Source organism: Tachypleus tridentatus, chromosome 10, assembly GCF_004210375.1.
Source record: "Tachypleus tridentatus isolate NWPU-2018 chromosome 10, ASM421037v1, whole genome shotgun sequence".
Lineage (NCBI taxonomy): Eukaryota > Metazoa > Arthropoda > Merostomata > Xiphosura > Limulidae > Tachypleus > Tachypleus tridentatus.
The window spans coordinates 194,215,561-194,287,649 of record NC_134834.1 but is presented as its reverse complement, the minus strand read 5'-3'; the positions used below and the strand labels follow the sequence as shown (position 1 = coordinate 194,287,649).

General features: G+C 32.7%; 3 protein-coding genes across 16 annotated transcripts in view; 2 read left to right on the top strand and 1 right to left on the bottom strand.

The window, feature by feature from the left end:
• Positions 1-18,168, bottom strand: part of LOC143227887 (tubulin-specific chaperone E-like) — a 20,160-nt gene extending 1,992 nt beyond the window's left edge. The window contains exons 1-14 of one of the 5 annotated variants that reach the window (XM_076459249.1): positions 17,931-18,168; positions 17,343-17,426; positions 11,775-11,891; positions 10,239-10,329; positions 9,801-9,992; positions 7,719-7,907; positions 7,178-7,280; positions 6,407-6,582; positions 6,132-6,261; positions 4,626-4,775; positions 4,249-4,402; positions 3,808-3,873; positions 2,597-2,656; positions 806-897 (exon numbers count right to left, since the gene is read on the bottom strand). In XM_076459249.1, coding sequence (XP_076315364.1) covers positions 806-897; positions 2,597-2,656; positions 3,808-3,873; positions 4,249-4,402; positions 4,626-4,775; positions 6,132-6,261; positions 6,407-6,582; positions 7,178-7,280; positions 7,719-7,907; positions 9,801-9,992; positions 10,239-10,329; positions 11,775-11,871 — 1,500 coding nt within the window. In that variant the 5' untranslated portion in view covers positions 11,872-11,891; positions 17,343-17,426; positions 17,931-18,168. Of the gene's footprint in view, positions 1-805; positions 898-2,596; positions 2,657-3,807; positions 3,874-4,248; positions 4,403-4,625; positions 4,776-6,131; positions 6,262-6,406; positions 6,583-7,177; positions 7,281-7,718; positions 7,908-9,800; positions 9,993-10,238; positions 10,330-11,774; positions 11,892-16,836; positions 17,322-17,342; positions 17,427-17,930 lie in introns of those variants that run through there. The other 4 variants (XM_076459250.1, XM_076459253.1, XM_076459252.1 and 1 more) reach the window with 4 other exon arrangements.
• Positions 18,169-21,537: 3,369 nt separating this feature from the next.
• On the top strand, positions 21,538-59,500 carry LOC143227886 (FERM domain-containing protein 6-like). 10 transcript variants are annotated; one of them, XM_076459239.1, is made up of 9 exons: positions 21,539-22,092; positions 26,625-26,875; positions 38,609-38,737; positions 42,844-42,969; positions 51,485-51,632; positions 52,912-53,002; positions 55,828-55,907; positions 58,350-58,428; positions 59,363-59,500. In XM_076459239.1, exons 5-9 carry the CDS (start codon positions 51,519-51,521, stop codon positions 59,410-59,412), a joined length of 414 nt encoding a protein of 137 aa, XP_076315354.1. In that variant the 5' UTR covers positions 21,539-22,092; positions 26,625-26,875; positions 38,609-38,737; positions 42,844-42,969; positions 51,485-51,518; the 3' UTR covers positions 59,413-59,500. The 10 variants fall into 10 exon arrangements, with proteins under 10 accessions (XP_076315361.1, XP_076315354.1, XP_076315353.1 ...); XM_076459238.1 differs by having other exon boundaries at positions 26,621-26,875; XM_076459240.1 differs by lacking the exon at positions 21,539-22,092 and adding an exon at positions 23,902-24,022 and having other exon boundaries at positions 26,621-26,875.
• LOC143227884 (FERM domain-containing protein 6-like) lies at positions 59,409-70,582 on the top strand. Its single transcript, XM_076459237.1, has 6 exons — positions 59,409-59,549; positions 61,783-62,007; positions 62,756-62,827; positions 64,248-64,419; positions 69,328-69,506; positions 70,449-70,582. Exons 2-5 carry the CDS (start codon positions 61,831-61,833, stop codon positions 69,381-69,383), a joined length of 477 nt encoding a protein of 158 aa, XP_076315352.1. The 5' UTR covers positions 59,409-59,549; positions 61,783-61,830; the 3' UTR covers positions 69,384-69,506; positions 70,449-70,582.
• The last annotated feature ends 1,507 nt before the right edge of the window (positions 70,583-72,089 follow it).

Here is a 72,089-nt window from a genome sequence, read left to right as displayed (position 1 = left end):
AAATGATTTAAAATATGTCATGTGTAACTCCAATTATTTTTAAAATGTTATCTGTAGGCCAAATTATTTAAAACATGTTACGAGAATGAGTCAGTCGGATGTGGTGATTGATAAATTGATTTAGCATAAGAAGGATGCGATATAAGAGGGCATAGCATGGTTTATATCTCCACAAGGTAAGACGACAGGACACTATAAAATTATGTTTCGCCTTAAAAATATCCAGAGTATGAATACATAATTTATGTTAAGCTAAGGGCATTATACAGGGGTAATATGAATATTTCAAATTGGCAATTTGGAATGAGCGAGTATCATGTGGTACAGAAAAGTAAATATTGAAAATTAATTTGAATACTTCCTTTTAAAATTAAGAAACTAAAACTTAAATTAAAAACTGTTTCATTAACCATACTTCTGAGCAAGATATGCTTCTCTTATGTTACATAATTTAATACTTTGTTTATTGTTACTCAAGCTATATATTTGCTGGTTTATTTATAGCTTTGTTATGTAAGTTTAATAGTCAGCTATAGTTAAATGAGCAATCAAGTAATAATTAAATGGAAAAAGGTTTAAACTGTTATTAGCCTGAGACTACTTATGATAAGTAATTTTTTTCTGCATTCTGCAGTCATTCTAGAAAGAAGATTGAGTAATTTGTTTGTTTTTATAGTTGAAAATTTATAAAACTTTTATTTACTAAATGGAACTTTAAAGACTAAAGTTGTGGTTGTTTTTCAAGTACTAGACGATGGATGTTTAGTTTCAGCTGTCTTATACAATGAATAATGAGATAAAATACCTGACTGCTGACACAGCCTAAGCTCATTTCATGAACACCAACATTATACATCCGTTTCACCAAAGCTTTAACCTTCCCAACAGTCATTGTGGCTGTAAAAAAGAAAATAATTATTTAGCAACTTGAAGGAATTCTATAGTTTGCAATGTTTTAAACCTAAGCACTGAAAATGACATTTATAATCTGTACAATGATTTAGAATTCACTAAATTATAGATTAACAATGAATATATGACTTTTGTTCTATTACAATTCAAAATGATCCTACTAAAGGATTTAAACCAAGCTTGGTTTACATGGAGGTTTCTTTACATAACTTCTGCTGTTTCTCTTGGCTTCCAGATTATATTCTGTGATTCATGCTAAGCCTTTGATTACATCAGACCAGAAGAAGGATTCAGCATGGCCCCCAAAATGGGATGGGTGAGGCACAAATTCTCTTAGTAAACATGCTGCCTTTAAGAGATTTTTATCTCTGTCCTAGTTCATAACACAGAAATTCACCTAGGCCTCTTGAAACAAAAGTGATCTATATGCACTTTGATGCATTTTAAACCATTCTGGGGCACTAAATATCCACATTAGTTACTGCAAGGACAACCAGTGAACACCTGATCTTTCCAAAATTTTACCATTTTAACTCATGTCCCAATGATCAAAATAACAGGTCAGCTAACATATGAACTGGTAATTTCAAGAAATTTTGAGGAATTTCTTCTATAAATCACTTTCCACAAAGACAAATTGTTGACTGACCATTTACAAAATGCGTCTTTTTCAATGGCAGGTAGAGAATGGCATTTATACTAACACCCATCTTTAACAGACAAAATTAAGTTTAAAAACACAAAAGGTTAAAATTTCATTAAATCTCAATTTAATATTTTAAATACTATAAAATATGAAACATGGTACTGTATATTATAAAACATGGAACATGGTACTGTATATTATAACACATGAAACATGGTACTGTATATTATAAAACATGGAACATGGTACTGTATATTATAAAACATGGAACATGGTACTGTATATTATAAAACATGAAACATGGTACTGTATATTATAAAACATGGAACATGGTACTGTATATTATAAAATATGGAACATGGTACTGTATATTATAAAACATGGAACATGGTACTGTATATTATAAAATATGGAACATGGTACTGTATATTATAAAATATGGAACATGGTACTGTATATTATAAAACATGGAACATGGTACTGTATACTATAAAACATGGAACATGGTACTGTATATTATAAAATATGGAACATGGTACTGTATATTATAAAATATGGAACATGGTACTGTATATTATAAAATATTTTCATACACAAATTTTGTTTATACATGCATTCACATATTTTGTATTTATATGTAAGAAAAGGTTAACAAATTGATTAAAGTAAAACTCACGGATGTCACTGACAATTGACAGTTTGTAAGTGATTAGCATGTCAATGGCATTACAACACTAACTACCTGCTGCTATACACCACAAGAACCTTTACTTGTCCCCCCAGTGGCATAGCAGTATGTCTGCAGACTCACGCTGCTAGAAACATGGTTTTAAATATTGGTGGTTGGCAGAGAACAGACAGCCCATTGTGTAGCTTTGTGCTTAATTCCAACCAAAAAACAGAAAACCTTTACTAAAAACTATTTTATTTCAGTTATACCTTTATATGAAGAATTTCTATGAATCTTTTACCTTTGGTTCTTATAAGAAAAAGGTCTTTAAACAATTTGACTGTGTAAATGCAAATAAAGAGACTTACATGGAAGTTTTTTAATCACTGGTGAGAAGCTAGGATCATTAGGGGTACAGATCTCAACAGCTAAAAATTGTATTAAGGCCAACAATTTGTTAGTTGCATTTCTATTTATGATTAAGCTTTAGATGTTACCTATACATTTAAAAATCTGGTGACATCTTCTTGTATGCTTTAAAAATCTGACAACATCTCCTGTAAATTTCATAAAATGATGTTGAACATATTCTACTCAGATTTTTATGGATTTAATCAATTTAACATAAGATAAAATGTAGCTACACTTGTTTTTGTACTCATGTCTACAAACTTATTCCTTAGTTAATATACAGAGTAGTCCCAACATATGTATACAGTTGCATCATTCCAGAATTATATTTACAGCCAGACAACCCTAAGAGCTCTACTTTCAAAACGATGGGGCACCATCCCATTTTGCTCATGAGATCTACCACTGTCTTGATAAAAATTTCCTTTGAGGTGGATAGGTCACAGAGGCACAAACAAGATGCCTCCATGGTCACCACGTTGTACCTGTACAGACTTTTTCTTCTGTGAAGTATTCAAGAACAAAGTGTACAGCAAGAAATAATGAAATGCTGATAAAATGAAAGACACATTTATAGAACTTGATGGACAGACAACTACATGTCAGAAAGTTTGCATAAGTGTGACAGGCAGACTCCAGAGTTGTGTGAATGCAACAGGTTCCAATTTGAACACTGGTGGGATTAACTTTCCTATAATTCCATGTTAAATAAATTATCAACTGTATACATATTTGTGGGCCACCCTGTATACCTTGACCTCCACGTTAAATGAATTTACATATTTTTAAAAAATAGCTGCATTCTTTACTACATTTGTAAATGTAGCTCACATTTGAAACATCCAGATATATTAAACATGAACACATTTCTACAGATTCTAAAATCCTTTAAACAATATAAATCTCAAAAAACACACTTAGATATTATCCTTAAAGTATTTCTTCATTTACTAATTAACCTCAACCAGACACAGAGACCCATCATGTCAACTTTCTGGAGTTAAAACAATTATTTTTTATATGACAGTAAATTAGATTTGTTTTGAACAAAACTAAATTTAAATGTATTTTTTCACTGTTCTCAATGTTTGACATATCTAAGTAAAGTGGTTATAAAGTTTCTATAAATCTTACTGTACAGGAAATATAAATGTTTAATAAAGGATACTGATCAAACTGTTCCTGAGACATGAATGTTGTTGTCGAACCTCTGATTCTTCTAGTGGTCCATAGACTAGATGCATTAAAAAACAAAAAAAAATTTTTGTCTAAAAAAAAATAAACCAGAAAAACATGTTACCAATAAGAAAGTAATGACATTCTAACAGTCTTATTCACAGCAACAAAAATTTATAGCATACGTGACACTAAAGTCTCACATCTGTCTTGAATAATGTTTAAATACAGTTTGCATTTGAATTAACAGATCCTTTATGTTTAGTAAATTAAAGTATAATTGACAATTATTAAACATATAAAGTAATAATTTATTTATTTGTTTGTTTCATTATCATTTTTTTTCTGGTTCACATAATAACAAGTCCTGATAAACAGGTCTTATTTGCCAATTTTCTGAAAACCTTCTGTGGATTTGGAACAGATAACTTACTTTCAGTTAACTTAGTAAACCTGGGGTGTTCTGCTATGAAGTCAAAAGTAGGTTTAGCTTTCTGTAAATCAGAATGTCCTCCATTCTGGAGCCAACTTTGCCAGTATCGTTTTAAGTAATCCAATTCAGCACCACGTCTTTCTTGTCTCGTCACCTATAAACAGCAGTTTAAAAGTTACACATGGTATTATCAAATATCTATTTATTGGACATCATTTGCTTTACAACCAAAAGTTTTTAAAAACTTATTATCATTGTAATGATTGACTTTATATTTTATTTCCGATATGTTTCTATTCTTATTTTATTAAATCAAAATTTACATAAGACATATCTACTCTAAGTCAACTAATCCTAAAATTTTTTTTTCTCCTTACCTCTTCTCTGTTTAGCCGCTGTAAACAGTCCAATTTTGCTATGACCAACTGTCGACAAGTTTCTGGGGTAAATTCTGTCATCACTGGATTATGAGAAATTCTCAGTTCTCTCAAATGTACAAGTTTGTTTAATTCAGCTATGTCTTTCCACTACACAATGTAAAAATGTAATTAGGTTTTAAAATGAAAATTCTCTCACACAATATATCCAATTTCTGAAATGTTATACACTGCTCTAGTAAGCTGACAGAAATAATCCAGGTTAAATGAAACATTCAGTAAAGCTGTACTGTACTTCAGTTTCTTTATAAACACTTACATTTAATGACACTTTTCAAACAGAAATTGTAGCATGCTACTATAGCACTTTGACTTTTCTTTCATAATGCTTCTTCATCAAATTAGATAGACACAAGTTCAAACAGAGTTTCATCTGGCCACAACCTTCAATTTGTTTTCAGTGTTGAAAAAAAATTAAATTCAGTTTAAAAACATGTATATTAATCTTTGTCTAGATTTAAGTATGCAGAACAATGTAAACCAACTGAAAACAGTCAGAACATTAAAAACCTGATAAAGCAGTGAACTCTCAGATTCTTGAACACAAGTTTCAGCCGTGGAGGATAATACAATGGAAATTATAGTATATTTCTGTGTTGTTTCACAAACTAGAAAACTGTTTTACACTTTATATTTCCTCACGAGTGTTTCCAATAGAATTTAAGAATATTATTGATTTGATACGAATGGTTTGCATGTAATATGAACCTTAAATGTTCCACATTAACAACTTAGATTTTTTTTTTTTTACTAAATATAAACTTGTGATAAGCTATGCTTATGATGCTGGGATCTAAATAACTTTAATAAATATTATAGAAAAACAATTAAAACATCATCTGCCTTTGGGATTTTTAATTAGTTTGGTTCAGCTCCACTTGGTGTACTTAATAAAAACACCACAGTGCAAAAATATTTTACAGAAATTGTAAGTTATAAAAAAGTCCTTCAGGAGAATGAAACAAAATTTAATTTTACAAGAAGTTTCATTTCATATACCACAGTAACTTCATATGTTCAGTCAGGCTTCAATAAAACATACTGAATATAAACAGTCTGTGCAGATAAAACCTCTATGTCTTTATCAGTGGTGTTAAAATTATAATGAAATATTAACCCAATCTGTAACTAACAACACACGAAAAAATGAAAAACGGCTCAGACTACTTACTAAGACTCATCTTTTACTTTCAAGCTATATTTTGCACTTTTATCAAATTAATATATTTCTGATTATGATAAAACATTCACATAAATCTCTTTCAAAGTTTGGGCTAAAATAAATATCTGTAAATGAATCTTTTTTATCCCAAAATAACACTTGTAAAACCTGGGTTAAAGTGACACAGTCAGGTGCCACTGGTACAGTGTTATCCCAAGACATTTTAATATGTACATTTTCCACCAACTTTGAAAAGAGAAGTTAAACTAAAAGACCAACTCCACCTGAGTTATTCTGTTGTGCGTGATCATCAGACAATGAAGAGCTGGAAAAAGATCTGTTTTCTGGTTAGGTTTAACTCCAGGAAACTGGATGTTTGAAAGTGTAGTATTTCCCAGACACAAAACTTCAAGTCTAAATATAGAACAAATGAATATAAAAAACAACACAAATAAAACTACACTTTAAAGTAACATATAACATGATTTTTGTTTGCTTTCACAAAAGAACACTATTCTTAAATATTTATTAAGAAATGAAACATTTACGATCAACAAACCTGGGTAGGTTTCCTAACTTACAAACTTCTTGCCAAGAATACAAAGGATTATCTTCAAGGCTCAGATACTTCAGAGATTGTAAAGTACTTGAATCAGGAGTAAATAATAAGGAGATTTCATTTTTCCACAGTTCCAAACGTTCGATTTGTGGCCACATTTTGGAACAAGTAAGTACCTGTAAAATAAAAATAATGATTTCAGACAAGCAAGTTTAAATACTAAAATTATTGATTTAAAAATGCAAGGAACACTATCTATTCCCCCTTGTAGCTCAGATAAGCAAGTTTAAATACCATAATTATTGATTTAAAAACACAAAAACACTATCTGCTGCCCTTGTAGCTCAGATAAGAAAGTTTAAATACCATAATTATTGATTTAAAAACAAAAGGAACATTATCTGTTCTCCCTTGCAGCTCAGATAAGCAAGTTGAAATAATATAATTATCAATTTAATAACACAAGGAACATTACCTGTTCCCAGCTGTAGCTCAGATAAGCATGTTTCAATAATATAATTATCAATTTGGAAACACAAGGAACATTACCTGTTCCCAGCTGTAGCTCAGATAAGCATGTTTCAATAATATAATTATCAATTTGGAAACACAAGGAACATTACCTGTTCCCAGCTGTAGCTCAGATAAGCATGTTTCAATAATATAATTATCAATTTGGAAACACAAGGAACATTACCTGTTCCCAGCTGTAGCTCAGATAAGCATGTTTCAATACTATAATTATTGATTTAAAAGCCCAAGGAACATTACCTGTTCCCAGCTGTAGCTCATCTTGTTCAAAACCAATGTTTTTAGAGTACGAAAACTTGGCTGTAAGTCTTCTGAGTGTTCTGGAACTGGAATCAAGTTTTCACTGAAAAAAGAAAACAGAAGTACATGACAATTAAAATATGAATCTTTACAGAACAGTCTTAAACCTATGTTATGAATAAGACTTTAAATAATTTGATTCTGGAGGGCACTGAAATAGTTTAATACATGCAAGTAAGAAAAAGTTACGAACTTTACAAATTAGAGTTGTACCACAAATTCTGTTTAGGGAATATATGTTGTTGTTTTTTTAAACAAAACTTATGACATTTCTTCAGCTGTTGATTTTAAACAGATACAATTACCTCAAGGATTAGTAATCATTATAATGTACATTATGATAACCAAAACACACCAAGAGCACAGAATACACTGTCAGTAATAAAATTAGTGAAGGTAGGCCTGTATTGAACTGCTACTAATGTACATTAACTGTACTAAAGTTCTGGCCTCACAACTTCTTGTGCCTTTAACAAATTACCTCACATTCAATTCTTTGAGACACGGTAGTTGTTCAGCAATCCGAGCAACCTCCGACCAAAAAGATAAGAGGTTACGTGAAAGATCCAGAACTGTCACTGATGGAATGAGAGTTTGTAATTCTCCAGGCTGGCCTGCACCATTGACTCTCATGTCACGTAGCACCACTTCCTCCAACTTGTCTAAATGACTGAAGAAACACAGAAATGTTATAATATTTACAGTGTTTATGAGTCCTTTTTTAACTCAACAGATATTAACCTAAATTAATTTAGGCATGTGAATAATATTACAGCCTTGCACCTAATTTATTATTCTATATTATACAGTGAACCAGATATTTAATGATCACTGAGTTCTTTTCACTGAAGATAAAATACAAAATACAATGTGTAACTATCGTATTTTAACAGCATACAAGATGCACAGGTATATAAGACAAACCAATACTTTAGCAAAGAATATTTATTGAAAAAAACTTTAAGTGTATAAAATCATTTAATGTTTATCCAAATAACAGCTAAAAAAAGTGTTGCACATTGCATATAGTAAATTTTGTAGACAGTATGGTTCATGAGAACTCAGAAACAGTGCTAAGCATTGAAGAACCAGGTGAACTTCCTGCCTACACTGACTCTTAATTATCTTGGGGTTATTATTATCTGTTATAAATTGACTAGTGTATCTAGCATGTCACACAGAATAATTTTTAGAACCTTTTTGAAACAAAAATAGTGTCTTATAAGCCAAAAATACAGTATATAGCAAGTTTAAAGGGGCTCAATAACCCCATATTAATATGCATATAATCAATATAAGAGGTTGAAGTATAATCCTCTGGTTCACTGGCTCACTCACCACATATTAAAATGCATATAATCAATATACGTTGAACTATAATCCTTTGGTTCACTGGTTCAAGCTGTGTTGATGAACTATGAATTGGTAAAATTGTAATCCACAAGAGTGTGTGGCAAGTTAAAGAATGCATTAGGCCTCTTCATTACAGATTATATTTTCTATCTTACCTTTGGTGAAAAGAAATTTGTAACATGATGAAATGTTATGTCCTAACAAGTTTCACTACAATCAATATTTCATGTTGCTGTGTGATGCACTTAATCCACTGGCAACACAAACAACTACTCTTTTGTGAAACAACCATGAATTTTGGTTTTTATGAACACATCATATTTTGGTTGTATTTTATGCTGATTTTACCTGCAAATAATAATTAAGTAATCTCAACATTACACAACCTTTCATTAAGAGTAAAATTAATGCTATCTATTTTGATGAACCACTCAAGTCTTTGTCATCCTTCATGAATTAAATATAAAACACTGAATAATATTAAACCATATCATGAACAACTGAGAATGACTTTTAAATAATGGCTTTCATTACATTAGTTATTCTTATGACAAAGAACATTCCTGAATGACCATACGGAGGTACAATGTTTCACTGCAGTATCTGCCTTAGTTCATCCAGCTACTTTCTAAATAGTTTTTAGTCTTAAATTTTTCACTTTATAATACCATGTACCATGAAACACATAATGACCAGTTCATGCCTGAAAACAAATGCCCATCCTATCACAAATTCAAAACAATGTCTTGAAAATGTTACTTACTTAATTATGTCTTTGTAGCTTATCTTACTATAGAATTTTGAAAGTTCATACTATAATGTCTAACACTTTGAAATTAACAGCCAATCAATTCTCTAGCCATCCAGTTTTGTTGAGTTAGCTTTATTGTATCACCATTCTGTTTAATTCTATATTCCAGTTAAAATAACTTATTCACTTCAAATAATTGCATAACAGTAGGTATTTATAAATCCATTTCAATCATATCCTTCTTATTTTTGGTTTTATCTTTTTTTACTAAAACCACAACTTAAAATATTATAAATTAATCAAAGAGCAACTTTCTTTTAAAATCAACTTATTATCTTAATTCATTTTATTTCTGCCTGATAGTCACAGATTTAAATGCTGATGTTTTGTAAACATTTGTTTCTTGTCAACTTTCTTTATCTTATAAACACAGCTTTACTTGTCACTTATGACATCTACCTTTGTTTCTGTCCAACTTTTTCTGCTCCAACCAACTCTATGACTCTGTCTCTTCCAGCTTTTTGTGGTAGTCGCATTACATCTACATCCAAGAGGTTTTCCTCCTTCCTGTAACGCTCTACAATGGCTTCAAGACATGTTCTTCCCAAGTCAGCCTTTTGAGGCCGGATGAAAGAACCTGAAGTTGGGTGGCTATATGTAAACAAATAGATAAGTGCATTACAAAGTACAGTATTAACAAACAGATAAGTGCATTAAGAAGTACAGTATTCCACTTTGTACAAAGGATATTAACTACTTCTCTCAAGTTGATATAGACAGGTTGAATCATTAGTAATTTTTGTACATTTATTTTACCTTATATGTGTTGATACTATGCAATAATTAATCCCCGTATTTTTAATTAATTACTTTACCTTATAACCAACTAATAAATACCTTGTATCGAAATATTTAACTCCATGGTGTGTGCCGTTATGTCTCCCACGGCACACGTTATCCCATTCAACACCATACCAAATGTCATTACCTGTAATAAAAGACATCTATGAAACATAAGTTCAAATAACAAAATGTTACAAATAATTTATTTCATAAGTATAAATTTTTTTCAAGCTAACAATTCAGTTATCAATATCAAATCTGTAAAAAGCAACAGACAGAACACATTTTTAAATTCATTTTTCTTCACTCTTGGTATGTCAACTCTTTGAAATGTTATGTGTATGCTAACAATGTAATTTATTTTAAAACTATTTTGAGTATGTTTAGTAATTTAAAAATGTAAGATAATTTACTGGATATATTTTCAGTAAACATTCATTAATAGAAAATAAAAGTATGACTTCTAAAAAAAGAATATTGTCATGAACAAAGAAAAAAAACCACACACTTTATTAAAATGTTACAAGAATGTTAAAGGTTTACTTTCTAGGAAAATCCCAAGAACAGCTGGAAAAAACAAAAAGATGAAATTTTGTTTTGCTTCAATATATATACCTACATTCAAAGCAATAACTTCTGAAATAGTATAACAAGAATACATGAAAGATTCAAAACAATCCATAGCAGTCCAAAATTTAGAACTTGCCCTATCCTGTGACACTTAGGAAAAGGACTATGGAGTTCAAAGTGGTCATTGTACTGAAAACCTGGTTTAATCTTGTATCATTAAAACTTGGCATTAACATACAACTATTCTAATCCCATTGAAAAATACTTACAGAACTTAAAAAGTATTATGAATATAAAACTAAACAGATGTAAATTTTAATTTGTTTGTTTGTTTGTTTTGGAATTTCGCACAAGCTACTCGAGGGCTATCTGTGCTAGCCGTCCCTAATTTAGCAGTGTAAGACTAGAGGGAAGGCAGCTAGTCATCACCACCCACCGCCAACTCTTGGGCTACTCTTTTACCAACGAATAGTGGGATTGACCGTCACATTATACACCCCCACAGCTGGTAGGGCGAGCATGTTTAGCGCAACGCGGGCACGAACTCGCGACCCTCGGATTACGAAGTCGCACGCCTTACGCGCTCGGCCATGCCAGGCCTAAATTTTAATTTACTTGTCTAACTGAGTTAAGCATGTGTTTATCATATTAAACTTATCTCAAAAATACTGATCTCAAAAAGATTTCAAGGGCAGTAGATATTAAAGAAATTTGAAAGATAAAACAACATAGACCTTTATAAATTGTAATAATGAAATAGATATTTGTATTTTGCATGGGTCTTCAGATCTCATTCAAGAAGAATTACAGCAGCCTTGGGTTAGCACGCATGTAATTCATAGTAGTCCAAACACACAACTTGCTAGTCCTGGACATTGAACAAGTGAATTTAGACAACCTCTTAAACTGTAAACTTCATGAAGTTAACTGAATAGTCAACTATTCTGTTCTGAAGAGTTAAAAAAAAAGTATTTATTCAGTTTGAGAAGCTAGATAAGAATCTTTAAAGGTGCAACTGACCAAGAATATGTGGAAGTTCTCCCACGTAACGAACTGTTGCAAATTCCCCATCACAGAGAACTCTAGATCCTGGTCGAACAGTAAATACTTCCTTCATTTCTGGCAGATTATTCTCACCTGAAAACATTTAAAATAACATATTATAATAATAAGTTCCAGTTTTCTTAGTTAATCTCACAGCATATTCAATATGTTTCCATGCACACTTGTAAAGATTGATTCATGATACACAAACATAAGTATATCACATGTGAACATTAAAGTTCCAAGAGCAAAATATTAAAAAAAAAGTCTTACTTTGTCATATTAACAGTCACCAACTATTTTAGAATTACATTATCTTCATAAACAAGATGTTTTTATGGTAGAAAACACCACCAAACATAACCTTAAAACATAAAACTCACTATTATCAGGAAATGGAAAATTTAATTACAGACCTTTAAAACAAGAACTTATAAATAAACACTACAAAATGTGATCTGAAAAGAAAACTCAAAGTGCTAACCTATGCTTCCCTGTTGTTATTTCTTCTATCTAACTTTACAATTAGAGCCAATTGAGCATTTGAACTAATTTCAAAAGGACTTTGTTTCTCCATACTATATTAACACTAATACAACATTTGAACTAATTTCAAAAGGACTTTGTTTCTCCATACTATATTAACACTAATACAACATTTGAACTAATTTCAAAAGGACTTTGTTTCTCCATACTATATTAACACTAATACAACATTTGAACTAATTTCAAAAGGACTTTGTTTCTCCATACTATATTAACACTAATACAACATTTGAACTAATTTCAAAAGGACTTTGTTTCTCCATACTATATTAACACTAATACAACATTTGAACTAATTTCAAAAGGACTTTGTTTCTCCATACTATATTAACACTAATACAACATTTGAACTAATTTCAAAAGGACTGTTTCTACATACTATATTAACACTAATACAACATTTGAACTAATTTCAAAAGGACTTTGTTTCTACATACTATATTAACACTAATACAACATTTGAACTAATTTCAAAAGGACTTTGTTTCTCCATACTATATTAACACTAATACAACATTTGAACTAATTTCAAAAGGACTTTGTTTCTCCATACTATATTAACACTAATACTACATTTGAACTAATTTCAAAAGGACTGTTTCTACATACTATATTAACACTAATACTACATTTGAACTAATTTCAAAAGGACTGTTTCTACATACTATATTAACACTAATACTACATTTGAACTAATTTCAAAAGGACTTTGTTTCTCCATACTATATTAACACTAATACAACATTTGAACTAATTTCAAAAGGACTGTTTCTACATACTATATTAACACTAATACTACATTTGAACTAATTTCAAAAGGACTTTGTTTCTCCATACTATATTAACACTAATACAACATTTTCACCTGAAGATAATAAATAAAAGTTCTACAAAATTTCACCATCCACTCAATTTTTTTCATGCTTCTACTGTTTTAACACTGAAGTATTGTTTGCAAGTTCATTAAAAACGATAATATGATACACCTGTTGTACTACTTAATCTCTCAACTACCAGCTTGGAAGTTAGGTTACAAAGTAAATTCAAATATAAAAGATTGACTAAAGTTAATAATAAGTAATTTTGACAGTAATAACAATGTTCTTATTCTAATTAAAGGAACTCAGAAGTTACTAATTGCAAGTACTATTAAAATAATATGTACTTTACCAAATACTACACAATAATTGTTTCATAATGAACAGATACCGTGTTTCTCCGATAATAAGACCTAGTGTAATTTTTGGGGATAGTTTTAATATAAGCCCTACCCTTAAAATAAGCCCTAGTTAAGAGTGGCAGGAAGAGGAAATAAATAAAAAAAATTAATTTATTAATTAGTTTAATAGTTAGTTAATTAGTTTGTTTAAGTATTAATCAGTTAGTTTAATAGTTTTACTTTGTAACTTCATTTTTTTAATATATCAAAATAAGACATCCCCCGAAAATAAGCCCTAGTGTCATATTTTGGAGTGAAAATTAATATAAGCCCCGTCTTATTTTCGGAGAAACACGGTAATTACTTAACTGAAGGTATGATACTGAAAGTTTTAAATTATCTGAGAATAGAGAATATGTGAAAAGATACTCATTACTGGGCCAGACTTTCTGTTGCCATTAATAATAAAAAAAATCATATTTCTGTATATTGTGATACTAGATAATAGCAAAATCTCATAATTCAATCACAGAAAATCAGCTATGTGGATGTAGAACATAAGAAGACATTAAAAGAGAACTAGAATTTGTAACTACAAACAAATGACCAACAAGAATCAATCCGATATTGATTCTACACCACTCTGGTCAATTTGGAACTACAATTGACTGCTTAACACTTAGTTCAAAACTATTATAACAAAAATGAAGCACATGATAAAGATTTTGACAAGCATTTCTCAATCAGAGGTTTACCAGTAACTGACCCAGCCTAGTTATGTTTTCTCATCAGTTTGCCTTGTTGTATATTTACTTCCTTCATACAGATATTAGAATGAGTTGTTTAGATAAGAGGCCCATAGTTCATTACCAAACTATTCTAACCAGTTAAGTAATATTAAATAAGCTGAATTACTATGGAGAAATTAAATTAACAAATATGTTTGATTTTATTATTAAAAGTTTGAGTCTTAATTCTGTTTTCTGAGTGAACTTTCCTCAAGTTGGTGATATTTCTCCATATTCCTTGTATTTAAATACCTACGTAAACCATGGTTACTGCCATAAAGACAGTACAAATTTCATTATACCGTACCATTCTACTACCAGGCTCTGTATTCAAACAGTAACATCTAGTAATTTAACTTGCATGTCAAGATACTTTAGTTGCATTGCCACAGCCATTTAACAAGTTTTCAATTCATCACTACATGTTAAGGAGGAATGTATCAGTGTAACACCAATATACAGGGGCCAAGAAATTAGTTATTGTATGTGAAACAAACTAGTTTTGTTTTTGTCATGTTTTTCTAGTAAGTTCTATTCTTTCTTTAATATCAGTTTCACTGCATATTTATTATGAGGATTATTCTGCACTGTTATCTTAGCATACAGATTAATATGTTCATTGCCAAGGATGCACACAAACATTTGTGTTTCTATTTGTTAGCATTTGTTTGTATGTCATAAACATTATGTTTTAGGCTTGTTATTATTGCTTCTAAACACATAACAATATTGCACTAAAACTCTTACCAACACTTTTCATATCTGACATCAAGCATCACCAATAGTTAATGAATAACAATGACTAACCTAAATGTCTCAAATCAGCCAAAGTACATGAAATGTTATGAACAAACTAATCACTACCAGTAAGAATACGTATTGACAAATCAAGGTATTATAATCTAAGGTTAGTAATATGCTTTGATCATAAGTTAATAATATACTGTTCAATACTGGGGAGGTCCACATACTGTATTTTGAGCGATTTTTAGTGTTTGCTTGGTATAACATTCATTATCTACTTATAATACCCAGGAAACAATAATACAATTAATGACATTGACTACAATATTTATAGTTTCTAAATCTTATTGTGTGAATTATTTTATTAAGGGCTCCATTAACCAACACAATATGAACTCCAAGTAATTTAGAACATAAATAATTTAGAAAAATTTCTTTAAAATGCTAATATTGTTTACATTTGACCAATCACTTATTCTATAGTTAAAGTCAATCAAATGGATGATAAACTTTTTTGTTGTTTAATTTTCATTTCACAAGCCAGAAAATACAAAACCAATGCATATTTTGAAAAAATATATAAATTCAGCTTTAAATGTTGCACTCTCTAAATATTAAACTAACCAATCAACATTAATTGTAATGACAACTGTGTTGTTATCACCTGTATGAAAAGACATGATTATTTATGTTTCTATTATAGATTAATCATTTCTTAATATTCATTTAAATATACTTATATTCAAAATGTACAAACTCTTTTATCCACACTATTTTGTAACTTATATATAAATGTGAATTATCTTACCAAGTAAGGTTTAACACTTATGACATAGCAAGTGGCTATGCTTCTTACTGTTATTTTGGAAAAAACTTTTCGTATATGTTAAGAAATCTTATGAATTAGAAATACATGACAAATTACTTGATACAAGTTACATGGAAAAAGTGAATGAGTGAAGAAGAGAATTAGAATAGTTACTGGTCTTACAACTAAACAGATCTGTCAGTAGTCTGCAGTTGGTTATCACTTGTTTGGTCAGTTTTAACAATTTTGTTTTCACATATAAGCACAACTACCTTCTCAGAAAAATAAAACTATCTTGCCAAAAATTATATTTGCATCCCCTAGCCCTACCATTCTCACCATTAAATACAAAAAAAGAAAAACTGACAGATTTACACTATCAATTCCTTTAATAATCTTATAAACACCTAATTCAGATCCCCACTATCTCTTTTTTTTTTAAAGAGAAAACAATTTCATAAGTCTTAACCTGTCTTTGTATGATAACCTTTCCATTCCAGGTATCTTAGCAGCCCTTTGATCACTTTCCAACAATCCAATGTTCTACTTAGTAAAGCATCCTGAAATGTTCAAAATGTGACCTAACTAATGATATTATAACCTCTTTAGACATGTAAGCTGTATTCAGTATTTTTGTAGATATAACATCAAAATCTATTTCATTTTTACTTTCATAGTTTTAGTAATTTGTCCTGCCAATAGCAACAGCACATTATTTAGACATTTGGATTGCTTAAAAGACTGATCAAATAGAAAACAGAGATCATTTTCTTCCACAACTCTTAAATTATTCTCATAAAACTACCCATGGTTAAAATTCAAATCTGATATTTCACATGTATTAACTTACATAACGCCAATGGTTAAAATATCGTAAGTCATATGTCACTTATTCATTCATATCATCAAATAATCTAAATTATTTTGTAAAGTATCATTATCATCCTTTTAAAAATTTAAAATAAGAAGTGTTTAAAACTCAGTATTTCTCACCAGAGCTACGTAGAGATAAGTCCGAAAATATTAATTTCGAAAAAACAGAAGTAGGCCTAAAAAAGCCTTAACCCTAAAGTTAAACCTCGTCCCTTTAATACTATTTGCATTACTGACTGAGTTTACAATTGCTAGTATTGCCATTAGTCGTACCTTATCACGTTTCGTGCTAATTCGCTGTTTTCCGTCCAATTCAACGAAATAAGAATTAATGTAAGCTCAGAAAAACATTTATTTTCAAAGAAAGGCTTATAAATGTATCAAGACTTAATTTTGAGTGCAAATTAAAACTACTTAATAATTATAAATAAAGTGTAAAGCCTATCTTAAGCTAATTAACATACTTATTTACACATACGTTTGTTATCAACTGCAAAAGATGGCGTGGTAAGTTTCCGAATTATATATTAAAAGCAGCTGTGATATACGACATTAATATATCTTCACGCATAAATAGTGCTGTTACAGCATCCAAAGAACTAATAAACTTGGTTTAGCATATTTACCTGCTAATCTATAAGTCAATCAAACAGACTTGACAGATATTTTTTAGACTTCGCAGACTCAAAATCCCCTTTATAGAACTTCACCTAAGGTAGAACCAGTTCACATAGTAAATTAAATATTCAGGTGGAAGCAAGCCTATATATAGTCATTTCATATATAAAGCCAAACGCTTGAAAAAAATAACTTTTTAAGATATTTTATATCAAATCATGTGATTAAGATTTTATATATATCACGGAACAGTAAAATTTAAAATATATTTCTTTTAATAATGATCTCAAAACAGTATCTGTTTTGATGCTGCAAAAGAGATAAACATCGGTGTAATACTTAGTTCATATTAGGAAGTGGGTTACAATTTACGTCACCAGTATTTGCAAGTTGTGGGTGTTAGTTGCTTATATTTGTAATATAATTTGCTGAGTATTAACATACGTACACAGAAGATACTGACATAAAAAGCTAATTTCATCCAAAATCCTAAAAGACTGAATTATATTACTAATCGAAAAAAATTAATTAAAAAAATAACGTTAATTTTTTAACAACAAAGGACACTGTCAATGAGCAGTGATATATATGCTTACATAAAAACTGGATAAAAACTTTAACCCTTATCCAGTAAAGATTGTCAGAAACCGATAACAATTATGAAAAATCACACCTCACAGCGAAATTTTATTTTTAAATACAATAATAATTTGTTAACATTATTAATACGTTATTTTGATTTCTCAAACTGATAGCTTAAATTACTCTTTTGGTAAATCGAAGCTACAAAAAGTCTATGTAACACTGCGTCACAAAGAGGGCGCGGTTTCGCCCTCTGGTAGAGGTTTTGGATTTTGAGTTTAAATTTTTGTATTCAAACAAAATATTCCCAGTATTTTAAGTTGTGGTTTTGCTAGAAGAGTGATAGTTAACTTCTTAGTATAGATGGTGGGTGGTAGAGCATTGCTAACTAATTGCGATCACTCTAGGTAGTAGATCAAAATTAGTCTTAGTTGCATTGTGATAAATACAAATAAGCTTAGTTCTTTGGCCTGTATTAAATAAAATGTAGCTATGTTTATTGCGCATTATATAAATATTGGTGCTATTTCATTTTTAATTATAATGAATGACTAATTGGTATGAACGCTCACAGAAGGGGACAGTTTATACAGTGTAAGTCAACAGACTAAAATAATGTATGTGCTACGTGATGTGATTAAATGCAAAGACAAATTTAGAGTTTTAATAAAATTTAAGTTTACATCATAATACATGCAACTTTTTTTTGCGAAATATTATGAGCAAATGCTTCATTTTACCCCTCCCTATGGACGTTCACGCTTACCGAAAAATTCTGTAAGAAATTGCAGGTTTTAGCAATGATTTTAATATATATATATATTTACAGTAAATGTTTGTGACTTGTTGGTGATAAAGTTCAACAATAAACAAACAGCACACAATCCACTTGTTTTACAATAATATGTTAAAATAAGTCGTTTGTACAAATGTTCGTCACACTGTTGGTTACCACAGTTGTATCCAGAGCTTTATATGATTGTATATGTTTCGTCAAGGTCTACAAACCCTGTTCAATTACTTTAGAACACAACTGAGAAAAATTATTATTCTCTGCTATGTTATTATAATTCAATTTAAAAATCGACACTATATTCTCTTTATGGCTAAACTCATAATCAAGCAGCTTAGATTTATCTATCAAACTAAATTTTCGACGTATATTTATACCCCGACAAAGGTATAAAATGTTTCACACACTACTAGATATCGTGCTTCAAAAAAACTTCAACTGAAACAACGAGAAAAATCCAGAAGTTCCTGTTAACATAGCACAATAATATAAAATTACCAGTTTATAACTATTGAGATATAAAACGTATGATTCTTAAACAGTTATGTGAACAAACTTTCAATAAATTATCGCATCTAAAAATAACGAAGTTTAACATTCGCGCTACATAAACTATTTAAATCATAACTCGCATTAAATTTAAACTGAAGCAGTCGTGTACATCTAACAGCTTATTACACTAAAAATTTGGTTTTGATACCCATGGTGGGTAAAACGCAAATAGATAGATCATTCTGTTGCTTAGGGCTTAATTGACAACAAATAAACAAGTACAGGTATTGAATGGAAGTATACGGCTATTTTCATGTCATAAATTTCTGAACAATTCAATAGATGACGCTAGTAACATATATCACAAAATCCTTTGTGGTCTTCATGGAAGAATATGATATTTTTATCTGTCAGATAACATACGTATAAATAAATAAAGTCAAAGAAAATTGACTGGCATAGTAATCAAGTTATTAATTTATTATACACGTATTTTCTTCTTTTTATACCTTCTAGTCATGATCCAAAATAATAGTAAAAATAAATGTTCTTTGTTTCGATTAGAAAAGAAAAAGGCCTAGCATGATTAGGTGATTAAGGCTCTCGACTCGTAATCTGAGGGACACGGGTTCGGATCACAGTCACACCAAACATACTCGCCCTTTCAGCCGTGGGAACGTTATAATGTTACGGTCAATCCCGCTATTCGATGATAAAAGAATAGCCCAAGAATTGGCGGTGGGTGGTAATAACTAGCTGCCTTCCTCTAGTCTTACACTGCTAAAATAGGGACGGCTAGAGCAGATAGCTCTTGTGTAGCTTTACGCAAAATTAGAAAACAAAACAAACAAGTAAAACAAATCGATTAAAAAATAAAGAGTCTTCTCCATTTTTATTTGATATAGATTTATGGAGGTTTGTCTTTGACCAAAATATTGTGCAGCTTGCTAATTCTGAAAGTTTTATAACCATATCATGTTCGGTTATACTAACGAAACCGAAGATTATGAAAATATCAGTCTATGAGTTTTAAGTGCCAAGAACTAGGCATGAATAATCAACATAGTGAGAAGTGTGTTATATTATCATATCTTTAAAATAATATCACAACACAAAAATGAGCATGCTTACGCTAAAATGGCGCTTTATGACAGGTGTATTCTCTTACAATCTGTAATGATCCAAACCTCCTGCGCGTTTAAAATTAAGACAAATCAAATTATTTAATTTTTGTTGTAGTTTTTGGCCCTTAGGATGTTGTTCAAAAAGTGGTAAACTTAGGTGATAAAATCTCAATAAAAGCATTTGAGTGTATTATATGTTTGTATTTCTTTATAATATTATAGCGGGTTTTGAAATTATTGTTTGTTCAGCATGTGCTGGTTTCACATAATACGTGTCAACTAAAATATTACATGGCTCTTTTATTAAGTAAACCTTGTTTTGTAGTTATTCTGGAAGTCAGTAATACCTGTTACCGCCCGTGGAGAACAGTGTTAATGCGATCTTGTGTATGGATGTCGACAGCAATATTCTTCAGTAGTTATTCTTATAATATCTAGAGATTATGGCCACACCTATATGTAATGTGAATGACCAGTCACGTGATACTACATTTCGTGCTGGATACATACGATGTTACTTTGAACCTAAGAAACCTTGGATTTGGCAGATTAGTAAAGAACGTCATTGAATACTGTCCACTAGAACCTTATTGTCAGTAGTCAGTGATGTCTGGTGTAAGCAAGCTGCAAGTGCACGTACTGTGCTAATGTTTAGTATACCCTCCCCCTCTCCCGGTAGGGCAACTGTAAGTTTACAGACTCAAAACGCTCAAATTCTAGTTGAACTCCCATAGTGGACAGCAGATAGCCGAATGTGGCTTTGCATTAAAACAAACAGATGTTTGATATGTTATAAAGATTATACATATTGTGTACCACTTTTTGTCTAGTTTCGTTATTTTACTTAACATTAACTTACCGAATCTCCTGTTATTCAAAAGGTATTTCTGATAGTTCAAACATTTCACCTGAATTACCATGATATGTATATTATACATATCACTCATTGATACATTATTCTAGTAGAATGTTAATGGTGAAACTTAGTTGAATGGACGACAACTCCCTGTTGTAGAAACACAAGTGTAGAGGATAACATTTGGAATTTATTCCGACTTTCGTTTTCAGGCATGAAGTATATATACTAATATTTTTTTCTTTCCAAAGAGTTTTTTACACTACAAATCATAAAATTTATTCTGAATTTTGTACATTTCCTGTACAGAAGGAATTATAAAGATGTCTGAACCAACATCGAGGGTGGTTGTTAATTGTCCTTATTGCTACCCTAATGTTAGCGAGTTCATTTATTAAGTTACTTTAGAGTTACGAATTTATAATCTACATAGTCCAAAAACCAAACTCACTAAACTCGAGCTAATTCGGTATGACTGAATTAGTTCCGTCGCTCATAGAGGTCAGAAAGTAAAAACTCCGCCACTTAGTTTACAGCTTACCGCTGTAGCCATTATATGGCATAAAAACCTCCACGGGAAACAGTGTTCGTGCATTTATGAAAACAGGATGTGACGTCGTTGAGTTGAAGTGTAACTGCTTCGTTGTAGCGACTGAATTTTAGGAACATTTTTCTGTTTGTGAACCAAAGTAAAACTTAATAAGTTATTTATTTTAACACTGTGAAACTCTGAAGATATGTGACTGTTTTACTTTTAGGCTAATCTTCAGGCATGTAAACTACAAATTTTGGAGTAAGTCTGCGTTACATGTTCACTTCTCGCCGAACATCGAGCGAAGCACGTGACTTGCACGTATAAATGCTGCAGAATATTTAAAAGAGTTGCGGAGGCATTTCTATAGGCTTATTAGGTACGTACAAGTAGGTACTAACATGTTAAACAACAGTAGTGTAATAGGTTATAAACTACTCAAATCCTCCTTTCTTTTCACAGTGTTATTTTATCAAAAATTGTATTTTGCCTAACAACTACAGGTGCTCACTGTACGCGTCACCCAGGTAACATCTTGTTAATTTAACATATATCAGACTTTCTATGCAAAGCATTAGGCCTAGGGTGGTAGCAAAAGGTAATGTCAGAGGTAACTAACCGGAAGCTGACCACATGTTATGCTAGTTCAGACATAATGGTAACAGATAAGTACAAATACACTGAGAAAACACAAGACTTACATTTCTCGTACAATCGCCGTGATGAAATAATAATCAGTGATGTCGAGAAAACCCACTTGTAGAGAAATATATATTTATTGCATATATACGTATAATTCATATATATTTCTCTACAAGTGGGTTTTCTCGACATCACTGATTATTATTTCATCACGGCGATTGTACAAGAAGTGTAAGTCTTTGTGTTTTTCTCAGCGTATTTGTACTTACCTGTTACCATTATGTCGGAACTAGCATAACAAAGGGTAATGTCAGTTTGGCCGTGGCCTGACGACATGTATAGCTACAACTCACGTTTAAACTTGCTTTTTTAAATTAAATGCATTATGTTGTGTATGTGCAGTACTTTTAGTTAAAATGGCTCGGGATTCAATCTCATAACGTTAAATTTTCAAAACGATTCCGAGGGTCATGTCCCAGACCCCCTTACAAATGGCAATGGCTTGATTACTCAATTTTGCTTCCTACTGCAATGAACATGTATTAATATACGTACAACAAGGAGCAATTTGGACTCCAAGACAGGTCCTTATACGTCCTCTTTCAAAGAAGCCCCCCAGGGGCATAGCGGTATATTTGCGGACTCACACCATTAGAAATCGGGTTTCGATACTTGTAGTGGGCAGAGCGCAAATAGCCCATTGTGTAGCTTCGTGCTTAATTCCAATACAAAACAAACAACACCTTCAAGGAAAGCCCTATCTCCCCCCCCTCCCTTTGGGACAGCGGTAAGTCTTTAGATTTACGGGGCTAGAATTAGGGGTTCGATTCCCCGATGTGACTTTGCTATAAGAAAACACACCTTCAAGAAAAAAAAACAAAATAAAAATTACATCCACCATTATTGGTTCCCCTCTGAAACTGTCATTCGACGCTGGCTTCCTCTTCTGCTCTTGGCAACCCTTACCTTAACCGTAGCATTGTCTGTCTTTCTCTAATCTTCTCGTAGAGACATTGTGAGGAGATGGGGAGGTGGCGAGGTAAACCCCTTTTGAAATACTAATAAACATCAATTCCACGAGACACCATATTTAAGTGCAGCTAGCTTAATAAGAAAACATTATCTTAGCACAATCATAACCTTCTCGCTTACTGAACGGACAGAGTCTGTCCCGTTTCTCAGTACAAAGTAACGGAACGTTCTACAGTGTGCTGGACAGACAAGCATACATACGTCATACTGTAATTTCACGTTCTTGCCGAGATAAATTTTACATATTTTCATCTACAATTGGACGACTAAATATAGTTTGCTTGTTTTTTAAATTAACGATGTGAAGCTACGTAAACGATAAATATTTTATTTGGTGCTTATTGTCAATAAACGAATCTAAAGCACTGAAATTGACTCGATAAAGATTATTCTTATAGACTAATGAATCAACAGCCTCATGGATATTTCTTATTTTAAGATGATCATTTTTAGCACAAAGTTCTGGCCATCGCGGGAAATCGAATCCGAATTTTAGCATTGTAAGTCCGGAAATGTTTCGCTAACCCACAAGGGGATAATGTTGGTTGATGTGCGCTATTCACCACGGGTATCAAAACCATGTTTTTAGAGTTGTGAACACGCAGGCTTAACAATGAGCCACTAAAAAGGGGAAGGTAAGTACTAAGCCTATTCTGTTTAAAAACATATTTTCATAAAGTTATAATACTAGTAAACATTTTAAATTATATAGGCATATACTTTTGTCGAATCACAGTCACATCAAACATGTTCGTCTTTTCAGCTGTGGAGGCGTTATAATGTTACGGTCAATCCCACTGTTCGTTGATAAAAGAGTAGCCCAACAGTTGGCGGTGGGTAGTGATAACTAGCTGCCTTTCCTCTAGTCTTACACTGCTAAATTAGGGACGGCTAGCGCAGATAGCCCTCAAGTAGCTTTGCGTTAAATTCAAACCAAACCATTAATGTTTGCTAAGACTATTCATAAAACAAATTTATTAAGATACAAAGCGGACTACTTAACAGATATTCAGTTGTTTCAAACTGGTGAAGTGAGAAACTACTCATACGATTAGTATTTGTAAATGGGGTTCGAATTCTTTGTCAATATAAATGCTTGTGCTCCCTGTGGTTCAGTGATAAGCCTTAAGGCTTAAAACCCTAAAAACCGACTTTTGGTATTTCTAGTGGGAATAGTACAGATATGCCATTGTATAGCTTTGTGTTTAATAAAAAAAGTCCTGGTACAGCTCTAAGTCTTCAGATTTACAACGCTTAAAATCAGGGGTTCTATTCCCCTCGGTAGACTAAGCAAATGGCCCAATGTGGCTTTGCATAAGAAAACAAACAAACTGATACTTATTTACTTGTTAGCAGCGCGTAACTATACATAATATTATGCCATTTAACTTATAGACGAGCGAGAGCGTAACCTAGTGGTTAGAGTATCGAATTGTCTAGAGGATTTGGTGTGTTAGACACGGTGCCGTCAAACATACTTCGCTATGTTCGACTATGAATGTGTTATAAGAGTGTTTGTTTTCAGAATTTCGTGTAAAGTTATACGAGGGCTATCTGTGCTAGCCGTCTCTAATTTAGCAGTGTAAGACTAAATGGAAAGTAGCTAGTCATCACCACTAACCGCCAACTATTGGGCAACTCTTTTACCAACAAATAGTGGGATTGGGATTAATGTTATGTGAGTGAAATTAATCCCGCTATGTGGTTAAAAGTAATTTCTGTAGATGTAACCGAATGGTTATTTTTTCTTTAGTCTACAGTTAAGTATTAAGGATCTGTGATTCGACCATTTAAAACAGTGTCTTAAGTTGAACAATGACACAATAAGTCATTAATGTGTGAACACTTTAAGATAACTCTAAGCCAACTGAAATCACTTTCGGGGGGAAAAAAAGCTTTCAGTTGGCTTAAACGCTATCTATATCGGAAAAAAATTAATATATAATAAATTGTCATACCTGTTAAATTATATCATTTTATTTAAAGTCATACAAATTTCAAATTGAAAGAAAGAAACAAAAACGATGTCGTGAACATGATTGCAAACGTTTGTGAATTAAACCAAATTATTTAAGTCAAAATATAACAAGTAATAAAGAAATAACAAAGTGTATGATGTACAGATGACAATGACAAAAACTACATAAACAAAGTAGGGATAAATAAAACTGTACAAAAATCACTACATTAATAACTGAGTCGTTCAACACGCTAGTCATTCAGCTACGTTCGGGAAAGTCCTTAAAGTTTTGTCGCGTTTCAAAATCGAACCTGTTCATGTCCCCCCTCCAAAAAAAATAAAAAAAAACCAACAACAACTGAATATGTAGAATTGAAAAGACATTGTAAACATAAAACTACACAGTGGCAGCTATTCTTCAATCTACTAAAAGGCACTCCTGTTTTTTATAGTATATAGTTGTCTAATTATTAGTACACACTAATGTTATTTTACTTCGCAAGACTTCACGCGCCAATTTACTGCCTGACTTATAGTACTTTCATTTTAAACTCTTAATCACAGGAAACAATCACTTAACAATGAAAACTCAATCGGAGAATACCAGAAAACGTTTCTTTATGTATATATATATATAATCGTTAAGAGGACATTTTGTGTTTTAATTTTACAATTGTACGTTCATATGTTAAATAGAAATTACAATTATTAGGACAAAACGCAACATTAGTGTGAATTCGTCAGTTTTCCCATTTACTACAACTAAACTTAACTTCTGTTCTTGAGATTCGTTTGCTTAGTAAATTATTTTACCCCTTTTGTTACTACTAGCATACTTTTCTTGTACATGCCTGTGGCCAGCACCAGAATTTGCCTAGGGCGGGACAGGCTTATTTAGCAGGGTAAAAAGTGTGCCTACGGGAATGTAATCATCATTCTACGAAGGTCATGTAAGGAAGGAATCTGAAATTCTGTGTTGCGTCTACATTCTATAACTGTCATTAGCTATTTCTGTATCGCTGGACTTGAACAGCCGTGCTTAATGTCAGTGCTCCATCATAACTACGGGAAACATTAAACAAGCCATGCAAGCGTATTTTGTAGTTACTGTATGCAAAACAAACAAACAAAACCTAACACTATATCATTAACTTTAAGTAAGTCAGTATTGACATGCGTGTTTAATGTTCATACACACAGTCACTCAAAGTTTGTGACCCAGATGACGCAAGGATGTGTGGGTATGTGTCAAACTAATTTCACTCTTCTAAAGCCAGGTGGAAATTCCAGACGTCTATCATCCTGGTTGAGGAAACTCGCGACATAAACAAGTGTTAGAAAAGGATTGTCAGATTATAGCCTACAACAGAAGCATCTCTTCAAGGTTGTTTCCAGGAATTTTGGCGTACTTGGCACTTACTTAGCTGTGGGCTCCCAGAGTTAGTCCACACTTGTGGAATGTGAGTTCAAACATTAAGCTTCTCCTGCCTTGGATGGTTCACATCTTGCTTTGAATTATTAGATACTGGTAGGTGTTGTTTCTGGTAATATCCTGTTTAGATTAATATATCAATTAATGATTGGTTCGTGGGTTCTATTTTAACAAATAAGTAACTTATTGTCATTAATTTGCTAATATCAGTTGTAGGCCTATAGAGTGTGAAGGTAATATAAAGTGTAAATAGTATATCGTAAAGTTATAGACCTACTGTAAAATAAATTAGTTTCGATAGGTCGTTGTCAGTCCCCTGGCGGGACGTATTGACTGAGATTTAGATTTATGAGTAAGAAAGACGTAAGTAGTAAATTTTAGTGAATTTCAGTAAACCTATACAAATATTATAAATGAAATTCTAGTCTAGCTAAAATAAGTGTTTATCATTTTCATTTCGTACAAACATGAGTGTTTAAGTTTTAGGCATATCACAGAATTTTCAAATAAAAAATTAGACTTAGAGAAACTGTACCGAAGTTGTGTTTCAACTCCACAGAATGTTTAGTAAAATCGACAGTTCCACGTGTATAGCTTAAAACTCGTGTTGGCATAAATAATAATAATAAGTAGTTGTTAAAAAGCAGATTGTGGAACGTGGCCTAAATAAATACATGTTTAACTGGCTTGCTTGGCGTGTTGATAGGTTAGAAAACAGGATTTTCATGTAAAATATTTTTTTTAAATAAAAGATAAAGATAATTTGAATATTTAACTTCAGACACTGAGGCGGAAATTATTTATGCATAGTGTGTCCCCTGTTGATAATACTGTAGGCCTAGTACTGCATAGGTAAACACTATGGAATGATAGTCATTTATTAATTTTACACGATAAAACACACATTGTAATTAGTCAAGTTTGAAGGTCACGGTTGGTTTAAAATCATAACTGTTATAATATGTTGTGACATTAAAATATGGTGAAATTATGGCGTGTGGACTCTATACTAATACATTTAGCTGCGAAAATAGTGTTATAAAGTTTGTTTGCTTTTCAGAAGTATGCTATATAGGCGAACCTGGTGCTTATTAATCCAGGTCAGTAAAAATACCAAAGTATTATTCTGTTTATCAGTTATTTTAATAAACGTCTACTAACACTTTCATTACAAAACTTATCTTCTAACATTGTTAGTGTCAGATGTCATAACCACACGAATATTAAATCCTGTATTTTTCATTTTGTTTGTTGAGGACACTAGATTACTAGTAATTTATTTGTTTTTCAAAAACAAAACTAAACGTTTTATTAGTAAAACAGATTATAAAATGTATTGAGTACAGTATGTGTTGTGATTACAAACAAAGGTTCCCCGGCCTTCTCTAATTTAACAGTAAAATATAAGAGGTAAGGCAGCAAATCGTCACCACTGATCGTAAACTTTTAGGCTACTCTTTACCGACGCCCCACGGCTGATAGGGCTAGTATGTTTGGTGGAATAGGGATTCAAACCCGCTACCCTAAGACTGCGAGTCGAGTGCCCCAACCACAGGCATGTAACGTAAACATTTATTCAAAGACCACGTGGAGTGTATGCTGTATTGCGGTATATAATGCTGTGAACTGTATTTTTAAGATATTAATTTAGATATTTCATTGAGAGTTTAGTTTGGTTTGTTAAGCAAAAAGCTACACAGTGGACTATCTGTGCTCTGCCCAGCACGTGTATCGAAACCTATCTTCATTGAGGGAGCTGATGACGATTGTGATATAATCATTTAGATTGTAGAAGATTTGTAATTTGTATAAATGAGGGTAAAGTAATACACTATTTAAACTAGTCATTTATTATTGCAAAATAAATATATTTTGTTTTCCGTTTTCACAATAATGCGTAATTGTGGTTTAAATAGTGTATTGCTTTTAATAATTAAATACTATAAGATATATGAGTCAAACAATTGAAATAAGTTTAGATTATAAATACGAAAATAAGTGAAATAATGATTTAACGAAAAGTTATTGAGTGATCAGTGAGTTAGTACACCGTCAGAAAATTTATTCCGTTTTAACAGTGAGAATTCTTGCATCTATTCTGCTATTCCATTACTCAGTGAGTTTTGTACTTATCTGTCTCGCAGTTTATATTGAAACGTTGTATTTAAAGTTAGGCCTACATCTAGTTGCGGAACTTATGCTGAAAAATTTATTTATGAAATTAGGCCTGTAAGTGAATGTGGCCTTTACAAACGTTACTGAATTATTAATATAGTTTTTATCATTATGGGGACCGTATATGCCATTATTTTTTTTTACTAAATAATTAAAAACGATAGAATATGTTGTAACACTGATGTCAGAAATAGAATTCTTGTGTTTGTTTGTTTTGGAATTTCGCACAAAGTTACACGAGGGCTATCTGTGCTAGCCGTCCCTAATTTAGCAGTGTAAGACTAGAGGGAAGGCAGCTAGTCATCACCACCCACCGCCAACTCTTGGGCTCCTCTTTTACCAACGAATAGTGGGATTGACCGTCACATTATACACCCCCACTGCTGGGAGGACGAGCATGTTTAGAGCGACGCGGGCGCGAACCCGCGACCCTCGGATTAGGAGTCGCACGCCTTACGCGCTTGGCCATGCCAGCCCCGAATTGTTGTGATTAGAATAAAACAGAACTTTGTCTAAATTTCAAAATGACAATCTGATCATGAAATGAAATTAAAGCTTAACTATACATGATAAAACAATTAAAAGAAGGTCAGAAGAAATACAGACGTTTAAGAAAAGGGTTAATTAAAAAGAAGGGATTGAAGACTACAAATGAACTCTTTGAGATATATATATATATACACAAAGAGATTACAACCACAAGATTGAAAAATACAAAAAGGTTTGTAATAACAAAATCGAAGAAGTTCAGTATAGAGGTATAAAATATCATCAGTGACATAATAAAACATTGGAAAAATGATATGGTAAATGTAAAGATAAAAAAAAAACACATCTGTTTCTGCATCTTCTTAAGATTTCCAACTTCAAAAACCTTTCACTACAAAATATTAAATAGGAACAATCTATTTGATGTACACATATTAACATTACAGCTGTGCTGTTTGTTATTATAAGACTTTTCAGGACTAGTCCAATCATACTACTACTAAATCCAGTTCCAAAATCTAGCTGGCTGTTTCAACAACATTGCCCAATTGAGAAACAAACTTATTATTATAGAAGGTACCATGATAGGCATGTTAGATTTAGTTCTAAGTAATATGTAGAGTGGAAGCGTTGGGTTAATGAATAATCAACTATCAATTTTTCTGCCCAGTTAATCATACCAGTTTTTTTAAGTAGCCTTTCAGTTGACAGTTGTAACAACTATCAAATATTGATAACTGCCTATCCAGCAGGTTAGGAGTGCCACACGAGAAGGAATGATCCAGAGCAACAAATTTCTGAAACCTGGTAAAGAGTAAAAAAAAAAAAAAAAAGATATATTATACAAACTTACAAAATATTTGGAAAGGCTTGCCCAGTCATCTTGTCTAGATGCTCTATGTGAAATAAAGGATTCATCGATACACGGCTAATTCACAGATGTCATAGCTGACGCGAATATAAGAATAAGAATTACATTGAAGCAAGTAGGCTATATTTTTAAAGGAAACTTTCCAGTTGGTGATGGACCTTGAATCCATTAGAGTTGCAACTAAACAACTTAATTCACCATCTAGATATTATTGTATCAACCTATTGGGTTGCAATGAAATATTTACTGCCTCTAGAAGAACTGATAGAATTAATTAGACAGCTAGTTACACAAAATAAAGGAAATTAACCATATAATAATAGAGGTTACAAGTGTAACTTGAAAAGCTATATTGCCGGGAATTAATAAAAAGGCATTACGAAATAACAATGCCTTCTAGTGAAAAAGCATTATGGAACAACTACGTCCTCCAAAGAATGTCAATAAAAGGGAACTATTATAGATGTCAGAAACTTAATCATTACAGCCAAAAATGTGAAGAATCAATAGTTGTTAATATATTAAGAAAAACACCCTAAGGACATGGGTTCGAACACAACCAGATCAAGGAAGCAACAAAGAGCCAATCAGATATTGTTTTAGCCGAGAATACTCCCTCTGTTATTTAAAGAAATGGGTCCACGAAACTATGGGTTTGTTGACTTGAAGTCTTGTAGAATGCTGATTAACACTGATTCTACAGTTACAATAGTTTGACCAAACTTGGTCATGAAAGGTGAGCCATTGCCTCAACAGACGAAGAAAGATGTATTCATGTAACTTGTTCAATGCTGATTAACGCTAATTCTATAGTTACAATAGTTTGACCAAACTTGGTCATAAAAGGTAAGACATTGCCTTAACAGACGAAGAAAGATGTATTGATGTATCTTGTACAATGTTGATTAACGCTAATTCTATAGTTACAATAGTTTGACCAAACTTGGTCATGAAACGTGAGACATTGTCTCAACAGACGAAGAAAGATGTATTGATGTATCTTGTACAATGTTGATTAACGCTAATTCTACAGTTACAATAGTTTGACCAAACTTGGTCATGAAAGGTGAGACATTGTCTCAACAGACGAAGAAAGATGTATTGATGTAACTTGTTCAATGTTGATTAACGCTAATTCTATAGTTACAATAGTTTGACCAAACTTGGTCATGAAACGTGAGACATTGTCTCAACAGACGAAGAAAGATGTATTGATGTATCTTGTTCAATGTTGATTAACGCTAATTCTATAGTTACAATAGTTTGACCAAACTTGGTCATGAAAGGTGAGACATTGCCTCAACAGACGAAGAAAGATGTATTGATGTATCTTGTTCAATGCTGATTAACACTAATTCTATAGTTACAATAGTTTGACCAAACTTGGTCATGAAAGGTGAGACATTGCCTCAACAGACGAAGAAAGATGTATTGATGCAAACAGCGAGTTGATATAGCTTTCCATCAAGAGGAAAGTTGGAAATTACCTTTACTGTAGGAAGTTTCTCTACGCTTCATGATGTGTGGGGGATTGATATCGAGGTTAGGCTACCATCAAATAGCTTCACAGTCTATGATCAGGAAATCCGTGTGCATCACATGACATTTTCTACACAGTAGGTTGAACTTACAGTTAAAATTTGAAAGCATCTGCCCAATAAAAGAATAACATTTTATCAATATATATATCTGTGTGTGAAGAAAGGTGCTTGTTGCATGAACGAAATGGTGTAGAATGTTGATATTTGGATGTTTGTCGTGTTAATTTCGTAATTTTTTGTTTAATGGATTTTGCGCAAAGCTTCTTAAGAGCTGTCTTCGCTAACGGGACTTAATTTCGAATCGATAGATTGAAGTTCGTTAATAGCACTGACCACCAACTACTGAACTGTTCTTTTCAGACTGGATAGTGGGGTTTGGCAATTGTGTCTATAATGCAGCCTTGGTCTCTAGTTGAGGAGTACGGTTTTTCTAGGTATTAGAAATGGAATTCGAATCATGAATTCCGGCTCCACAGTTTAACATGCTAATACCTCAGTTGCGCTTGACTGTTAGCTGTGTATTTATTGAATGCAACAGGTGGCGTTATTATCACTGAACTTACAAGTAAATTATGTATGAGAAATGACCCAGAATTCATGAAAAGCAGCATTTTTACTATATTAACCATTATTAGAACAATATTTACAGTTATAAGTCAAGCAAATTTGACAAATTCGTAGTCACGAGAAACCCACTTGAAGTAAAAATGTATTCTCAAGATGGCTGGTATGATGGATATTAAAACCTTACCAGCCATCGTAATAATATAAATTTGAGAAACTGAATGTTAGTTGTATACGAAAATGTATAAGGAACATATACATGGAAATTATAGACACGGGAGAAGTAAACAAATAAACTACTGAAGGTATTTGTGAAGTTAGGCCTATCGCTCGGTGAACTATCGCAATGTTTGGTAAAAGAAATAAAAACACTTTCTTAAACTGAACTAGGCTACACGAGGGCTATCTGCGCTATTCGTTCCTAGTTTAGCAGTGTAAAACTAGAGAGAAGGCTGCTAGTTATCATCACCCACCCCCAAGTCTTGGGTTACTCTTTTACAAACGAATAGTTTATAACGCCCCCACGGCGAACAAAATTTGGTGTGACGGGGATTCGAAGCCGCGACTCTCAGATTATGAGTCGAGGGCCCTAACTACCTGGCCATACGTGGCCAAGGGACTGTAGGGAAGACAGCGAGGCAACAGCATCCTCTATCAGCTCTGGACTGGGGCAGTTGAAGAGTGGAATTCAACTATAACTTTTGTAACGTATCCATCAAACAAATTTACAGCAAGAGGTGAACCATTGTTCTTGAGATTTACAGTCTGGTACGCTGACCGTAAATGACCTACGGTCGACTCACTCTGGTAGCTTTACTCACGAAACAATTTCTTTATAACTTTGTAGTAATAAGGTTATTTAAAGTACATATGTATTATATATGTTTTGCAAAGATCCCGTACAAGTTGTAATGCAAAGAATAACACACAAGTACACGAATAATATTAACAAAGAAACACTTTAATGGTAGCAAGCTTCATCAGGATACTAACTACCTCCAGTTATATTTCAAATGGCTTATTCAACTTATTACCATTCATCTGATAGCATGTATCTAAGACTATACTACCTGTGACTATTGGAATCAAATTAGAATACGTGACCAACACACTGTCTTCGATAGGCAAGTTATTAGATTCCCTTCATTTACGAACAATAGTATAGGAATGTATATTCTGGGCACGTTTTATTCCATTGGTTACGGACAATAGTACAATAAAGTATTTCTTGAGTGCATTATGTTTCATATCTTTATAAGACAGGACTACAGAATGTTTTTTTCTGAGCAATTAGTTTCCATTTTTTTATTGACAGGACTATAGTAATGTATCTTCTGAACATATTAGACTCATTCTGAACGGACAGTATAATGAAAATGTTACTTTTACATATTAGATTCCATTTTAAACGAACAGTAGTTTGGTTTGGAATTTCGCGCAAAACTACACGAGGAGTATCTGCACTAGCCGTCCCTAATTTTGCAGTGTAAGACAAGAGCGAAGGTAACTAGTCATCACCACCCACCGCCAACTCTTGGGCTACTCTATTATTAACGAATAATGAGATTGACCGTCATACTATGTACGCCCCACGGCTGAAAGGGCGAGCATGTTTGGTGTAACGGGGATTCGAACCCGCCTTAACCACCTGGCCATGCCGGGCACTAACAGTAGTGTAAGAATGTATATATTAAGTTTATTTTCTGAAGATATTTGTATAGGAAAATATTTCTAAAACCCATTATATATATTTTTAACGGACAATGCGATGTGAAGGTAGTTCATTTTTTATGAATTGTAGTATATATATCTTGGAATCATTATGTCCATTTTTTTTGCGAAAAGTAACAGAAAGGTATTTCCTGGTTATATTAGAACGCATTATCTGACAGTTACTTATTTCCAACCGTGAAAGTTGTTACAGAAATTTACGATAGGTGATAAAATTCAAAGTTTTTGTTATTTAATAGCAAGAAAATTGTATGTTCTTTTGAAAATAACGCACTCACTATACTTTTAGTTTCAACTGTATTTCACACACTCATGTATATGGTTCGCGACCCGCACTCTGGAGTTGTGGGTGTGTTTGGAGTGCGACAATCAAATCCCACTTCGATTAGAGTAGCCTAGGAGATGGCAGCGAGTACTGTTGGTCAGTTGACTTTGTTCCTTTAGTTCATAATTAAGGATGGATAGCACAGATGATCCTCGTAAAGCTTTGCGCGAATATTCAAAACAAACGAACAAAGACTGTTGTATTTATCGGGAAGACAGAAATAAATGCGGAAAAAATAACAGTAACGGAAACTACGTCCTCGGAAGCCATTCTTTATTGTTTGAGACTATCTCCAGGAGTGAGTGGAAAGTACTTTCACACAATTGTGTCTTCCTACCGACTCTATCATCGGGTATGGGACGACCATGACCCCCTGTGTTATGGGCTACGAGTTAGTGTCTCCGAATTGAAAACATTAAGCTGTGTTACGTCACATTTGTGATGTTTACGATAAGCACTGAGGAATTCGAGGACTGTATAAAAACAGTTTTATCTCTCTCCTTTCGTCACACCCTCTGACTGCGCGGAATTTTATCAAAATGCTATCGTATGCGTTGACCTTCGGCCTCGTAGTCACGTGGCAACACTGTTTTTCTCTAATTATTAGCATTTTATGCAGATGAGCTACTATGCTGAAACTATGCATGAAATAGTACAAACAGTGGACACCAGACGGATGTGGCTCTACAACGCTTCATAGCACGTGTGGCGGTTCGAAGCTGTGGTACTAACTTGTTAGTGTAGAACGAACAAGAACTGACTATGGTACACTGACTTGGCTTCTGGTGAATCGTACTTGCCTTGACACCAGGTAAGTATAAATAAAAATTGACAGTCCTCATCTGGTATACAGTCTTACTGTTCATTACGTGACGACTTGTCAAGTGGAGCATGCGTATCTGTCATAACTAGTAACGTTATTTTTGACACCTGTCGGGGCTTATTGTCTATAATCCACTATCTTAAGAGCTGGACGTTGCCTAGAGATTAACAAGCCCGGGCGGTAAATCCAAGGATTTATGGTTTGAGGTCGCGGATTCGCTGTAAGAGTAATGATGAAATTCTGCTATTTCATCAGACGTGAATAGATGAATAAAGTTGGCGATGGTTTTTATTTATTAGCTGCCTTCCCTCTAGTGGGTTAGCTCAAAATTGTGTAGTTTTGTGCTAAATTGTGAAACAAATAAACAAAATACACCTCCCCTCCACCTCGTACAGATTTTCTTGAACTACTGGTAATCGAAACTTATCACGTGTTGCCCATAACACGAGAAATAGAGCTTGTTTTTACACACGACATGTTTACGAAGATTTCCAGAGAAGGTGGTAATGATATAACACTTGTCTGTATTTCATGTCTGCTTGTCAGATTCTGTATTTTCTGGTAAGTAAAATACGTTTCTCACACTTCTGCAAATTCAAGTGATAAAAATCAAATTAGAATTCTGCAAATTCAAGTGATAAAAGTCAAATTAAAACTTTGAAATAAGTGTCTTCCTCGAGGATGGCTCGGTCCTCGAATATGTCATTCTTACTTTTTCAGCTTGTACCTTTGGTAAAAAGTGTAGCCCAAGAGTTGACAATGGGTAGTGATGACTAGCTGCTTTTCCTATGTTTTACAAATTCAAAATTAGACACGACCAGTTAAAATTACCCTCGAAATTCAACAAACAGTCCGCGAGGACAATGGTTATGGTATTTTGTGCATATGCTGTAAGGGGTCATCGTTTAAATAACTAATAAAGTAAATAAGTGAACCACAGTAAAAGTAAGTGGGGTCAAATTAGTGCGTGTTGCTCCTCATGTGATTGGAAATTAAACCTCCCTAAAACGAGAGAAGTTACGAGTTTTTTCCCATTGATTAGTTCTAGATAGGTCAATGGCCGTTCAAGGAATTGGTTAATTTTTTTTAAATTAGTATTTCATTTGTAAAGCTATCATATGTAATAAACACGAAGTTTAAAAATGTAATTCACCTTTGTGAAGCTTGTTCTGCCTGTCTAACCAAACGTTATATGTAATTGTATAATAATATTATGTACAAACGCAAAAACCCGTCAAAATTGACGGAAGACCAGTGAAAAACAAAACTGTTCTACACAAAACTGGTAATACACAAAGGACATTAATAAAAGAAATGAGAAATATCATTTCCCAGATGACCAGTTGATTAGGGCGTTCGGGTCGCAGACTGACTGCAGGTTCCAACACCCGTCCCACTGAACATGCTCGTCCTTTGAGGCGTGGGGGCGAAATAATGGTACTACGGTCAATCCATTCGTGGGTAAGGGAGTAGCTCAAGAGTTGGCGGTGGGTGGTGAGGACTAATGCCTTTTCTCTGTTCTTTTACTGCTAAATTAGAGATTGATTGGTAGCTCAGATAGCCCTCGTGTAGCCCTGCACGAACGTCCAAACAAACCAAATTTTTCCCATTACATATAACTGAGCACAAATGTTACATATTAGTGTCTTTGGATGAAAGATTAAAACATACGATGACCATATGTTTACATACACACATGTTCCTCTTCTGAAGAAAGGTAGTTCTCTTCCCTACAGATAATTGGTATCAACCTTTTGTGTTAACAAAGGATTTTTTGTAATAATTTCTAAGCACAAATTTGCACAAATGCTTAACATATTTTTTCGAAAGTGTGGATAGGGTACGAATGCACTTCCATGTTTTCGACTACGGGAGACTTTCCATTTTTTTTTATTCAGATCCTATCTGGCTTGACGTGATAACAATGTGGTATCACACACACATAACGCCATGTCTGATCTGGTCCTGGGAAGTTCCTTCTCGACAGGCTTTTATATACTATAGCAGGAAAAGTTCCAACATTTAAGAGTTATTTGCACCTATGTTAGCGATTGAATTCAATTAAAATGGGGAGATTTAAAGAAGAAAAAGTTGAATTGGAGAGTGTAACTCACGAAATTCAGAAAAGTCGAGTGTGACGGAGCGACTGAGAGGACCCATACTTTTATAATTATGATGTTTGTTTTGGGGGCTGTTTCTATGATTCTTAGTATGAATTTGTGGGTATTTGGAATTTATGTACAAGAACTACGCGAATTGATATTAACATTAAAGGTATACTTTCGTCTTTGATGAAGGCTTTACCACTGAGTCTGAAGTCAGACTGTACCACTGAGTCTGAAGTTATTTCTTCAACCAGTTGTGACAATGTTTTCTGCACGAAACACTGAGTAAAGGGTGGAGAAAGACTCGGAAATACGAGAAACTTCTGAATCACTGATGTGTCATGGTTTTTACTTTTATATCTTCTATAAAATCATTCGTGTAACTAACTAGTTGTCTCCACTGTAATCCGTCACTTTAGAACTACGTACGACTAGCCCTTTGTCTAACTTTCCCCAACATTCTGAAAACAAACAAACTTGTGTACGTGGTCAGATATCTGATCCGGGATCATCCAGAAGTCAATGTTATTGCATGTTTGTCATGCCAAAACTGGATGAAGTAATTAGTGCAAGTAACGTAGTAACATTCTAGAATTACTATTCTCTAGCTAACCACCATAATTTGACAGTAGTGTAATAAATATATTAAATTATTGTAAAAATAGTTCCAAAGTGGATTACTGGTAAGTACGAAGTTGTATAACACTTATTTTTAAACAGAAAGGGACACAGATAAACATTCCATGTTTAGTATCTAAACCAAAGGTATACATGATATGATTTCATGTGTAAGTGACTAAAATACATTGTTACGTTAACGATAATTTATTCAAACACCAAAACACCTAAAAGATAGAGCAGTGACACACAAAAGTTTCCATTAAAACACAAAAAAGTCAGAGCAACTCATGCGTTTCCTCTATACTCCAATATGTGTAGAAATGGGAAACGAACATGAGTTATCAACTTTTAATTAATATCCTTTGTAAGGCCAACACTGATCTGGAATTTCTGATTAAACAAACCATCCACATAAAACAACATTCAGGCTTCACTTAAATTGCACATTTTCTAATATGTACAATATTTTGTTTGTTATTCATTTAATGTTTACATTGTTGTGGTTTTTATTAAATTATTGTTATTATAGCAGTGTATTGTAGTTATTCACTTAGGATTGATGTAATTTATTTATTTTGCTTTAGTGGTACAGCAGTATGTCTGCGGACTTGTAACTCTAGAAAGTGGGTTTCGATACTCGTGGTGGGTTGGACACAGATAGCCCGTTGTATAGCTTTGGGCTTAATTTCAAACAGACCAAACTGTTATTTATAGTAAGTATTGTAACCCTTTTCATTGTCAAACTTCGTTTACTTTGAATATATTGATGTTAACTAAAATTTTTAAGAGTGACACGCCATCTAGTGAAGTCAGAATTTACCTAAAATTAAAAATAATAATGATAAATAAATAGTTGTGGTTTCGAATTGTGGCAGATTATTTGGCTGAAACATCTGTTTAGTAGGCAGCTTCACGGTGTCCTGCCATGATCTTAGTTTTGATTTTTACTTGTTCAGAATAATTCTAATCGTCTTATAAACTACTATACAACCTCAAGTTTGTCATTTAATAACTGTCAATTTTTTCCCTTACATTCCGATGTACAAAAACATTTGAACACTAGCTTTCTCCCAGTAAGCTTAAGGGATTAAATTGCGAAAATTCGGAGTTCGATCCCTGTGTTGAGGAATGGTTAAATTACACCAGAAAGAACAGATGATTCACTGAGAATTATTTAGAAGGGCGTGAACTTTTTTTTTCCCTAGAGTATCTTGGTAAGCTTGAGGGATTACAATCCTAAAATTCGGGGCTCGATCCATGTGCAGCCTTGTGCTTCACAACAAACAAACAAATTCACACCAGTCTGTTCATTGATCGATTATTCATTTCAACCTAAGATCTTGTTTCATTGTAGCCGGTTCAGTTATATTGTTTTGTCTTACTAAAGAGCCATAAAAACTGCAAGAATGCCGAAGGCATACAGTGAAATCTGATGTTATTTGAAGAAATATCAAACCAACTGTCAAGTGGCGTATAAGGACAAATTCTTTAGTTAATTATCTAACCCAATTTTGACATAACAAACATAGTCCCATTGACTTCTGAACGAGCCCGGATAAGACATCCGGCCATGTAAACGCGTTTGTTTGCTTACAGAATGTCGCGGAAAACTAGACAAAGGACTATGCGCATAGCATTACGTAATTCTGAAGTGACAGATTGGAGTGGCGGCAATTAGTTAACAGTCCACCAGCAGCTACTGCACTGTGGACTTCCTTCATGTAATGTAACCTCAGGAGTAGAGGGAGACTAAAAGACGCCACAGTTGAGCTGAGTTTTCTGTTCGAGTTGAAACCTCTTAGTTTCAGCAAAAGCGAATTTTGAAATTTTTTCGTGAATTCCAAAATAAATTTTGTTGTTGTTGTTGTTTTATTTACATTCCCACCTGTCGAATTCCTTCTTGAACTAGGAGTACTGATTGGTGCAAAGTCTTGTCAACAAGAAGACAGTTGAAGTATGCTCAGTGACACTTATGTCTAGTGATTTGACTGATATGAATGGAAATTCTTTAATCTGATTGTTGTTTGCATTACCAGAAGTAGATGTTTTTTAAAGGCCATTGAATCACAAACTAAATTTTACACTGATGGGTATACGGTTGAAGTATTCAGTATTGTTGTAAGAACGGAAAGACAAGAAATTCAACTTACATCTATCACATCTGTTTGTGAATGTAAATAGAAGGTTAAACTTGTTCCTAGGCTTTCGGGTTGCTACCTCTTTCAAGGTAAAGACTGGACACTAGTATCAGAGTGGACTGAGGAACATGTAGCGGCTGTGACTTGTAAGTACAACAAAAGTGAAACCAATGAGAACTAGGAAGAAGAAATTGGTAGCGATAAAAGGAAAGAAGACACGACTCAGCGTAGGGTGACCAGTTTCCAAACCAAGCCCTTGCCCCTAATTTCAAAATGGTTGTTACAAATTTGAAATAACTTTGATTAATTTACTTTAAATTTATTGAAATGTTCTACAGTATTTCAGAATATATTAACACTGACGTCATTTTTGAAATAATTTCAAATGCCTTTTTTATGATAGGCACAAAAGAAATGAGAAAAAAATTGTAAAATTATATATCCAAGAAATCCTCAATTATCTATCCATTTCATCTTCATATTTGGATTTATTTAATAATCCATAATATTTTCTAACATAATACATTTAGGATTAACATTATCTTAAGAGCCTTTAGTCATATTTTTTGTGAAGAATAAATGGAACGTAGAAGTTCTATTTTTCAATAAACAGTCATAAAATTCAGTACATATTATATAAAAATGTGTTTTGACCATGAGCAACTAACTGTCTTCACATTCAGACCTGGGTTTCTCACCAAGTATAGAACGGATCTTTCGAGAGGGTTTGGCGACAGGGAACTATAAACTACAATAATAATCAAGTCAAGTAGGCCTATTACATTTGTGATTCGATATGACAAATAGTTTAATGTTTTTATCATAAGAGCTCCAATAGCGGCTTAGCGATATGTCTGCGGACTTACAACGCTAAAAACCGGACTTCGATACTCGTAGTGGGTAGAGCACAGGTAGCCCAACAACAACAGCCCTTTATCATAAAACTGAGACGTTCTGTATGTCCTGAGAAAAGTTCTTGGGATGTTGGGACGACAAACTACCAAAACCCGGGACGTCTGGTCGTTCTAAATCAGAAGTGACTAGAGAATTAATTTGGTGCAGTGGCTCCTCTAAATGGATTTAAGCCTAACTTTTTTATTGACAACTGAATAAGTCAGGTTTTTGATACACAATAATAATTATAATAAAGACGTGTTTTAATATTTCGTCAAATTTTAACCTGACTCTAGATACACTTTCGAAAGTTTGATGAGGATATCCTAGCTTCTTAGTGATAAAAAAAATCTAAATTCACGTGGCAGTGAAAAGTCGACGGAGTCGCTACACAATGGGCCATCTGTGCTGCGCCCACCACGAGTATCGAAACCCGGTTTTTAGCATTGAAATTCTGATGACGTGCCGCTGAGTCACTGGGGGCGTTATGTAGAAGTAAGAACATGAATCGTTGGAGAAAAAAAAAAAAAGCATACAGTTTTTGAAAGTTGACTGCATACAAAGACACGCTCGATCGGGAGTGAAGTTTCTCGAACAATTGTAGTTTCGAATTATTTTAAATATCAAAAGCTAAATAAATACACTGACTTTTTATTATTTATTTATTACCTTGATATTTTAAAATTGAGGTTTGGTTTTTTGTGATTCTCGTTACGTGTAAAAACTAAATTTTTTCTTAATGGCATTAAAGGAAGTCATCGCCCTTACTACGTCATTCCAATGGAAGCATATTTCGTTACAGTGACCGACAAGTGAACCAGCGCACGTGGGAAGTTTTATGCCCGTGTGATCAGAGGAGTGCACTACTCTGTAATTTACAATTATTTCTAAAAACTGTGTGATATTATCTAGGTTATCACTCGCAGTGAAAGACAACTTTTCATGTATATAAACGTCAAGGTTACACATCCATCAATGAACTTAAGAACACCTCTAAGTTGTCGTCTTCAGGGTAACACGTCCAGGAATGATTACACCCTTCTAATTTGTTATCATCAAGGTTATACATTCAGTAATGAACTTACACACCTATAAGTTGTTGTCGTCTTCAGGGTAACACGTCCAGGAATGAATTTACTTGTTATAAGAATATATTGTCAGGATAACACGTTCAGCAATGTATTTACATACCTATAAGTTGTATTGTCATAAGCTATTGTCGTCAAGGTTACACCTAACAATGATCAACGTGCACATATTTATTAATCATACTCAGAAATCATTATATGAACTGGTTTTTGCTATCTACTTGTTATTTGATATTGTCAATGTTACAGCTGTAATGGATGTGTATTCTGAACAGTTATGGCTCCAATATCTCTGTATTTGCAAAGTTTATTCAAAGATCTCTGGTTTTCTGGTCTCTAGATTTATTTGACACGAGAGTTTACTTCTTTTAAAGAAAATGTATTTGTTTGTAGTTTGAAGCTTTGAAATGTTAATGAAGGTTGTTTAAAAAACTATTCAGCAGCCCTCTATCTCAACAAACTAGTGACGTAACATGCCGATTTTGCACTCTTTCCTTAGAAACATAGAACATTATACTTTTCTGGTTAATGTGAATGTTTAGTGGAAACCTCGACCAGTTTTCACATTACACAAGGGAGAATGTGTCATAGTTCTTTTGAAATCACTGTATTTAGTTTAAAGATGTTTCCCGAAATTATGTGTAATTGTTCAAAATCTTAAGATCACGTTGTTCGGAAGTAACATCAAATATTCACTAGATGGCAGTAACTTCTTGAAGATTAATCCACAAACTGACGGTAGCGATGCCGACAGCAAGTACAACATTCTGGTCTCAGAAAAAGAACGTATACTTCCATCCTGGGGTTTCAGCGAGTAGCGTGAAGGTTCGTAAAGCTAGAATTTTGGGTTATATTCTTGAGAGTTGTGATACTATTAAGCTTACCGGCCAACAAATCGCTTTGATACTCGTATAAGAGACAGTTGTGTACGTATGTCATTGTTTTACTTCAGGATTTCATAAGCTCAAAAATAAATGTTACGCTAAATTGAAGTAATTACTAAAGGGTTACTAATTATTCAGAGCTACAGTTAACCTCGATGTAATGATAAAGTTTATCACCTCACTTATCCATTTAAATTATTTCCTTTTGTCCGTTCGTTCATTGATAACCTTTAAATTGAGTTTTATATAAATAATAATAAATAAAAATATTTCTGAACAAACAATGGTGACATGGTGGTGAGGGGCACTTGACTCGCAATCTGCGGGTCGAGGGTTCGAATTTTATCACCGAAAGTGCTTATTCTTTCAGTTCTTGTGGCGTTGTAACGTGATGTTTAATTCCACTTTTTATTGGTAAAAAAGTCCATTCTCTAGTTTTTCACTTCTAAATTAGAGCGTCACCTGAAGAGAAAGTATCTGAGGGCTGATCTACAAAAGTAACTCGGGTAGAATGGATGAAGTTTCGAAGGATGTGCTACACGTTTAGTTTTGTTCGTCACGAATATTTTACCTGAATAGTTTTGTTTTAAGAGGCCTGTTCTAATATTTCATTTACTTATCTCAAACTCGAAACTGGTAGACTGTGGGATACTTTAAGCGGAACTTTCATTTTTTCGGGATGTTACATATCCTACACTCACACGGCAGTGCTCTAGAAGAAGACAGATATGTTCTCATGATAGTTAAATTAAACGTGAACTTGTTTGTATTGACGATTTAAACTTCTCCGATTTCTCACTTTATCGCGTACTTAACAGGTTATATATATATATATATATAAAACGTAAAATCCATTATGAAAAACAAGCCATCATTCTGTAGTCTTATCAGGACTTCTATGAAATGCACTTCAGTCTTGTTTTGATTTAGATTTTTGAAATTGTTGTACATTTAGTTACTATCAGTCACGATTGTCGTGATTAGCAGCTTATCTCATAAACTATGGTGTATTATGAAAGAACACGTAGATATAGATATAAACGTGTCTGTCGTATCTACCTCAACAAACAGCGGAGAACCGAGACCGCCTCGACATTGTTTCGATTGTGTCAGTTAGGCCTTGTGAGGGAAACCGTACGTAAGAATATGTAACTCTTAATAACGAACGGTTTTCAGGTTATTTTATTTTTCCAGTAGTTTTTATGGTATGAATACCTTTCCTAAGGTGGCGAAGGATAGCTGTAATTAATTATACTTGTCGCAGGACATTTGTATTAGGTATACTAGTATTATTTAAATATGCCATTAGCGATAGATATGGTGAAAACGATATGGTTAAAATACTACCATTAGTACACTCTCCGCATTCTTTTGGATTGGTTTGAATTTCACGCAAAGTTACACGAGGGCTATCTGCGCTAGCCGTCCCTAATTTAGCAGCTAGAGGGAAGGCAGCTAGTCATTACCACCCACTGTCAACTCTTGGGCTACTCTTTTACCACGTAATAGTAGGATTGACCGTAAAGTTATAACGCCTCTTCGACTGAATGGACAAACGTGTTTGGTGTGACAGGACTTCGAACCCTCGACCCTTAGATTGTGAGTCGATCGCGATAACCACTTAGCCATGCTGGCCCCTTCTAATTCTAGAAAATTCCTAAAGGGCTAAGGTACTGCTAAATAAGGTATCAGACCTAATACTAACGTCGTATGATAAGAATTATTAATTATCTTTTTGTACTGTATATCCACTCAGTCCTTTAATTATAGCGGTATATTCATAGATATAAGTTATTCACATCACTGGCTTTTGTAATCACCTGAACTTTTCATGATTTTAGTTACATTTTATTATAACAAGTGTTGTGTAGCTGCTGTAGTTTATTAGATCTTTTTATTCAAATTAGCCTATAGAATGGTCTCTATATATGACTGTTTGTGTATATATATATATATGTGTGTGTGTGTGTGTGTGTGATGTATTTATAAAATGAGCTTTAATTTTGTAGTAGCTTATTTCTTCAAAGTAACACATTTACTTTAGTGGATATTGTTGCTGTTTTTTTGCATTGTAAAAGTATAGAGGTGTGAATGTTTCAGTATAGAAAAGAGCACGTGATGTATCCATACACACCTGTTACCTTGTAACATTCATAACCTTTGTGTTTATCCACTGTGAGTGCTGAAGTAATAGTTCAAACATACAACCATTGTTTGAAGTTACTGATAAAAGGGTAATGGTTCGTACGTGTATGCATGATATGTCACATGTAGGTATCATCTAATCATATGAAGTGTGTCTTAAACTATTTACGAGAGTATTCGATAGCAAAGATCGTAAGCTTACGGTCTTAGTGACGTATTACTTGCTTTCCTTGAATAATGTGTGCCATATTTCAAAATTTAGTCATAAATGCATTAATCTTGGCAGAGTACATATAACTGACACGACTTTAATCATATTTGGTTACTAACAGTATGTATGTGAAACAATTTAGCCACACCTTTAGTATTCACAATACATACATACATATATATGTATCTCACAGTATGTAACACCATTTAATCACAAACTTAATACTGACAGTACATATCTCTATAACGCAGTATGCTCTAGTTATACTTTGATGTTGTCAGTACGTATCTACGTGACGGTATGTACAAGTGATAGGTGTCGCATGGCCAGGTAGTTAGGGCGCTCAACTTGCAATCTGAGGGTAGCGGGCTCGAATCCCCGTCACACTAAACATGCTCGCCTTTTCAACACTGGGGGCGTTATAATGTTACTGATCGTTGGTAAAAGAGTAGCTCGAGAGTTGGCGGTGTAGGGTGATGACTAGCTAGCTGCCTTCCCTATAGTCTTACACTGCTAAATTGGAGATGGCCAGCGCACATAGACCGCGTATAGTTTTGCGCGAGATTAAAAAAACATACACATAAGCAAATGTGCAGTTGACATGAGTTAGTCATACCTTTTAATATTGACTGTACATATCTGTATGGCAAAATACGTAGAAGTGACATTGCTAAATGATATTTTAATAATGATAAATTGTATCTAGTTGTTAAAGTCTGTACAAGTGAGACAACGTAATCCTACATTGTCACCAAACCTACATATCTATATGACATGACTTAATCATATCTGTGACACTGAATGACTGTATCTACAGTATTTTGCAAGGAATGTAACTTGACACTGCCATTTTATCTCTATATGAAAGAGAATGTAGAAGCGAGATCGCCCCCTAGTAGCTCAGCGGCATGTCTGCGGCCTTCCAACGCTAAAATCCGGGTTTCGATACCCGTGGTGGGTAGATCACAGGTAGCCCATTGTGAAGCTTTGTGCTTAATTCAAAACAAACAAACAAGAAGCGACATATCTTAGTTATGCTTTGATAAGTGATATATATATATATATTTGATAAGTTATGTATCAGTGACCATGGGATTCATGGGGTAATCTTCAAGAACGTTTTTTCTGTACCAGTGAAGAGTAAAATTGTGTGTGATATCAAGTTTTTATTTAATGTAGTAAACTCTGTTATTGTTTTCCTTATTTCTATAATTTTTTACGGTTTCTATTCCCCTTTTTTAAATCAACAATTTAATTTTTTTTAGTTTTCTTAAGTTCTTATGTTCACTTACGGAGAATACATTTTAAGCTACATACATATGCATTCATTTGAATGTTACACGCATTTATGCAGTTCATTGCTACATTACGTTTTCCTACCTAACCATTATTTAATGAGCCAGGTGGTTTTATGCATAAGGTTTCATGTAAACACGTGGTTAACAAGCGTCGTGTACAAAGGGAGCTGCTGACAACAACACATGTATATATTTCGTATTTATAGCCATATACCCTGCTGGCCAAAATCTTAAGGCCAATGAACATAAAGAAAAAATATGCATTTTGCGTTGTTAGACTCAACCACTTATTGGAGTAGAGCTTCGAAAGATGAAAATAAGAAATGGGAAAATAAAACAAACTTTTTAGCATTTAATAGGGAAAATGTGAACACTATGAAATTAGCCTGAATACTAGCTGGTAAAAGTTTAAGACCATATTGAAAGAAAGCGTTAATCGGTAAACACGTAACGAAATTTAGTCATTTGTGTTCAAGCATTAGCGTTGTCAATATCTCCCACTGACATCTCCTGTGTTACATTGGGTAAAAACATGGCAAAGGCTAAAAAGTTGACAGATTTTGAATTGTCGAGCTGCAAAAGCAAAGTCTCTCTTAACGTACCATCGCTGGTGAGATTGGACGTAGTAAAACTGCTGTTGCAAATTTCTTAAAAGACCCTGAGGGATACGGAACGAGAATTTCAAGTGGTCGGCCCAAGAAAATTTCGACGGCGTTGAACAGGAGGATTCGACGGGTTGTCCGGCAAGATACCAGCCGATCGTCGAACCAGATTAAGGCCCTAACGGACGCAGAATGCAGCTCAAGAACAATAAGACGGCATCTACGAGAAAAAGGCTTTAAAAACCGTAAACGTCTTCAATGGCCACACCTCCTTCCACACCATGAAACAGCTCGGTTAAACTTTGCTGAGAAGCACCAGACATGTGACGTATAAAAGTGGACGAAGGTTTTGTTCTCTGATGAGAAAAAATTTAACCTGGATGGTCCAGATGGCTTCCAACGTTACTGGGACGATAAGGATATCCTACCGGAGACATCTTCTACACGACACAGTGGAGGAGGTTCCATCATGATCTGGAATGCTTTTTCCTTCCATGGAACAAGGGAACTGCTTCAGGATATACAGGAGCGTCAAAGAGCAACTGGCTACACTGGCATGTTGGAGAGAGCATCCCTATTGGCTGAAGGCTGTCCCTTGTGTGGAAATGATTGGATCTTTCAGCAGGACAACGCTGTAATCCACAATGCCCGCAGGACAAAGGACTTTTTCATGGCGGATAACGTGATTCTTTTAGACTATCCAGCGTATTCGCCCGAACTGAACCCCATTGAAAATGTTTGGGGGTAAATGGCAAGGGAAGTCTATAGAAATGGACGTCAATTCCAAACAGTGCATGATCTTCGTGAAGCCATCTTCACCACTTGGAATAACATTCCAGCCAGCCTTCTGCAAACTCTTATATCGATCATGCCAAAGTGAATGTTTGCAGTTATTTGCAATGACTACTGTGCAACTCACTACTGAGACATCCTGTTGGGCATTTTCTACCATGTTTAGGATTTCTTTTAGGTATAATCTTAAACTTTTGACCAGCTAGTATTTGGGCTAATTTCATAGTGTTCGCATTTAACCTATTAAATGCTAAAAAGTTTGTTTTTATTTTCACTTTTCTTATTTTCATCTTTTGAAGCTCTGCTCAAATAAATGGTTGAGTCTAACAACGCAAAATTCATATTTTTCTTTATGTTCATTGACCTTAAGATTTTGGCCAGCAGTGTATATCAACTTTAAATGAAAAAAAAAATCAATTGGACATACGCAGCGTTTCATGTAATATATTTGTCTAGATTTTTGGTGCAAAATGCCCAGCCAATTTTACTGCAAGCTTGTGAAACAACAACAACAACAACAAAAAAGTATCCACTCACAATTTCACCGAAGTACGAAAATCAACGCTCACGTGAGTGAAGAATCTGCTATGATAATTGTCTACTGTTGAAAACATCAATGAAATAGTGCAGAAACATATATAGAGAAAAATGAATCATCTAACTCGAGAAATGATGAATTCTTAACGTGGAAGTTTCCAGTTGATGTGCTATAAGTTGCTCAAATTATTTTCAAATTAATGTGTAAAACACCGGATTTTTTTTAATGGCGAAAAATGAACGATATCGAGAAATTCTGGCCCGGCATGGCCTAGCGCGTAAGGCGTGCGACTCGTAATCCGAGGGTCGTGGGTTCGCGCCCGCGTCGCGCTAAACATGCTCGCCCTCCCAGCCGTGGTAAAGAGTAGCCCAAGAGTTGGCGGTGGGTGGTGATGACTAGCTGCCTTCCCTCTAGTCTTACACTGCTAAATTAGGGACGGCTAGCATAGATAGCCCTCGAGTAGCTTTGTGCGAAATTTCCAAACAAAACGAGAAATTCTGTAGGGTGAGAAGAAAAAGGCATTTAAATTAATTTTAAAATTGTCCAATGATACATTCAGTACTGCATTCATTAATATTATCGAGGTTTCCGTAAAATATTCATGGCCGTTTTTTGTTTGTTTGCAGTAGCTTGTAAAATTGTCATCAGTAATAATAAGGCAGGAGATACTTATAAATATACACATTGTTTAGTCTTACAAAACGAAGTATTTTTACTGGTATAAAATGGAGCATTTATAACTGATATAATGGTGCTTAAATGGCTTCTACGTTTCTGCGATGCTGGAACGCCTTTGAAGAGCGTATGTTGGTAGTGAAGGGTTTTTGTTTTTTGTTTTAATTTCGTGCAAAGCTACTCAAAGGCTATCTGCGCTAGCCGCTCCTAATTTAGCAGCGTAAGACTAGAGGGAAGGCAGCTAATCATTAACACCCACCGTCAACTCTTGGGCTAGTTACTCTTTTACCAACGAATAGTGGGATTGACCGTAACTTTGTAACGCCCCCACGGCTGAAAGGGCGAGCATGTTTGGTGCGACGGGGATTCGAACCCGCGACCTTGAGATTACGAGTCGAAAGCCTCAACCCACCTAGTGACGGGAAAACTTAAAAACGTTTAATGAGTGAAAATCTCGACTTTCAAGAATCAACTTTAAAATAATCCTACAATCTTTGCAGGAGTTTGTTTAGTAGCTGTGCATAGATTTTGGTGCAATATACCTAGCTGTTTTCATTGTAGGTTTTGATGCTTGAATGGCTTTAAAGAGAAACTTGGCCAGTAGCGATGATAAAAACTGATAAAATCTCTCCTTCTTTTTCAAGAATCATTATAAAAAAAAGGCATATGACCTGTACAGAAGTTTTTAGTAGGTTTACTATCTTTGAATAAAATATTCATAGTCTTTTTTATGTATGTTTATGAAACAAGAATAGTATGATGAATAATAATGTTTGGATGTAGAAGAACCGAATGTTGTCGAACAATGGGAAAATAAACTTTTTTGCTGTCATTGATATTTTACAAGCTTTGGCCATTGAGATAGAAAGTCTCAGTTGTTGTTTCAAGAACAAATGTGCTTTTTCCCATACATTCTTTTACAGTTTTTGTGAAATTCCTGAGTGAATCATAATAAGAATCTCTGGATGAATTTTGTATTTTGTTTAACAGTTGGAAAAATCAAAGTTTTTTGCTATTATCAATATTTTAGCAACTTTAGATATTGAAATTGAAGTGTTGAGTGTTGTTTAAAGAACAAGTCTGCTTCTTGAAATTATTTTTGACCAAATGTTCTATTATAATTTTTATGAAATTACTTTATGAACCCTATTATGAAGAACTATCATGGTTCATGATTTCCTGTTGTCATAAAGTTTTATTTTAAAATTTTTCTGGATAAGACATTAGATCAGTAGCACCGTACTTTGTTCAGCATCTGAGAGATCTTAGTATGAGAATAAAGTATACATTTACAAAGCTGATTAAACTAAAGTTTAGTAACCATATAAGTTTAATCAACATTTCATTGTTACTTTGAAAGTAAGCCATAAAGGTTTTTATATATACAAAAGAAATCAATAGATTATCAAACAGGAAGTAAAATTTTTTGAAGTTGCATTATATTCCATTATATACATAACAATTACTCTCTCTAATTGATTGGAAAAGTACTATTGAATGTTTATAAATTATTTCTTATGTTTAATGAGGATTTTTCTTCTTTCAACAGTACAGATGATAACCATTCAGATCATTTGAAACAAGATTCAGTAAAACAGTCTTGAAGACAAACTAAATCATTTAAAGACATGGTTAACTGTTGTTTGTTTTTTAAATAGCAAATGTTTCTAGGCTTGTATCTCAGAATGGCTGGTATGGGTATTAACACTTTTATTGATAAGGAGAAAACAATGTTTTGACCTTCTCAGATCATCTTCAGGTTAAGAAAGAGAGAGAAGAAGATATCCTAGGAAGGTCGAAACATTGTTCTCTCTTAATCAATAAATGTATTAATACTCATATCGCCCATTCTGAGATGCATTTTTATTTCAAGTGGGTTTCTCATCATGAAAAGTTTCTAGGCTTGTTATGGAAACTTGAAACCCAATGGGGACTTTGAAAGTGTTAAATAAATATTTACTGAACCACTTAGTAGGTGTTGATAGTTTTTTAAAATTCAGAACTTCAATATTTCAATTTGTAGAAGAATATGAAACTATATAACATGTTTTCTTTCAGAGTTTTAATTAAAACCTGTTGTGTTATGTATACAATAATTGGTTCCCATAACACATACATATATTTCATTATCATTCATTGGTTGAAGTTATTTAAAGTTTGGCTGTACTGTAGAAGTTTTTATTTGTCTTTTTCAGGTGAAAATAAAGCAGGAATAAAAAAACACTAGTGATGAAACAATCCTCACGAAGTGTTTACAACTCTTGCACTGCCATCTGTCCATCTGGAAAGAAATATGTGTGTTTGGTATTACTGACAAAAGAGAAGCTGTATATTCTGGTGGATGTAAGTATAAAACAGTTTCAAACAAGTAACAATATAGTTCATGTTTATAACACCAGGTGATGTTACCTGATTTTCCTCAAGAGTGACAAGATAGGTTTCACAGAATAACGAAATTTGACAAGCCAATGTATATATTGTATAATAATTCAAAATTATCTGAACCTAACTGATTTTGTGGAAGAAAAACTGAACATAATATAAAAATACAATTAAATAATCTTTTTTTCAATAACATAATCAGATGATGTTTTTAATTATTGGATAGAAGATGATGCTTATACTGGAGAGAAAAAGTTCTTTATCAGACTCTGTTAAAGTAGCTGAACAAGTTGTTGAAATCTGAAAAATCTGTTCCAGGTTATAAAAACATAATATTATATAATACAGGTTATACTTAAGATATCATCTGACTTGCAAGTGGTAAAGATTGCTGTGTACTTTTAGACACAGTAGAAACTGTTTTTACAGGAACACAACAATGGTACCTCAGGGAAATGACACAAAACAATGAGTAGCTAGACCAAAAGAAACTTAATTTTTTATGACCACTGTGCACATACATGAATAAATAGAGAAAAGCTTTTTGAATTTTATACATTATTAACACAAGGTGGTAGCAAACACATGGTATAGCTTCACATCACAATAATACAGTAGTTACAGTATAAACACTGGGTGTACAGTAGTTACAGTATAAACACTGGGTGTACAGTAGTTACAGTATAAACACTGGGTGTACAATAGTTACAGTATAAACACTGGGTGTACAGTAGTTACAGTATAAACACTGGGTGTACAGTAGTTACAGTATAAACACTGGGTGTACAGTAGTTACAGTATAAACACTGGGTGTACAGTAGTTACAGTATAAACACTGGGTGTACAATAGTTACAGTATAAACACTGGGTGTACAGTAGTTACAGTATAAACACTGGGTGTACAATAGTTACAGTATTAACACTGGGTGTACAATAGTTACAGTATAAACAATACATGTGACATGTATCACAACTGATAGTTACATTACAACTTTAGTAAATGGAATATACAAGAAGTAAGTCTTAAAATGCAGACTAGTGATATAAAAATGTGTCTCATGATTTTGTTACTATAATGTAATAAAGATGTATATAAATAAGACCTCTGAAAGAGTGATCTCTAACAAGTACCAAAGGAATGCGTTATAAAACCACCTTTGTAATATAGAAATACAGATACAAATGTTAGATAAGAGGTACTTGTATGGAAATTTGATTGAAATTTGTAATTAAACTCCAGGTCTCAAGTAAAGGACAGGACTTACTTGCAGAAGTTTGCAATTATCTGGGTTTAAATGAAACCAAGCTGTTTGGTCTAGCCACTTTGAGTAGTAAGTTATTCAGTCTTAATCTTTGTCTAAGTTAAGTGGAAACAAGAATACGAAATTTCAGTTATTATTAGGGTTGCTTAAAAGAAAGGTGGATTCTAGTTTCAATCACTCTAGAAAAATTTTAATTATCATTAAGATAAAAAGTAAAATATATTCAACCAATACTGTTAAGTAGTTTAATACTTACATTTCAGTTTTTCATGGATTGTACAGCTAATTTTACATTTATTTATGTCTTTTTAAAATTATATCAAAGTTATGTGTTTTCATTGCAAATAAATATAGTTCAGAATTTTGTATTTCAGTTTTGTTGTCGTGGAGTTTATTCTCTTGTCAGTTAACTAAGAATGACTGATGTAGTTAATTGGTTCAGATAATAATCTCTAATCTCTAGAAACATTTATATAAACAAAATATTATTATCCTTTAAAAATGTTTGTACACCATCGCAAACTGGCTAACAGCAGCATCAGAATAAATTGAACCTAAATTTAGATAGGTCATAAAGTGGTAAAAATAGTCTTACTTATGAATTAAATATTAAATAATATTTGTGGTTTTAAAATGCATTAAATATACTGACTTGTGATAATACACTCAGAAACAAAGTTATGTAGCACAAGTAAACAAACAAGTTTATCTGGTATTTTAAAGTGTTTAGGTGTTGTATATTTTATGAGATACTACCCGTGTTTCTCCGAAAATAAGACAGGGCTTATATTAATTTTCACTCCAAAATATGACACTAGGGCTTATTTTCGGGGGATGTCTTATTTTGATATATTAAAAAAATGAAGTAACAAAGTAAAACTATTAAACTAACCATTTAAAATAAACTGTTATTAAACTATTAAACTAACTGATTAATACTTAAACAAACTAATTAACTAACTATTAAACTAATTAATAAATTAAGTTTTTTTGATTTCTTTCCTCTTCCTGCCACTCTTAACTAGGGCTTATTTTAAGGGTAGGGCTTATATTAAAACTATCCCCAAAAATCACACTAGGTCTTATTTTATGGGTAGGTCTTATTATCGGAGAAACACGGTAGCAGATGTGCATTGAAAGAAGTCAATGGTAATTTTCAAGAAAATATTGAAGAATAAGTACAAAATGTGCAGTGAACCCAGTCCCTTGGGTCAGAATGCACGTATAGTTTGATTGTTTAGTGGGCCTTTTATAACTGTGTTTTGGTATTCCATGTATTATTTACATAATGAATATTGCATTGCAAAGGACACTGAATACAATGCATTATTGGCAAATTTCTGATTTTCACTGCAATAATTGTATTGAGCACAACAGAGCACTCAGTTTTGCCCTCCAGTAACTCATTGGTATGTCTGCAGGCTTACAATGCTAGAAACTTGGGTTTCAATACCCATGGTGGATATAGCACAGATAGCCCTTTGTGTAGCTTTGAGCTTAACTACAAATAAACAAACAAGAACTGAGATTAACTAAGTAGCCATTGAGAAGTTTTCTGTGTGATGTCATCATTCCTTGTTATTTTACTGAGTGCAAGAAAAGACCGCTACTGAAGTGAGCACGTTTTGAAAATTGTTACTTCCATAAGAAATATCAAAAGGAAGATATTCATATCAAATCAATTTATTCAACATATATACTGACATAAAAAACAAACAAACGAAATATACATATAAACTTCTTTTTATGTGTTTTTTCCTATTCATGCTTCTGTTTTAGAAATATTTATTTTATTCAGTTGATGGAACAAGTCCCTTTTTCTTGTGTGTGAAAGTTCTTCACAAAAAGAAAAATTTTTTGCTCTTAATAAGGTTTTTTTCATTTGAGCACTCAGCATGTGAATCAATGTTGATATTATTGTTAAACTTTGTGATTGCAAAAAATGAATATTTTTTTATGTACTTTACTCTTAAAAGTAAGGACTTTGATATATAATTTGTTTTCTATGGTTAACCATTCAGGGGATTCAAAACAGATATTTGGCTATGATATATATATATATATGTATATACACACACACATACATACATAGATTCTATTTTAAAATTGCCAACCTAATATAAATTTATATTTCTGATAGCGCATGAAGCAAACAACTAATTTTTATGTGTTTTGTAAGTTAGTTATATTGTTTCTTTAATATGACTTATTAAATGTATTTATTATAATATTTATAGTATGTATACATGTTTTTACTATTTTCCCTTTTTTATTGTTATATATTTATAACAAATACTTTGTATTCCTAACTTTATATATAGAATGACTGAATCCTATATTATTAGAATTATGAATACAAAAATCATTAATAGTGAAAGAACTCACTGATAAAACAGTACATTGTAATCAAGTTAAGAACATGAGAGATGTATATTAAATCAACTATATTTATTATTTTTGTTAACTTTTAATTTATGATTTGTTTAGGTATCTTACTTTGACCAGAATTTAATATTAATTCAAACAGAAAAGACTTAAAAGTTAAAAAATATATATTATTTGTTATTCAAGAAGGAAACCTGAATGTTTCTAAGATTTTTAGTGCTAGATATTTTATGTAATAGTGAGTATGGAAACTTCTAGTATATATTCTTGTGATTAATTTTGAGCACATGTTAAGAATAGAAACAAAAGAATTGTGATAATGAATGGAGCTTGAGGGATGAATTTTTTTCAGATCAAAAGAAAATTGTCAAATATATGGAATAATTATTGCTATTAGAATTCTTATGTGCCTTTTTTCAGCAATTTGTGTTTATTCATAAATATTACTTTTACATTACATATTAACATCTTCTAAACTTTAATTCTGAAAACCTAATTAATTATTTCAGATGGGGAATACATATTTATTGACCAGAATATTAAACTTGCTAAATACGCTCCAAAAGGATGGAAAAATGAAACAGGATCAGTAAGTAACCTGCCATACATCTTGGAAGTTATTATTGTAGTAATTGATGTACAAAATATTCTACAGGTGCTTAAGTTTTGTTTTAGCAGCTGTGTCAAACATTTTTATTAAAACAAAAACTAAAGAACTAAGTAAATAAGAAGATTTAGAGTGGATCTGATTGAGGTGTTAGAGATTGTTAATGGAATCAATAGTGTTAATGCATCATATTTTTTTCATACTTAACACTGAGAGTGGTAGAACTAGGGGACATAAATTTTAGCAGGATAGGAGTCATTTTTAGCTAAGACAGCTTTATTTTTTCTAACAGGGTGGAGGCCTTTGGAATGGGTTTCTTCACATGTTATAGAGGCAGTTAATTTGAATAATAAGGGCTAGCATTGAGTGTTTTATTTTTATTTTTGAGCTCAGTAAATGGAACATCCCAGATAAATGAATAGCTCTTGTTGTCCCTAAATGATATATCTGTGTAGGTTTCAGGTATTGTTAAACCAACCAGACTTAATATGCACTGTACTGTAGAAAGATAGATACTTCACTTTTTAAACTATTTGTTTCAACATATCATCAACTATGGTAGAAATTCCAAGGAGTTGCACAAAATCATAGTAGAACATTCAAGCAAAAAGTTCCTTCAACAATAAAGAGCAACTTCAAACAACACTTTAAAACCTTTACTATTGACTGCTATGGCTGTGTACATATGAAACTCACAATAAAAAAAACATGAATGTTAGACTTACGAGTAAAAGAAAATCTCTCCATTTGTCTTATAATTATTTATTTGCTTGCCAGCTTACAATAAAACTTTTATATAATACTAAATAAGGTACTGCAAAAGTTGTAGGGGTATTGAAAAGTTGATTCCTTTTCCTATATGTTTTACACAAACTTAAAACATAATTCTAGTTTAAATGATGTTGTCATCAACCCTTGATGTTAGCTTTTTGACAGATATCGGGTTTTCTTTTAAAAGTTTAAGTACACAATGAAACAGAAATTACAAACCCAAGAACATATAAGCATTAGATGACTGTCACATGTAGATATTCAATGCTTTGTACACTACACAATCAGTGTCTTTAAGGAGCCAACCCTCATATTGCATATGAAGTGACAGAGTAAAAAGAAATTAATATGCATAATATTAAATTTTATTATGCACGTTTGTAGAATAATTACTTGAATAAATATGAAAGCTTATTTAAAGTGATGTTTTAGATTATATGCTTTATTTGAAAAGTCACTTTTTCTACTGGTAAAATTTTATATGACCATGGTGGGGGCTGTGTTTTAGTCTATAGATATATATTTGTCCATTGCTATGCATTATATATATATATATAGAGAGAGAGAATCTAGATACACAGAAATTATAAATGCTCACTATATTATCAAATAAATAACCATGATGATCTTCAGCTACAACTTAACATTTTACATCTTGAACTAATGTGATCAAGTAGTCAATAGGTACAGTAAATCATCATGAACCATATCAACTAGCTATTAGCGGTGTTTATTATCGTTAAAATGTATAAAATTAGCTACTATATCATGTGATCCTTTGCTCATAGTTTAGCATACAAAAGGCTTGCAAACAAAATAAGTAAAAAATTTGGTATTTAAAAACCTGCAAATGCAAATCATAAAAGAAAAAATTAAGTTAACATGGCTAGTGATACTGTAGACATTACTTACTCAAACTACAAATCCCTATTTTGACTTCACAAAATGTAATTCTAGATAACAGTATGGAGCCAAAATAAAGGTCTGTGGTTTGAGTAAATAATGTCTACAGTATCTCCAGTCTTGTTTTTTCACTTTTTTTTACAATTGCTGTTTGAAGATTTGCAAATTAACAGTTTTTAGTTATCTTGTTTAAACAAAATTTCCAAAAGAATTTTCTGAAATCTTTGATGAGGCACAGAAAATGAGTGTAGCATTTTTGATAGCTGAATATGGATCTTTTTTAAAGATAGAGAAAAATTTACTCTTTTCCACAAACTTTTAACACCACAAAGTGTCCAGTTTTCTTATTTATCACATGTCACTCACACACAAGTGTCCAGGTTATTAACTCACAGACAAATAGCTCCTGAATTTAAAATGTTGAGCAGTTACAAATGGATGTGCATACATACTTGTGCTTTATCAATATATAGAGCAGTGTCTAAACATACTTATTGTATCCCAGGTTTTCTTTTTCTACAATATAGTAACTGTTAAATTAGAACAATTTAACTAAAGTATTTATTGAACTATGTAAGTTTTGAAAAAAGTTAATTTTTCAAGTGAAAGTTTTGTTAAGAAAAGAATGAAATAATAGTTTATAAATTCATACACACGCACGCACGCACACTGTTTATATGTGTATGTATATATATGTCGATGATGTTACATATCTGTGAAGTTCTGTTGTATTTATATTTTCTCACCCAGGGAGTTGATGTCACAGGAGTGCCGTACTTCACACTTTATCTCGTGTCCAGTTTTACGTTGATAGTCACTTGCTTATCAGGTAAGAAGTACAGTTTGAGAAAGTTTATTAAAAGTTGTTTTTTTTTTTTAGGTAAACTTATAGGCCTGAGATATACAAGTTTTAAAATGTATTAGATGATGTGTTGTCTTATTAGTTTCACAAGTCTAACCAACCTACATTTTTCAGTTTGTATGATGAACAATTGTTTGTGAAGTTCAGTAACTCTAATAAACTGCATACTTTTCAGGTTGATGCATGGTTGTGCTTTAGAAGCTTTAACATGATAATATTCTACTACTGTAAACTACTTTACAGTTCTAGTGAATTAAACATGGCCTGGTGGTTAGGGAACTCAACTCGTAACCTGAGAGTCATGGGTTTGAGTCTGGGTCTTATCGAACACGCTTGCCCATTCATAGGTGAGGGCATTGTATACTGATGGTCAATCCCACTATTTATTGGTAGAAAAGTTGCCAAAGAGTTGGCAGTGGGTGGTGAAGACAAGCTGCCTTCCCTCTAGTCTTACACTGCTAAATTTAGGAGGGTAGCACAGATAGCTATTGTGTAACTTTGCATGATTTTCAAAAAACAGACAAACAAATAAAATATTTTTGATAGATCTGAGTGTACAGTGTGTAAAACTGTAGTTTATAGTATTTTTATTTATACCATTAGCTGAGTGAAATCTTATTATTTTTAATACATCTGTGTCTTTTTAAACGTTGTGGTATGTCATTCATATAATATTTTCTTTTATAATTGATAGTTGAAATAAAACTATCAGTACTTGTTGAAACTTCATAACTAAAGAATTGAAGAAAAACAAAATGACTGTAAATGCCTTTACTGGTGAAAACCTGGTTGAGAATAAATTATGTATTTGTGAAACATGCAGTTGTCTTGTTTTTCCTCAATTCTGTATTTTCTTTTCATTAGAAAAGCTATTAAAATCAATATTTGTTTATGATTTTAGTGATAAAATTGCCCGACTACACTACTACCTCCAGTTACGTGAAAATGTGATAGGGTATCGTCATTCTCTGTCTGATGACAGAGCCTTCATTCTTGCAGCATATGCACTGCAGGCAGATGTTGGAAACTTGAAGAAAGAGAAGCATCATGGGAAATATTTTGAGCCATCTTCATACTTCCCCTCATGGGTATGTTATGCATTTTGTGATGTTATATGACCTGGTTTCATGAGTGATGTGAACTGTATTCTAACAGCAAACATAATCAGGTACGAAACTGTATAATCTGAGCACTTTTGAAAGTCCAATATTCAAAAGTGCTTGAGTTATATGGTTCATATCTTTGTGTTAAATTGATTTCTTAAACCTATTTGTTTTCCAAATGTTGAGTAAGTACAGCCTGATGAACAAATGTAAAGTAACAGTGGAATTCATCTGTTAATACGTTTTTAAGAGGCCCTAATTGGCTCTTTATAAAATGTAACTTTAAAAAGACAGGCTACAACATATCCTGTGATCTGTTAGTCAAGGAACAACATGCTAAACCCACAGCTTTCCTCTTGTGTGTACTTGTCACTTGGTTTGTAATGAATGTGTTACTCTTTCTGAGAGCGAAAGAGATTTTCAGAATTATTCTAAATCTGTTCAACACATGTTAAACACTTAACTCCTTCAAATCTTCCCTTATGTATGATTGTTTCTAAAACAATTTTAACTTTTCATGCCTTTAATGATAAGTTTGTATGAGGGTTGACATGCAGCTAAGTTTTTTTGTTTTTTTTTTGGGGGGGGGCAGTCAGAAAACAAAACTTTTTTTTTATTAATGGTAGGTCAGTAATAATAGTCATACAAATAATAATAAATGGAATGCCTTTTATTTTTCATTTTATCAAATTTCTGATTTTACTTTGATTAACATACTGGTTTACATACAGACAAAAAAAATTTAAATATATTTAGAAAATGTTTACAGCTGGATGTGGGATTTTTAAAACAATGTATATAAAACATTTGGAGAAGGGGTAGAGGAGATGTACCACTTTGCCTATGAGTACAATGCCACTGGTTTACTACTAACTAACCTTTATAAGTTGTATCTTGCTTTGTTTGACCTTCTCTTAAGAGAGGAGGAGGGGTCTGCTGAAAGTGTAAACTGGGTATATTCAACTCCGACATAACAAGTCTAGACTTTTGTATACTTTTAAAAATCTGAACTGTGGTAATAAGAAATTTGTTTTTTACTATAAAGGTGAAGCAACTGAAAATCAGTAACAATAAAATTAGTATTTTATAATGATGGTAACTAAAGTCATAGTTGATGAGAACAAGGCTGGGTGTTTAGTTGCAAGTGTATGTCTTAATAATTCATCAGCAGAACTGATATGTTTTTAAAGACATAAATATTAAAGATTTAATTTAGTACATGTTAATAACTTCATTAGGTTCATACTTTTGATTTTGATGATTTAGATTGATGCCTGAATTCAGGTCTTTCATTAATTAATTTGTTGTAACAATCAGGAGTAACATCATGCAACATCTATAAACTGTTCATCTCACTATTTAAAACAGAATTTAAATACCATCATGTACCTGTGAAATGCAGAGATAACCTCTAAGATATCAGTTTTCAGAAATCACAAAAATAAAGGTAACAGTGTTAAGTTAGAAAGGAATCAAATATGATAGTAAACTACCATCGTACAAGTTTCTTGTTCAGTGTTTCACATTTGTGATAACTTGTTTGAATTGTATATTTTGTATTTTTGAGTTTGACAAATGATAAAACAGGAGGAACGTAAGATGTTATGTATCTGAATTAAAGTGCGAGGTTAATGAATGTTTAATGCTTCTGTTTGTTTACTGATAATGGTGATAATTTATACAGTATTTAGGTAGAGAAGTAAGTTGATGGTGAAAAGTTTCCACTCAGTTTGTAGAATAGAAAGTTTAACAGTTCAAAATCTAAAACAGCAGTTTCTATATAGCAATTGAGTAACTTTTACTTAACCCTTAAACAGTAGGAATGTTGTAGGTAGCATCATCAATTGATGATGGTTGTCATTTAAGGGTTAAATGATACGAGACAATAGACTAATATCCTGTTGATAATAACTGATTAGGTTACTTTGAAATTTGGAAATGTTTGAGCCTGATGTTAGAAAGTTACATCTTATAAAACAATGATTAATTTTTATACAGTTCTATAACTGCAACTGTTTCCAGTCTTAAAATCACAACAAAATACAAAAAAAAAATTTCTGTAGAGGGTAAAAAAATAAAAATCCTGATGGAACTGGAAACAGCTTGGTACATTCTACATGTTTAGATGTATTTTGCTGTGTCATCATTTTGAGTTGTGTTTCTCTGTAGAAGTTTGAAATAACTTTCACTTATTCATTTGAAGTATGTTGAATTATAGATTCTTGAAAGACTTGGAGAAAAATATATTATACAACATTTGCCTAAAATGCATCAAGATAACAGGGGATTGAGTAAAACAGAAGCACAGGCCTACTACATCAAAGAAGCTTCTGACACGAAGGCTGCTCATAATATGCATCTCTTCTCTGTGAAGAGAAAGAAAGGGAAGCTGTTTGATGATGTTTGGCTAGGTATCTGCTGCAAGGGTATTGAAATTTATGAGGTAAAATCCATTAATTCATTGGTTATTGTTTTCATTACCATCTGATTTAAAGATTAAAAATTGTTATTTTTGTTGTCCAGCTTTTGCAGAACGTTTTAATTACACAAGCTATGTTTAAAATTGAGTATTAACTTTTATATAGGTTATTACAGTGATTTAATACTAATAACTTTAAGCAAGTCTTTTGTAACAGTTCTTTTTCAACTTTTTTTTTTAAGGTTCATGTAAATAACTAAATCTTGTATTGTGTGTAATTTCAGTCGAGTTACTTAGAACTGAGCACTAATGAGAATCTTAGAAATTAAAAGTTCTAGTAAAGAACAAGCAGGTCATATTTTAGTTTTATTGATGAGACAATACTATTATATTGAAAATCAATAAAAGTATTGGTAAACATAGGAAATCATGCAAGGAAGTTTATGCTGGACTAGATTAGTAATTGATTACTGTATAAATGTTTGACACAATGAAATGTTTAAAAAATTTCTTTATTAGGCTAACTTATAAGTTGAAAACTGAAATTGTTGATGGAAATATAATGATAGTATTTCTAAGTCTTTGGAGTTTTTCACAGGATGTTTGGACATTACATTAATAAAATTACGTTGTATCGTAAAAAGCTTGTAAACATAATTCCTTAACATGCATATAATAAGATTAAAGCCCTTGCTTGTGTTTCAGAATAGTTTTTGTTTAAATTTAAACACCTTCTCTTTCTTTGAGATAATAAAGTTACTTTTTATATCAGGAAAACCTTGGGATCACCAAAAGACGTCTTTCTTCATTTTCTTGGCCGGGAATAACAAAGCTTCACTTTGATGTAGGTATTCATCTTATGACTTCTGAACTGAAACATTTTCAAGTTCACTTGTCACTTTTAGAACACTACATACCATAAAATTTGTTGAATTATGAAATGTTTCTTTTTCAATAATATGACAATCAATATTCAAACAGCAATAACATAAGTTAATGTAACACTTAAAATAATCTATTTTTGTTTGCTAAGAACTAAAACACTTAACTTTGTTGAATATCAAAATGAACTCAATATAAAATTATAGGATTCAGTAGACACTTAATAATTCATATATTGAGTGTTTTAGTCCAAAAAAGAAAGCTCAACAAGGCACTTTATTGTTTCAACAAAAGTTAAAAATTAGCTAAAAATAACATACCTACACCAGTGTCTTTTTTACTTAATAAAAACTAAAATGAAAATACAACAAAAATTAGCAAAATAGAAACTAAAGCAAAATATGTTTTGAAAACTAGCAAAATTGAAAATCTACGTTTCTTTTCAGGAGGAATTTTTCAACATTTTGCACACTGTAACTGATCACTCCATACTGTATATAATAATAACTCAATATACATCAGGTATAATAAGAGTGAACAAAAGAGAAGTACATCCTGTATGGATTTGACATTTGTTTCACATATAGGGTTTATTAAGCCTAAAGCGAAATGCGTATTGAATTATGTGTGTAGAAAATGTATACAAATAATGAATTGAAAAAAACATTGCCTTGTGCTTTATTCTGTTTTATGTTGAAATATTACCTTAAAGTGATCATCTAATTGCTTAATCCTCTGAGGTTTGTCTATTATTATTATATTTGGCTGATGAGTTGTATTATTTTAATATTCCTATAGAACACGTAGAAAGCAATAGGGCTGTCTTGAGTTGAGTAAAATTATTAGAAGAGAGAGAGACAGTATTTTCGTCAAGACATCATTTGTTGTTGCTCTGTAAATTAGATAAAGAATGAAAAACTAAACGCTTTCAAGGTTTTTAAGTCAGTTTGCCTAAATTCATTCTCCACATATTTCCATACTGTACATTGACCAAAAAAGACCTGGGATAGGACAAGACTTTTGTCCAACAACTGCCTTTTAGATTAAGGTAGCATGGGTTTTTTCTGGTTGCAGGAATTTGACATCAAAGAAGAGAAACACAGTATGATCTAACCTAAGAAACTAGTAACCTTTTTATTGTAATAATTGAACCATAATGTTTAAAACCTTTATGTGTTATATGAAATTTAAGCATAGATTGCTGGAAAAATATTTTTAACTATTGTACAAAAAAAAATGTTTGACTGTTGTTCTGGTCATCAAAGTAACTTCTGTAACAGTGTTATGGTGCACTCTGCTGCACCAGGAGTACTGTACATACAGTAAATTGTATTTAACCAACATTTACAACTATTGTCACTCTAACTAAACTATCATTTCAGAAAAAGAAGTTTGAAATCATCATATCTGGACAACACAAGAGTAGAAAGTTTGTCTACTATGGCCACTCCGAAGAAGTGACCAAAAACATTCTTTTTCTCTGCAAACTGAGTCACCAGTTTAGCATGGTTATTCAGCCTAAGTTACAAGAAATGAAGAAACTGAAACTTGATGGTAAGTTCAGTATTTGATTTATATATTTTTTGACTTATCAGTTCAAAATTTAATTACTCTGAATTGTGCACTAGATATGCTGATGTTGGCTTGGTTTTGAAAACAAAATAGTTTTTTTATTTACAAGTCGTTTTTCATATAGTGACAACTGTTAGGTTTAATGTTATATGTAAAACATACAAAGTATTTATTTACCTTGTAGTCCACAAAAGTCAATTTTCTTATTCATCTAATAAAAATTTCAAAAATTTCTCACAGAAAAGCAAAGTGGGAATGTTTACAGGTTTAAAATATAGATACCTAGATATATTATGTAGCTGAAGTGCCATTTCCCTTGTTACATGTTGTGTGTAGTTTCACTAAATTATATGATGTTATGTAACTGGAACAGTTTTGTAGTATATTCTGTGACTTTTGTAGCAACATAATTTGATTATGAGGTTCAGCAATTCTTAGAGTCTGTGTTCTTCATATTTTAGTTATTAGGTGGTCAGGAACACGTGCTGTGGGAGGGAGGATACTGTTATGTTTTCTGGAACTTCCAAACATCATCACAACCCATGATACCTTGCCTGTTAATTCTATATCTGATGGCTATATATCATGATAGTAGCCCTTAACTTAGTTTCAGTTGCAAAAGACCCAGTTGTAAAGCTTTCACATTTAAACGTATACACCGTTGTTCCCTGAATGCTTTCTGTAATCTGTCTAGTATATAAGAATGATGGCTTATCAATGACCACTTGAACAACACAACTACACAGAAATCCATAGAAATTGCACCAGTAAAATGACTTGTATTTCTCTGTATGGAGTAGCGTGAAGACTTGTACTTTTTTTATTTTCCACTTGTTTTGTTTACATGATTGTGTCAATACTTCTTGACTATATTGTATACTGTTAACACTAACACATGGACTGGTTGTATACAGTTGCCATGAACACGTGGATGGTTTTTACCACTGTTCTTTGTGAATTTTTAACTGTTACAAAACACACGGTTTACTTACTATAGCTAGGCATGATTTATTACAGCTTACCTCCTTTATTTTATAATGATATTAAGTACAAGAGGTGTACCTCTTTGGGAAACGCCAAAATCTTCATTTGTACGGTTTGTTTCAGAGAGGGTTGTTACATACACTTTCCAAAAGTGATGTTTTTATGACATTACACTATCTAGAAAATGTCAAAATGTCTTTTTTATATATTTCATCTCTCTGCAAATTTGTGGCAGCTTCATATGACTTTCTGATTTGAATATTCAATATTGTTTTAATTCAACATACTAAACCTTCTCAGAAATGATTCAAATTTTCTACTGGTAGGAAACAGTGAAACAACCTATCATATCTACTGATTTTATTAGTTTCATACAATACAATATCCTGTGTTAGCCTACTTCTGGAAACTGTGGTTGGAACCTCATCTGTTTCACTGGATATGTATGTCTTCTAACTGCCTGACTAAAGAGCTAATCAGTCTTATTAAATTGTCAAGTGTAACAATTTTAAATGTTTTACAATATACCCGTATGTAAGAGTATTTTAACATAACATTATATTCTGAGATAACATGGAACCTATTGGTCTATCTTGACTGTACCATTCTCTAAGCTAAACTAGAACTATTAATAAATAAATTTGTAAAAATCTTAAATCCAGCCCTTATAATTCATATACTTATCACACTTTTTCTTAAGCTCCCTTAAATTTTATACCTCGACAACATCTAAAGGCGACCTATTCCAAAAGCCAATTACCCTGTTAGTAAAATGAAACTGTCTTAGCTGAAGATGACTCTCATCCTGTCAAAATTTATACTTGTGTCTCCCAGTTCCTCTAACTTAAACACTTCAGTCAGGTCCTTCTAACAGTTTTAAAGGCACCATTCTAGTAATCCTTCTCTAAATCCTTTCCAACAATTTGATGTCTTTCCTAAGGAGGCCAAGAGAGATCATAATATTCCGAATGTGGTCGAACCAATGACATGTACAATAAAATTATAATCTCTTTAGACATGTATTCTATATTTCTGTAGATACAACCTAAAATTCTATTTGCCCTACCACTCACAACAGACACACTGCTTAGAGACTGATTAATTATTACACCAAGATCATTTTCTTTCATGACAGTGTTAAGGTTATTCTTATCCAAATTATTAACGTATAATTCAAATTATAATAACCTGCATGCAATATCTTGCATTATTCATAATTAAAACCCATCTACCATTTATTTGTCCAATTCACTAAATGATCCAAATCCTTTTGTAAATCAGTAGCATCCTCTTCACAGCCAGCAACACCCAAGACCTTAATATTATCAGTAAATTTAAATAATTTATTGACTGTAACTTCATCCATGTCAGTGATGTAAAAGAAGAGAGCAAAGGTCCTAAGACACTCCACTTGTGGTGTTAATCTAGTTTGATTGAACTCCGTTTGTAACAACCGTCTACTTTATTCCATCAAATCACTCAATTTGCTAACTTATCTTCCACACCTGTAATTATTTTACAAGCCTTTTATGTGGTACCTTGTCAAATGCTTTCTGAATAATTAGATACACTGAAAACCACACCCTTACTCTCATCCAATTAAACAGTAACCTCTTTAAAGAATATCAAAAGATTTGCAAGGCAGGATTTTCCCTTAATAAAACCAAGTTGGCTGTTCAATAAAAATCTAAACTTTGCAAAGCATCTTTTATCAGACTTTCCTACTACTAATATAAAAATAATGGGTCTGTAATTACTAGGACAATTTTTATCACCTTCCTTGAAAAGAGGAATGATGTTAGTTAGCATCCAATCCTCTGGTACCTGCTCACTATTCAAGGACTGACAAAAATAGTAGCAAGTGGCTCATCTTTAATCACCTTCAAAATCCCTAGGGGAAATATTATCTGACCAAGTAGCCTTATTAATCTTTCTTTAAAAAAAAACAACAAAAAAAACTTCTCAGTTTTTTTTTTTAACAAGCTCAGAATTAAATGCAGTTGTTTTCAGTCTGGTTTCAATTTATCAACTGTTCAAGATTTGTTATGAAAAACTGAAGAAAAAATTTATATCACAACCATCTCCTAATCACCAGATATGTGCCTTCCTTTATTATTTACCCAAGATTCTTATCCTTATTCTAACATTTTGTTTACCCTTAAACTAATTCTTACTGTTAATTTTTGTATTTTCAGCCAACCTTTTCTCATACATTCTTTTTGATGTCCTAATTTTCTGTTTCACCAACTTGCTTGATCTCATATAATCTAAATCTCCTGTCGTACCAGTTAGTTTCATTTATTATGCTTTTCTTTAATTTTATCTGTTATACTCTTTATTAGCCAACCTGGTTTTTACCTGCAGCTACCCTTTTCTTTCTATAAGAAATTTACCAAAAATATTTAAAAATTAATCATTAAAGTTTTTTCACATCTTATTGGTGTTCCCAAATAAATCAGCTGCTCAATTCTCAACATAATTCTTGTCACACCCCTTCAAAATGTTTTTTAAAATTTGTAACCAAAATATCATTATTCCTTATCTCCATATGTAGCAAAACATTGAACCTGATAGAGAAATGATGACTTGTATCCAGTTTTTCATCAACTTCCACCCTCTTGATCATTTCTGTATTTGAAGATCTTTTGAAATTATACCTTTATTATATGTTTTGTGGAAGTATAAACTTACAGGTTAATGTTACATTATGACAAAAATATGCTAATATTACATACTTTACACAAATAATAGACTCATAATGTAATCTAATGTTATGAAAATATCCTCATTTTTCAATGTTTTCTTGGTGCTCTCTGATGGTTTAGTTTGTTTTGAAGTTTGCACAAAACTATAGGAGGGCTATCTGCACTAGCCATCCGTAATTTAGCAGTGTAAGACTATAGGGAAGGCAGCTAGTCATCTCCACCCACTGCTATCTCTTGGGTTACTCTTTTACCAACAAATAGTGACTATCACATTATAATGCTCCCATGGCTGAAAAGGTGAGCATGTTTGGTGTGACAGGGATTCAAACCCATGACCCTTGGATTACGAGTTGAGTGCCTTAACTACCTGGCCAACCCTCTGATGGAGAGAACTATACATTTACAGATGTAGTTTTATGTATTTATAAGCAGTTATTTATATGAGCAAGTAATCTTAAGATGGAAAGATATATATAGATTAAACATATGTCCACGTAACTACTTCACAGGGTGTGGATGGATCTTTATCAAAATTGGTATGGAGGTTCATTGAATCTATCGGGACATGTATACAGTTTTTCAGTTTTGTGTTTTCTGCCTCTGCTTGATCTCCTGTTGATGGATCTTCATGAAATACAACATGGTTTTTAGCTACATGGAAACTTGCAGTTTCACATTTTGTATTTTGCAGTTTTGATGGGTGAACTTTGCAATTACATATAAGGGAAGCAATTTTTCATGTTCTAAGATAATCTTTTGTTACATAACTTCCATCTAGAGGATGGGTACTCCCAGTTAGTATGTGTGTGTGTGTGTGTATCCAAACATTTTGTATCTGTGGTGCTTTATGGTGTAAAAAATGAACAAGGTAGATGTGCCTTCATATTCTTTGCTCATAGACTGAACTAATCATAAAAAAATATAAATCATAAAACAAAACTAACTTTAGAGCATTTCTTTCCCTAACTTCAGTTATAATATTCTAAAAATGTAATGTAATTTTAGTGTGACAACTTAATTATTGCTTAATACTGTGTAATATTTAATGTATGATCCAGGAAAAAGTGAACTGTCATTCTGTGTTACTACAGTATTTTGGTCAAAGAATGTAAATATACAAGCCTACCACTTGCAGTTAGATTATAATATTTCTTATATATTCAAGGTGAAGAAGAAATACAAGAGAATCATATATTTATAGTGATAATTTGGACTTGGCTTGGGAGCAGGAGAAAACTGATTCTAAAAACTTCTTAGTAAACTCTCCGAGGGCTGTGTGTTCAACTGTCCACCAGCCAGTGTCAAATGTTAGTAGTCTTTCTTCAAATGCATCATCTGGAGTCATATCAGAAACAGTTCAGAATCTTGAACTAAGTGAAGGTGAGACATTGATAGCTATCTGTATTTTGGGGCCTATTTATATGAAAAAGTTTTTATACTATCTCATTAATTTAAAGAAGTTATTTTAAAAGTAGAGAACCATATTTTATATTCTATACATGTTATACTTTGTCACTGCTTACTAGGTGGGTTTGTTGGTTGTATTTTTAATATATCTTTTTGAGAGAACTGCTTTATAAATATTATTTAATCACAAAGTTTCTCATGGTGTTCATACTGACCCTTTAAAGACAGTTTTATAAACTACTTATGCACATGTGGATCTGTCGCTTTATTGGTTACTTGGCCTCTAAAACAACAGTTGAGTCACACGGATGAATTTAAACACAAATTACCTTTAATGTTGCAGTTGATCCTACTATTTTCAGGGATTGCCATTGTTTTTCATAAAGAAATAAATGACATTATCCAGTTGTTTTTGGTCTGTTTCATACACTGAATGTTATAATGGGAAAAGTTTAAATTACCAATAACATGCAGTATTCAGTGTTTTCTTGGCACCCTCTGATGGAGAGAACTAGACATTTACAGATGTAGCTTCAGGTATTTATGAGCAGTTACTTATATGAGCAAGTAATCTTAAGGTGAAAAGATGTATATAGATTAAATATATGTCCACGTAACTACTTCACAGGGTGTGGATGGATCTTCACCAAAATTAGTATAGAAGTTCATTGGGTCCATTGGGAGATATATACAAATTTTCAGTTTCACTAGTAGCGAACAATGTAAAAACAAGCTTGTAGTTTGAGTGTCTTGTGATATTAAACAGTTTGTTTATATGACTTCAGTTAATACTGGTCAATAGACCATAAACTTCCTTTTGATCCAAAATCATAAAATGTATCTATTATCTATGGTTTGATGTATGTTATTCTCAGTAAAACTAGTTTTCATGTTATTTATTCAAATATAATACAGCTGACTTGGACATGGACGAAGGGCTTAGGTCCCCTCCTCCTGAGGCTTCACTCGAGTCACTGACCGCTAGTAGCCTTTACAGTTGTAAACTGTCACAAGAATGTTCCGAGTCTGAATTAAATATTTCCTCTGAAACTCATTTAGGTGAGTCTGATAGATATGTTATATAGTTATAGTGATCAGAGGTTAAGTAGGAACAAGTTGTAGAAAAATTACCATATTAAGAAGATAAACTAGTAGTTTTTGTGTATGAGCAGTTACTAGGTGGATGTTTTTGTTTGTTGTTAAGCACAAAGCTGCACAGTGAGTTATCTGTACTCTGCCCTAGAGAGGTATTGAAACCTATTGTTATGGGTGTGTAGACATACATACCACTGGGCCACTTGGGGGGTGGATGGTTTGTTTGTTTCAGAGGTAAAACACGTTGAGCTATCTGCTTCATCCACCATAAGGAATCAAATCCCAGACTTCACTGTTATAATTCTATAAACTTACAGCTGCTCCACTGTGTAATGACAGTAAAGTGAGTGATTATAATACCCGTTTGGTACATTTGTAAACATAAGTATGTGGTGAAAAGAACAAAACTATAGTTTTCTGATGTAAGGTAGCAGTTTTAACTAATTCTCCTAGGTTTAATGGTAAAACAGATGCTTAGCTAGTAGTGTAACAAGTCAGAAACATGAGACTTAACACAAGTATTATAATCGCTAAACTAGGTTTTTGGTTTCTCTGATGTTATGCGTAACTGTTGAAAAGATATGAAGCTGGATTACTATGTTTACTATCCACATACTAATTATTAACCAAGTATTAATGAAATAATTGACTACCTAAATTCATTGAAGAACCTAAGTGATTATTCATGGCTTATTTAACAACCTTAATTAATCAACTGGATATTAGTGCCTTGTTTTTTACCTTTCTAAAATTTCATCGTGTTGGTAGTTTTAGGTCAGTTAATTAATTTATTTTTGCTAGGTAAAAAGTTGGTAGACCTTTAGACTTTAGATTAGTTTAGAAAGTGAAGGTTAAAATATTTTGAAATTAATCAATTATTATTATTTCTAAGAATATTACATTAACATGATCGATTGTATAGTGTTCTTATGGGGCCCAGCATGGCCAAGTGGTTAAGGAGCTTGACTCATAACCTGAGGGTTACAGGTTTGAATCCCCATCACACCAAACATGCTCAACCCATTCAGCCATGGGGTTGTTACAGTGTGATAAATCCCACTAGTTGTTGGTCAAAGAGTAACCCAAGAGTTGGCAGTGGGTGGTGATGACTAGCTGTCTTCACTCTAGTCTTATAGTGATAAATTATGGATGGATATCACAGATAGCCCTTGTGTAGCTTTGCACAAAATTAAAAACAAACAAACAAAGCATTCCTTTGTTTTCATTAAGAAACAATAGTTCATTCATAGTTATCAGTACACTTGTTAAGCCTACCACAAGACACTTCTTGAGTTGATACAAAAACAAAATCCTGTCAACAACATTACTAAAACTGCTTTCTAATTACCAGTTTATTACACTTGTTTAATGCATCTGTTAAGCCTTTCAGTAAAGAATTTCAGTAAAGTCACAAATATACTGAAAATAAATATTGCATAATTAATTGTAGATTAAACCATG

What these genes read in the sequence shown, in the direction of transcription:
- LOC143227886 (XM_076459246.1), top strand. Translation starts at nt 51,519, where the DNA reads ATGAAACAATCCTCACGAAGTGTTTACAACTCTTGCACTGCCATCTGT. An exon ending in AGCTGTATATTCTGGTGGAT is followed by an intron (nt 51,633 to 52,911) that starts GTAAGTATAAAA and finishes ATTAAACTCCAG; the next exon opens with GTCTCAAGTAAAGGACAGGA. An exon ending in GATAGTCACTTGCTTATCAG is followed by an intron (nt 58,429 to 59,362) that starts GTAAGAAGTACA and finishes TTATGATTTTAG; the next exon opens with TGATAAAATTGCCCGACTAC.
- LOC143227884 (XM_076459237.1), top strand. Translation starts at nt 61,831, where the DNA reads ATGCATCAAGATAACAGGGGATTGAGTAAAACAGAAGCACAGGCCTAC. An exon ending in AGGGTATTGAAATTTATGAG is followed by an intron (nt 62,008 to 62,755) that starts GTAAAATCCATT and finishes TTTTTATATCAG; the next exon opens with GAAAACCTTGGGATCACCAA. An exon ending in TAACAAAGCTTCACTTTGAT is followed by an intron (nt 62,828 to 64,247) that starts GTAGGTATTCAT and finishes CTATCATTTCAG; the next exon opens with AAAAAGAAGTTTGAAATCAT.